The 72089-nt window shown below is 37.1% G+C and overlaps 1 protein-coding gene across 2 annotated transcripts; it reads right to left on the reverse strand.

The window, feature by feature from the left end:
* Window positions 1-5131: 5131 nt before the first annotated feature.
* On the reverse strand, window positions 5132-53389 carry FAM167A (family with sequence similarity 167 member A). 2 transcript variants are annotated; one of them, XM_074287915.1, is made up of 3 exons: window positions 53067-53389; window positions 22713-23239; window positions 5132-5686 (listed from the first exon to the last, which is right to left on the reverse strand). In XM_074287915.1, exons 2-3 carry the CDS (start codon window positions 23085-23087, stop codon window positions 5423-5425), a joined length of 639 nt encoding a protein of 212 aa, XP_074144016.1. In that variant the 5' UTR covers window positions 23088-23239; window positions 53067-53389; the 3' UTR covers window positions 5132-5422. The 2 variants fall into 2 exon arrangements, with proteins under 2 accessions (XP_074144016.1, XP_074144015.1); XM_074287914.1 differs by lacking the exon at window positions 53067-53389 and adding an exon at window positions 25084-25307.
* Between the last annotated feature and the right edge of the window lie 18700 nt (window positions 53390-72089).

Below are 72089 nucleotides of genomic sequence, written 5' to 3' on the forward strand. Positions count from 1 at the left end.
CCAAACCCATCAAAAGCTGGAGAGGTTTGTATTCATGAAACAACTTCCTTTGTAGACGCCTAGCTGTCTCCACTCCTAGCTGTATTCTGTTTCCTTTGAGCCAAGCATAGGGGGTCTTTAAAAATAAATGGATCTAATCTGTACATTGGTCTAGCCAGGTCCTCCTCCATTGGGCTGATGATGATGATAGCCTTGTTTGTTCTGGCTGATCTTGGCTTCAGCCTAACACAATCTCTCCCCACCAACCCACCCACTCTAACCTTCCTCTTGGAGCCCACCAAGAGCACAGACTTTGTGGCTTTGAGACAGGAAATTAGGAGGGTAAAAGCACTTCTGTTCTTGATAAGAAGCCAAGGGAAATTGTGGAGGACTGTGGGGAAACAGTGCTCTGACCTCATTCCTCAACATCAGAAAGGTTATACTGACAGCCTAACTAGATCAACTATTTTGATTAAAAGAGTTTAGGCAAACCAGTATTTAGTTCCCTTAGATATATAATTTTTTTGGTTAAAAAAAAAAAAAGAGCTAGTTAACTCAAAGTACTACGTTAAAGAAGAATCAGCTTAATAGTTTTGTTTCTTCTCTCCGTCCTATTAAAGGAGCCAGGAGTCCTAGAAGCAAGCTTTTTTTTCTTTCTTTTTTTTTTTTTTCAGAATATTTCAATTCTTAGATATCTTTGTATTTGAATGAATCCTGAGTGGTTAGCAAAGTCCAGTCAGCTTTAGGAGAGACAGAGACATAAGAATTGCCTGGGACTCTCCAAAGATAGTGGTGCTTGGCAAAGAGCTTTTGGAGGCCATTCCCAGGATGCCCAGCTGCTCCTGCCCTCTCTTCTGTTACTTTCCACATTCTCTGGATTATATACTTACCTTTCTGATGTACATGATTTTGTCTCCAGTAGAGTATGAGCTTTCTCTGGGAAGGAGCCTTTATAGTTTTTGCATTTATATTTGTGTATATACATATATATATATATATATTTATATTTATAATGCCTGACATATTTGTTAATTTCAATTACCTCACATATAGCAATTTCCATGGTTTTAGGGCTGGAAGGGACCTCAGAGGTCATCTGGTCTAATTCTTCTATCTAAAAGATGAGTTAAGGTTGCTAGGTTGTATAGTGTGCAGGACTCAAAGTCAGGAAGATGAGTACAAATCCTATTTTTGTGATAGGTCTATCACCCTACACAAGTATTTTACATCTTTGAGCTTCTGTTGCTGAAACTATGGTTCGTGTCAGTTCTAAATCTATAAGTGATTTTGCCCAAGTTCACACATTAGTAAGCCTCAGGGGTGATATTTGAACCCAGGTCCTCTGACTACAAAGTCAGTCTTAGATTCTTTGGTCTATTTTACTCTACTTGATCTTACCCTGAAAACCTGGATTTCTCCCTCCTGGTATGGCATTTGGTTTAGTGGACTTTATATTCTTTTTCCTCCTCTTCATAATCCCATCTTCCCAGGTCCCCAAAATGTCATGAATTTGAGGGGAGAAAACAAATAGGATGCCCAGTTAGAGGGTTGGGTCCAGAGGCTCCTAGGTCCATACCCTGAGGTCTCTAACTTCAATTTGAGGGGAGAAAACAAATAGGATGCCCAGTTAGAGAATTGGATCCAGAGGCTCCTAAGTCCATACTCTGAGGTCTCTAACTTCAGTTTGAGGGGAGAAAACAAATAGGATGCCCAGTTAGAGGGTTGGGTCCAGAGGCTCCTAGGTCCATACCCTGAGGTCTCTAACTTCAATTTGAGGGGAGAAAACAAATAGGATGCCCAGTTAGAGGGTTGGGTCCAGAGGCTCCTAAGTCCATGCCCTGAGGTTTCTAACTTCAATCTTGCAGCTTCAAAGCTTTAACCATTTATGTAATTTTCTTTGGAAGAAATGCAATGCAAAGGGGAATGGAGAAGACATTTGTTATGACATTAGGGACAAACTGAAATCACCCTTCTTGTCTTCTAAAATGCACATCATTTTATTTTTTTATTTTGCTTTTTCTAACATCAATATAGAAACAAATAATCAAAAAATAAAACTAGAAATTGTCAGCTATGTAATAGCACTTGGTATTGCTAGGAGATACATGTGAAGAGATCCAAAACTGTCAGGATATCTGAGGGTCAACAGACCACTATGATTGGCTACTGTAAATACAAAGCCATTAGACAATGTTATTTAGACGATATGTCTGCTGCATGATGCTTGGCACAGAACAGATTAAGAAAACAATGCAAGCAGGAGACATAATACACACATTGGACCAGTTAGCTACCCATTATAAATCTGGTAAGTCTGTTGGCAAAGAAGGTTAAGGCCTACCTTGAATGATTAAACTTGGGAAGAGAAAAGGAGATGGAGTTTATATGTGCAATAATTTGCCTAAAGCAGGACCAAAGGAACTCTCAATACAAAGCTATGAGTGACACAGGAACAGTGATGGGAATGCACTAGAATTTGAAAAGAATCACTCCTGGAAAATGGAGACTATGAGGAAGCTTGCAGCCATATGTCAGAAACTGCTTTCCCTCCCCCCCACTCCCGTTATCTCATAAAATCATACAAGCCTCTTCTATGTACTTTTCCTTTGATTGTAAATATTCGTATATTAGACCATAAAATCTTGAGGGAAGGAAGAATGGGACATCCATATTATATTTATCAGTGTAGCCCTCTCTCTGCCTAAAATAGTTCCACACACTCAATAACTGTGAATTAAATAAGTGAATTATTAAATCAACTAATGGGTCAAATCATGTTTTCCATCTAAAGGGCCAACTTTTCCATTATCGTATTGATCATTGCTCATATTATGTACTCGGGCCAGAATTGGGAGTGCACTTTTAGTTGGTCAGTTCCCATCTAAATTGTAGGTCTAAAATTGTTCTGATCAAACATATGTTTGAAATATGTGAGTATATTTTGAGTGGTTGGGTGTCTAGTTTCTGTGTGAGAGACATGGACCATTTGTACATGTCTCTGTATACATAGGAAAAAAGAGTGTCTTCTCTATCTCATAATAAATTAGATTTCTGTTCATCCTAACACTGCATTTCTCCATTGCATTAAAGGCCTCTTTCTCCAAGAAGCTCAGGAGTGCCTCTTTAGAGTACATTGGTGTTTCTAGGTAAACATTAAAATCATTATTAAGGTGATATTCTCCAGCTTCTACAAGATACATTTAGTGCAGGAGCCCAGTACCAACTCTTGTGCTATAAACTTTTCTTTTCAGATCAGAAGCTGGAAATCAAAGCTCTGGGTAACTATCTTAGATCATTGTCTTGTCCTTCTGCCACCTGCTCCAGATGACAGAAATAATCAAGTTCTTTGGCTACCTAGAAAAGTCCAGAAGCAGTTCACATTATTGTTTACCAACTACAAGTTATTGATTTCCCCCCCCCCAAAGCTTCATATTTCTCCTCTTTGCTCTTTTCCTTACTTATATATTCCAGTGAATTAATTGCTAATGTGCACATTTTTACATAAAGGATATTTTTATAGCCTAGGCTCTTATCTGTAATATGTGGTGTTTTTTGTTTTTATTAGAGTTGTGCTCAGGGATTGGGGAGAAATCAGAAAATAGAATAAAAACTCTTAAAAAGTATGTTGACTAAGCCCCATGGAACCTTAAAGGAGAAAAAGAGCAGTAGGATGTTGTGCTTAAAGAGTAGAAATGTTAATCCATGTGCTCTCTGCTGTTCAAAAACCATCTGGGGTTGGGCAAAACATTTTAAATTCAAAAGAAAGTAGTATGCAGAGAAATCAGCTGAGCTGGAATGCACAGGAAATGTGAAGAAACTAGGTTAAAGCAAAAACGGGGAGTTATATTGCTAAACTTTTTGACTCTGAACAAGTTATATGTGCAGAGCCTTCAAAATAAAGGATTTGGACAAGGTGATATTATTGGTCTTTTCTAGTTCTGAAGTTAATGCTCTTATAATTCAATTATTGCTGATTTGGGGACATTGCAACAAATGTTCTGTTGATTTTTTTTTTTAATTTGTTGAGTCTCAGTTCTCTCAGATATTGGCCTTTACAGTGCCAGTGAAGATGGTTCCATGAAAATAGAAAGCATTTATTCTAGGCCCAGAGCTCTATCACAATCAACCAGTTCCTCCCTTTGGATAGAACTAATCAGTTACCTGCTATTATAAGTAACTTTAATTCAATCAGATTGGGAAACTAGTTGGATATATAGACTTGGTGATAGCTGATTTTGATTGTCTTTGTGGAAGGCAGTAAAAATTGAAATAAAGTTAGGAAGGTGGTATGACCAAGCTCAGTGAAGAGACATTTTCTGGCACTCACCAAGTAACTCTACCCTAAAGGGAAAAAATTGAATTCAACCCATTGTGGTCTTCATGGTGATCCCTAGGGCACGAGGGAGAGGAATAAAGAAATGGGAACAACAATACACGGCCTCTTTGGAAGTTCTCTCGGGTATTTCCTGCTCAAGGAGAGTAAAACCTAAGTTCAACATCTGTCCCTAACATGTTACATTAGAGAAGGCCCATCAGATTATGTAGCAGAAATGGGATCTTTTTCCACTGTTACCTAAGAACTTGAATCAAAAACTGGCAAAAGTTTTGACTAGCTTTGCCAAAAGGATCTTACTCTTGTATTATAGTGCCAGCACCCAGGAACACATGATCCTAGCTGTTGGTTCTAGGAATTTCCTTTCCAAGAAGGCCTATGTCAAAGTGTATCTGCTACCAAACTGTATTAGTAGCAGAGCCCTACCACTCACTCCGAAGAATACACTCCTTGGGGAAGAACATTTTTTTTTTCTCTTTGTATACACTGTGCCTACCACAGCATTAATAAATGCTTCTTGATTTGATTAGATTAGAATACATGGAGAATACTTTAAGATCAACACTGAAGGGACATTGACACTGAGATGGGTACACCGAGCACAAGAATCACCTCCCTATACTTTGGGGTTCATTATAAACCCATGGAGATCCTTTGGCAATAAGGGTAGGGCCACAGTGCCTGGGGCAGAGGGACTTTTTCCTCCCTTTGGCAGCCCTGGTCATAGCACCAGTGATTTGTGTTCACAGGCACATGGCATGGAATGGAGGGGAGGCTCCACTAGGAGGTTGGAAGGAACCAATCTCTTACAGCACTATCACTAGTAAAAGAGCTTTATAGGAGGATCACTCAGATATTAAGCAGATAAGAAGTCTTGAAGGCTTCTATGATCCAAATAACATCTTCCTGAAAGTGCTAGTTCCTTAGTTCTGATGGATCCAAGTTACCCCAGCCAAGACCTGGAACCTCCTCAGGGAGCTCAGCTCAGGAACCTCTCCACCTCCAGCTGGAACTTGTCCCACTGCTGATGGGCATCTGAGCTGGTGTGTCTCCCTGCCAACCCTTTACTGCACCACTCCCCTTTTGGTGATCTCCACATCTCATTCTCCTTCAGCAGAGGGAGAACCTGCGGGTGTTGATGTTCATCTTGGTCACTCCAATGACCTTAAGTGGGGTGGAGAGGCTGAAGGAAGAGGCCAAGGGGGAGTCACAGAAGAGGTCAGACAGCTCATCCCGCTCCTCCAACTCATAAGTAGCATCATTGAGCATCCTCCGGTGGAGGTGGCAGGTTTGCTCTATCTTCAGCTTGTTGATGTCGCTGCGGAGGCGCATCAGCTGTCGGGCCAACTGCTGATCCTGCAATCGCATCTCTGCCTGGAGGTCAAAAATTAGCACAGGGTTGGCGATAAATGAGACACTCCCTTTTTCTAAAGAGAATATTATCCTACCTAGGAAGAGGCTAAAGTTAGAGACTTAAAATGCACAAACTCATTTGTCTCAGAGACAAAAGACAGAGATATCATACTCATAGACATGTGGCCAAAGACAGATGCAGTAGCAGACACCCAGCTGTGACAATGGAGACAGATATTGAGCATACCAAGATAGCCCTAGGAAACTGGAGGAGATGGGTCCTAAAGTCTTTTCTGCCAATCACATGTGTTATGATCCAATAGAAAATTCTTTTTTCTTAGTATTCCCTATATGAGAAAGGAGAATGATTTTTTAGTAAAAATGCCCTTCATTTGGGAAGTACTTATTTGGGAACCTCCATTACCTCATTTAATAAATTAATAATAATAATAATAATAATAATAATAATATTTATGTAGTGCTTATTATGTGTCAGGCACTATGCTAAATGCTTTACAATTATTATCACATTTGATTCTCACAACAACCCTAAAAGATAACGTGATGTTCTTATCCTTATTTTACAGTTAAGGAGAATGAGTTAGATAGGTAGAGATAAAATGACTTGCCCAGGATCACACAACTAAGAAATGCCTAAAGTCAAATTCGAATTCAGTTCTTCCTGATCTCTATCCACTGTAACAATTAGCTATTAATGACACTGTCCCAAAGTATTGTGATTTCTGTTTTCCAGATGAATAAACTGTAGAAACTTTACATGACTTGGCCAAGATCACAGTGCTATTTTTTTGTCATAATAAAGACTTAACCCGAGATCATCTACTGGTTAATGTCCATTGATTGATTATACTCTGATAAGGTTTCTAGTCCATGCTTTTTCACTAATTAATCATATAATCTCAGATAAAGCATTCATTGCTGCCCCAAGAACCAGGAAAACAGGCTCAAATTCTGTCTCTGATGCTTACTAGCTTTCTAATTGTGTTAAATTCCAAGTCAACTGCCTTATTTGGAAAATGGGGGTAAAAATGTCATCTTTTTAATAGGAATGTTGTAAGAATTATGTGAGATAATATACATAGAACAATTTTCAAACTTCGTTATTTAAAGAAAGGATTATATGAACCAGTCTTAGAATTTAAAGTTAGAAGACTGAGGTCATTTAGTCCAACTCCTTCATTTTACAAATGAGAAAACTGAGGTTCATACCTGCCAAGTGACTTTTCTAGGGTACACAAGTAGCAAGTAACAGAAGATTTACACTGAGGACTCCAGCTTCCCTTCCTACTATTCTACACTCCCTCTATCAGCTGATATTCATACATCATCTTAAAGTTTGCAAAATGTTTTGCACATGTTATCTTTTATTTTTAAACATTCATTTCTTGGATAATAAGTCAGCCTTGAATACTTATGTCCCTTCTGTATGTAGACATTCCAGGTATCAGATTTTCCTCAGGGAAACCAGATCTCTGATGTGCTTTGGTCCTTCTAGAACTGTGATACTGGGGCAAAACGGGTTCTTTCACAACTTGGGCTTGCTGCCTCCCCACAGATTTCCTGAGTTCTTCCTTCTCACTATTTACTCTGCCTCAACTTGTAAAAAGCAGCTATTTTGCTACTTTTATGAAGTCATGGCTAAGCTATGTAGTATACCTTTGTCAATGGTGAAACTTCCTGGTGCTTGAGCCAAGTGTATTTGAACAAATAAATAAAACCTATGTACAGATGGAAGGTCCTAGTATTAAGGTAGATGAGGAAAGGTTTCTTGTAGAAGGCTAGATTTTAACTGATACGTAAAGGAAGCCAAAGAAACTATAGTCAGTGAAGGAGAAGATTACAGGCATGCAGGATAACCAATGAAAATGCACAGAGTTGGGGAGGGACAATTGTATTTAATGCAATCCAATCAATAAAATTTGTTTGTTTGCTTACTTGAACCCTTTCCTTTTTAAATTTCTTTTTATTATTTTAAGGCAGAAGGAAATAATGGAAAAATTCTGTACTTGGAGTTATGAGACAACTAGGATCAGATTGCAGTTTAATAGGTAAATTTCTGAGCTTCAGTATCTTCATCTCTAAAATGGCAATACAACACCAAAATAGTTTTTCACACTTCCTTGTTTTTATCATGTATTTATTTGTATATTTCTACATGTGCAAATGTCTCCATCATTAGACTATAAACTCCTTGAGAGTAGGGATTAGATCCCTTTTGTCTTTAGCACAGTAGCTCACACATGATAACTACTAATTAACAAGGGCTTCCTGATTGATTCATAATACCTATCTCATTAGGTTATGGTAAGAATTAGATGAAATTATGAATAGATTCTTGAAACTATATAAATGCCCATGTATTTTCTCATGTGTTTGGAGCATTCAGCTCAAATCAAAGGAGCTTTCTAAGCATTACTGTGTGCAAAGCATGGTGCTAAATACGGGAAATACAGAAACAAAAATAAAACAGTCCCTGACTACAAGGATGATCTGACTGTCTTGGAGGTATGGGGTTGTTTTGCTATATAGTATCCTTCTTTGTAATGGAATTTGATGCAATGAGATTTGTTTTGAATAGGAATGAGCTAGTGTGTTCTCATGATTAGATCTTCTTGGAGGCTGGTTGGAGGAAGAACAAGTAAAGGAATATGGAGAAGGGAATATTTGGTTCTTCTCTTTGCCTGAGTCTGGGCCATATTTATTGTAAATGAAACCAAAGGTATTGTTGTCATCTTGCTTTGTTTTGAGACAATCCGAAAAATCAGGAAGATGAAAATATATTTCTCTCCCTGCAATTTTTTCCTTTGCTTTCTCCTTTCCCTAAGGGACTGGTTTTTAGTTTTTAGTTTTGTTTGTTTTGTTTTTTTTAATTATTTATAAATTCAGAGATATCAATCACTTCAGATCATAATGAAGTATAATAAACTCATAGGCTTAAAAAGCCAGTTCAATCTCATAATTTTAAAAATGAAAAAAACTGAGGGTTAGAGTAGTGAAGGGCAATTGAAGAAACCAGGAATATTTAACCTAGAGAAGAGGAGATTCAGAGAACATGAACCTTGTTTTCAAATATCTGAAGATCTCTCATGTGGGAGACAGATCAGATTTGTGGTGTTTGGTCCCAGAAATAGAACCAAGAGTAATTAGTAGGAACTGCAAAAACCGACATCAAGGAAAGCATCTTAATATTTAGAACTGTTCAAAATTAGAATGTTCTGCCTCAGAAAGTAGAATCTGTCAATGAAGTCAGACAGGAAGTCAGTCAATAAACATTTACTAAGTATCTGTTATTTGCCAGGCATTATTCTAAATGCTGGGGATACCAAAAAAAAAAAAAAAAAATCCTTTTTTTTAAGATTTCAATCTAATGGAGGAGCTAATAGAAGACAACCAGGGGCCAACAAAGATAATCAATAGAAGGAAGGCATTAGCATTATGGGATGTGTGTGTCAAAGGAAAGACTTCTTAGAGGAGATGACATTTTAACTGAGACATGAAGGAAACAAGAAGTAAAGATAAGGAGGGCATGAGGAAGAGCCAGTAAAAATGCCTGGAGTTAGAAGATGGAAAGTCTTTTGAGAGGAAACAGTAAGGAAGCCCATGTCACATAGGAAGCAAAAGGTAAGGCATAAAAACATAGGAGGGAGCACAGATAACAGCTTTAAATGCTAAATAGAGGATTTCATATTTGACCCTGAACATAATAGAGAGTCAGTAAAGTTTACTGAATCAGGGAGAGGTCAGGGAAGGCACGATCAGATAGCAATTATGAAGATTATTTTGAGAGCTGAGTTAGGGTATGGCTATAGTGGGGAGAGATTTGTGACATGCAGATCAACCAGCAAGCTTGTTGTAAGGTCATTATAGCTTCCTCCAGGGCAGAATTGGAAAAGAGAAGTGAACATGTATGAGAAATGTTATGGAAGTAAAATAGAGGGAACTTGACAACACATTGGATATGGGAAGTGAGAAAGAGTGAGAAGTTGAAGAAGATACCGAGGTTATGAGTCTGGGTGACCTGGAGCATATCAGTATCCTTAATTATATAGGGAATTTAAGAAGAAAGAAGCTTTATGGAGAAAGAATAACAAGTTCAATTTTAGACTTGTTGAGTTTAAGATGTCTACAGGACATCCAGTTGGATCTGACTAATAGATAACAGAGGTATAATTCTGAAAGTTAGAAAAGAGGTTAAGATTGACTTAAAGATATGAGAATCATTAGCATAGAGATTATAATTGAAACTATGGAAGTTGATGATATCACCAAATAAAATAATATAAAAGGAAAAAAAAAGATGAGTATATATAAAGAATCCAGGAGAGAGTGCTAGGGGACACCCACTTTTAGCAAGCAGGACCTGGACAAAGATCTAACAAAAAAGATTGAGAAGTAGTCATGTTGGAGGAGAACCAGGATACAAGAGTGTCACAGAAACCTATAGAGAAAAGAGGGATCAATGGTAACAAGGTCAAGAAGGGTAAGGACTGAAAGAAGGTCATTGGATTTGGCAAATGAAAGATATTTGGTAACTTTGGAAAGAAAAGATACCAAACTACAGTCAAAAAGAGAGTTAAAGAAAAGAAAGCGGAGGCATCTATTATAGTTGCTGGCCTTCTCAAAGAGTTTAGCCATAAAAGGGAGAAGAGATATGGGGTCAATTTATTTGATAGGTCCTAAAGAGGTAGGATTATGGCTCTTTTGGAATTATTTCTGAAGTCAGGGGTTAAATATATAACAACAACAACAGTATTTTTTCTTTGCAGTTATATCTGACTCTTCATGAATCCATTTGAAGTTTTCTTGGCAAAGATACTGGAGTAGCTTGACATTTCCTCCTCCAGTTAATTTTACAGATAAGGAAATTGAAGTAAACAGGGTTAAGTGACTTGTCCATGGTCACACAGCTACTAAAAGTTGGAGGTCAGATTTGAAATTTTGAGTCTTTCTATTTCCAGGCCCAGCTATTTATCCACTGTGCTGCATAGCTGCTCCATACTGGATTACTTAAGGAGGTATAAAATGATTGTCCTGTCATAATGTCCAGCCCATATGTCATATAATAAATTTCCACTGGATCTAGTCAGATTGTTCCATGGTCTTCTCCAACCTTGTCCAGCAGTGTGTATGTAGAAGTGAAGGCAGCGGATGATAGGAGCAATTCAAAGCTGAAATTTGGCAGGGCAAGATTAGTGGTAGGATAAGGAGGCAAGGGATTCAAAAGAAGAAGACAGGGTGGAATTGAACTGGCCCATTAAGGGGTCAAGATGAGGAAGAGAGTAACTAAAGGCCTGGGAGAGAACTGAGGGTCTGAAGGTCACAGTGTGGATATAGAACAGGATTTGGGACTGCAAGGCAGAAAGAGAGAGAGATGGAAAATCAAATTAGGGAATTTCTGAGTTCATGAATATGGAAATGGTACATTTGTGGATGATCAAGGTTATGGCCAGCTTTGTGTTTGACAGAAGTAGGGTGAAGATTAGGTTGTATGAGAGGAGAAAATTGAGTAATGTTGAGGCTAGGTTGTTTGTGAGAGTATAAACAAGTGGGGTTGGAGTTCCTTAGCATGTGGGCAGGAGGTGATGAGAAGAGAATGACTGTGACTCAAGTATTGAACTCATTGAGAAAGAAAGAGGAGGGTCTTGGAGGTCTGTAAATAATAGCTACCAGAACTTTGGGTAGTAGCAATGGACTGAATGAACCTCAAAAGGAGAGAAATTATTGAGTGATGATGGAAGAGGGAGAACCTGAAAGTGGCCATGGGAAGAAGGTATATTCCAACTAGTAGATATATTCAACTAGTCAGGGGAATGATTGAAAATAAGCCATGGCTGGAAAGGAAGGCCAGGGATGCTATGTAATCAGGAAAGATGCTAGTTTTCTCTGAGAGCCAAAATATAGAAGGAGAAAGGAAAAAAAATTAAGATTAAAGCAAATGTATTACCTATAGAGAGACATTCCAGAGAGCACAGTGAAAGGAATATCTTTGGATAAGTAGAAGGGTTTGAGTAAGAGGAATAGGAACAAAGGATGAGCTAAAATGGAATTGAGAATGGGGTTTCAATGGCAACTAAGATTCAGAATCATTAGTATGATGAGTCTAAATATTAGAAAAATATGTTAATCACCAAAGGAATATTTCAGATAGGTTTTTGTTGTATTTCTCATAGTAGTTTGGTCTTAGGCAGTTCCAGTGAGGGGACAAGTCTGGGATTTGAAAGAATGGTGCTATTCCTCTAAGGCAAAGAGGTGAAACTCAAGCCTTTCTCCTCTTCCCTGAAAGGGAGGAATTTGATATTTGATTTAAAATGGTATTTTTCTCTCTCCATTAAGGAGGCAGGAGACGAAGTCAGAAACCTGGTATGTTGAAGTTTTCTCCCTTTACTCTAAAATCAGAAGACTGCCCAAATGAATAGAATTTCTTTCTTCTATTAGGAGGCTGGAGACCTGGAACAGTAGTATCTTTTTTTTTAATTTTATAATTATAAAAATTTTTGACAGTATATATGTATGAGTAATTTTTTATAACATTATCCCTTGTATTCATTTTTCCAAATTTTCCCCTCCCTCCCTCTACTTCCTCCCCTAGATGACAGGCAATCCCATACATTTTACATGTGTTACAGTATAACCTAGATATAATATATGTGTGTAAATCCAATTTTCTTGTTGCACTTTAAGTATTAGATTCTGAAGGTATAAGTAACTTGGGTAGATAGACAGTAGTGCTAACAATTTACATTCATTTCCCAATGTTCCTTCTCTGGGTGTAGTTGTTTCTGTCCATCATTGATCATCTGGAAGTGAGTTGGATCTTCTTTATGTTGAAGATATCCACTTCCATCAGAATACATCTTCATACAGCATTGTTTTTGGAGTGTACAGTGATCTTCTGGTTCGAACAGTAGTATCTTAAGGCAAGAAGTTAAGAGACCTGTTGCAACAGAACAGTGTTTTCTGGAAATTTTTACTCAGAGCCTAAATAGCTATTTATTATGTTATAGGGAGGACTCCTTTAAGGGAATACCTTTAGCTTCAGATATCTCTTCAAACTCTAAAATTCTGTGATTTTGTGAACTGCATAGTTCAAGAGAGGCACTAATAACTGGAGAGACCAGGAAGACTTCTGGCAAGACATCACACTTTAAGTGAACCTTGAAAGAAGAGAAGAGTTCCAAAAGACAGATGAGAGAAGGGAGGCATGGGGGAAGCCATCCATGGAGAGATGCAAATGGTTCAGTTTAGCTAGAGTATAGAGGCAGTGTGCTTAGTGGAGAGGGAGGCTGGAAATGGGTAAAATAGAAAAATAGGCTGAGATCAGATTGTGGAGGGCTTTATATGCCAAAGAGAGGAATTTGTATTTTATCATGAAGGCGCTAGAAAGGCACTAAAGCTCTTTGGGCAGGAAAGTGACGTGATGAATGATGTGCTTTAGGAATACATTTGGCAACTGAGTAGAGATGAGTCAGAGAGGAGAGACTGGGAGCAGTAAGACCAGGTAGGAGGAAGCTATTGCAACAGTCCATGTGATGAGGGCTTTAACAAAAGTGATGGTCATGTAAACAGAAAGAAATCAAATGTCAAGTGTTAAAAGTGGTAGGATCCACATGATTTGATATCTAAGATAAGAGGGATGAGTGTGATAAGTCTTATATTGCAAATATGGTGGAGCTGGAAGATGGTGATACTTTGGACAGAAACAGGGAAGTTAAGAGGAAGAATGGGTTCACTAGGAAATGAGCTGTGCATTGGAAAGACCAGCCTATTGTTTAGACATTTGGAAAATGGGACTTTGAGGGAGTAGTGACACAGTAAACAAAAGCATGGCCAGATTTTGGAACTTTTAATTCTGGGCTCTTTCCACATTAAGAGATCTTAGGCTTAGAGCACAGGTCATCTAATATCACTTGCTCATTTGACAGAAAAGGAAGTTAAATGATTTACCTAAGATTTACATAAGTTTTAACAGAGCTAGGATTGTAACCTCCACTCTCTGATTCCAAATTCAGTGAGTTTTCAGGTGGACTCTTCTATCTATGCTGCTGCTTATAAGCAGCAGCTTTGTCTAGTTATGCACCCCCTACCACAACAGTACTATAAAAATAAGGAAGCTTAGGAGACTACCAAGGAGATTTTTCCCCCTGTTTTTATTCAAATGTTTGTCATTATATAGACAAAGCCTCCAGGAGAATTCTATAGCTATCAGAAATGAGTGGGAGGGGGAAAAACTTTCTGGACCTCCTTACTTTTGGACTTCATCTTACTAGAAACTTTCAACTTTCTGAGCCTGCATCTATGATTCAGGACACCTGCGTTTAAAAAAAAAATTAGATAGCCAGATGTTTAGCATACAGCATTAGTATAGGTGATTTTTTTTTAAATTCACAGTTTTGATTTTTGGCATCATGTAGACCAGGGTATCAAACTCAAATACAAATGGGTTCACTGAACCTTATATAAGGATCCTTGTAGCAGCAGATTAACTTGAAAACCAGATATTAATATTATATTATGTGGGGTTGTAAATTTATTTTGTTAAATATTTCCCAACTACATTTTGATTTTGTTCAGCCAAGACTTATTTGACATCTCTAGTGTAGAAATCATAAGGCTTTTTTTTCTCCCTCTCCTCTTTCACTTTGTCCTCTATCTCACCATTTCTTTCTTCTTCACTCCTCTACTTTTCCGCTATTCTTTTTCCTCTTTTCTCCTCTTCCTTTCTCTCTCCCCATCACCTGTTTTCTTAGCTCTACCTTTATCTCTCCCTCTATCTTTTTTCTTCTTCATCTTCCTTTCTGTCTACTCCTCTTTCCTTTTACTCTCTTCTTTCCCTCTCTCTCTCTTTCCTCCTCTCTCTGTCTTGTCCTTTCTCTTCCCCTTCTCTCTCTCTCCTTTCTCTTTTACTCCTCTTCCTCTTTCCCTCTCCCTTTCTTTTCTCTTTCTCTTCTCTCTTTATTTTCCCCTCTCCCTCTCTTTCTTTTGACCTCCCCTTCTCCTTCTATCATTCTGACAAAAGATTCACTTCAATCCAAGCTCAGAGAAAAAGGAAAGAAGAACCTCTTTCATTTTGAGTTAAATTCTAATCTTCTTAGGGAGAAAGATTGTGGGAATCTGGACGATGAACACAGCACTGGTCAGAGGCCAGACCCAAAGGATGATTGAATTCTCTTCATGAATGTTCTGGATTCCAAGCTCAGCTTGAGAGCAAGGACACAGAGTCCAGCCATCTCTGACCCTTGCCCTTCCTCTGGAGTCCTCCTGCTAGAGACCTCCTGCTATGTTCCAGCTCCCTGTTTGACATTGGCTGCATCACCCCTGAAGCCTGACAAAACTGATGAGCAGAGGAGTGGTGGTGATGCTTTTTAGCAACCTGAGAGGATGAGAGCATGCAGAATTGCACAACACCTGCTCCCACTAGCCCAGGCTATAAATCAGCTTCTGGGAGCCAGCTAGGGCTTTGAAGGGACCTTGTAAAGAAATGTATCCATAGCAATTAGGAGCAATGGATCACAGAAGCCAAAGCTCAGAAAGTCCTTAATCTATTCATAATACAAATGAACTGATTTGAAGAGGAATTGACTTTCCCAAAGTTACATGGGTATTATGTACAGAGGTATGATTCAAACCCAAGATTTTTTTACTCCAAATCCAATGATTTTTCAGTTCTCAATGTCAGAGCTGTCTGATTCCAGATTAGACCTCCTATTATTGGTAAAGTTAATACTATAATAAGGAATTAACTTTACTCTCCTGTCCCTAAAATTGTCTTGGAACATGATTCCTAATAGATGACAGTGGAAAGAGCCAAAGCTGGGTCAAATTCTGTTTCTGTCACTCTTTGTAGAAATCTCTTATCTCTCTAGGCCTCAGTTTCCATATCTGTAAAATGAGAAGGTTTTAATTAGATGCCTTTGTATGTCTATACTCTTGTAGGATTGCCTTTTTTAATATTAATGTTCTAGGGCTGGTAATGGTTTAAGGACATATCAAGGGTCTTTTTTACTTATGGTCTATAAACTTAAAACAACTGTCTTTCAATATAATTGGTTTCCTTTGTAATCCTATATAGTTTATTTTACTTGCACATATAGAAGTACTATTCTGACTATGAAAGGAATCCTGGCAAATGTGAACATGCAGAGATGTTCTCTGAAGGACACTGTGGAGTCCTGTGCAGTAGTCTTTAAGACGTAAATAGGCACTCTCATTGGAGGAAGGCTGTTTCAATGAGACCAGAAACTCTTTCTGTCCCTAAATTTTCTGAATTTAGAAGCTTTAGGCTCATAGACTCCTAGATATGGGGCCTATAAGTCCTTTTCTGACCTCATAGGGTCAGAAAAAATAGAGTGAATGTTCTGTGTGTATTTGTATATGGACATACTGCATCCCCCATTAGAACCTAAACCCCTTACCTGTGTGTGCCAAAATGTTTGTGGCAGCTCTTTTCACAGTGGCTAGAAACTGGAAGATGAATGGATGTCCATCAATTGGAGAATAGTTGGGTAAATTATGGTATATGAAGGCTATGGAATATTATTGCTCTGTAAGAAATGACCAGCAGGAGGAATACAGAGAGGCTTGGAGAGACTTACATCAACTGATGCTGAGTGAAATGAGCAGAACCAGAAGATCACTATACACTTCAACAACAATACTGTATGAAGATGTATTCTGATGGAAGTGGATATCTTCAACATAAAGAAGATCCAACTCACTTCCAGCTGGTCAATGATGGACAGAAACTACACCCAGAGAAGGAACACTGGGAATTGAATATAAAATATTCACACTACTGTCTGTCTACCCAGGTTACTTATACCTTCGGAATCCAATATTTAATGTACAAGAAAATTGGATTTACACACAAATATTGTATCTAGGTTATGCTGTAACACATGTAAAATGTATGAGATTGCCTGTCATCTAGGGGAGGGAGTAGAGGGAGGGAGGGGAAAATCTGGAAAAATGAATACAAGGGATAATGTTATAAAAAAATTACTCATGCATATATCTGTCAAAAAAAATTTATAATTATTAAATTAATTTTTAAAAAAGAGAGAGATTTAAAAAAAAGAACCTAAACCCCTTGAGGACAGGGACCATTTCACTTTTGCCTTTGTATCTCCAGTGTCTAGCGTAGTGTTTAATAAATGTTTGTTGACTAACTGATCATTATGGTTGCTGAGGCATTCTGCCTTCATTATAATGCAGGTGACTTGAATTATTACAAAAATCATTACCTGTGTGCCATGAGAACAGTTTTCTGGGTGGAAAAAACAAAACCATTTACCAAAAGGATTGTTAGATTTTGCATCTCTTCTCTATCCCCAATACATGTTCTAAGTAATTGCTAACCACTAGTAACAGTTCTGGCTCAAAGATATGTGTGTGTGTGTGTGTGTGTGTGTTTAAAACACATTTGATTCAATTAATAGCCACAATGTTTCTTAATTAAATTATTTTTAGAATTTTAAATTTTATATAAAAGTCCCTCAGAGAATATTATTAACTTTTTGTTGTTTTTAAACTCACTCTTTTTTGTTAAATATTTTGAAATTAACTTCAGTATTGTTTAACCTCCAAATGGAGCTCTCTTTTTGAGCAGTTCCTATTTGCCCATATACCTATGTTCTGATTTCTGCATATAAATGGATATACAAATATAGAGAGAGAAAAAGGAGTTATGCTTTTTGGAATAGTTCAGAATAGAGTTATTCTCACTCCATAATTTTTGGTATTAAAGAATTCATTTACAACTTGTAGGGCCAGATTGGAACCAAGATGGTAAAGTAAAGACAGGGACTTGCCTAAGTTCTTCCCCAAGCCATTCCAAATACCTTTAAATATGACTTTCAATAAATTCTAGAATCCAGAACTTACAAAAATGTAGTGAAACAATTTTCTAGCTCAAGATAACTTAGAAGGTCATCAGTTAAGTTCTGTTGCACCAGGACTAGAACCACAGTCCAGCCCAGCTGTGTTAGCATAGAATAGGCCCCAGCAAACCAGGAGCAGGTCTTGGAGCAACTGACTCAGTGGCAGCAATGGCGGTTTCCAGATGCCAATAGATGGTAAAAGGATCAGACAAGGGGTCAGAAGTAAATTTACAGGGGTCCCTTTGCTGGCCTCATCAGCTGGCCTCTGTTGCATTGCCTACACTTGAATTTGGGTCACAATTCTGATCTTATTCCCAGTAAAAGGAGCAGTAATACAAAGTTTGCAGCTGTAGAGTAGCAGAAATAAGAATGTGGCAAAGAAATCATGAAAAAAGAGTCAACAGCTTGGTAAAAGAAGCACAAAAAAATACTGAAGAAAATAACACCTTAAAAAAACAGAATAAAAGGAGGCACAAAAAGCCAATGAAGAGAATTCCTTGAAAAGGAGAATTGGCCAAATGGAAAAGGAGGTACAAAAGCTCATTCTTAAAAGTTAAAATTGGGCAAGTGGAAGCTAATGACTTTATGAAACATCAAGAATCAATCAAACAAAAGAATAAGAAAATAGAAGGAAATGTGTAAACCATTTCATTGGAAAAAAACAACTGACCTGGGAAATAGAACCAGGAGAAATAATTTAAGAATTATTAGACTAACTGAAAGTCATGATCAAAAAAAGTGCCTAGACATATTTCAAGAAATTAAGGGAAACTGCCCTGATATTCAAGAACCAGAGAGTAAAATAGAAATGGAAAGAATGTACTGAGATTCCAAGATTAAAACTCCCGACAATATTTTAACCAAATCCTAGACTTCCCAAGCAGCCAAAAAGAAATAATTCAAATATTGTGGATCCAGAGTCAGGATTACAGAACATTTAGCATATTCTACTTTAAATAATCTTAGGGTTTAGAATATGATACTCCAGAAAGCAAAAAAGCTAGGATTACAATCAGGAATCACCTACCCAGTAAAACTAAGTATAATCCTTCAGATGAAAAAAAGGGATATTAAATGAAATAGAGATCTTTTAAACAATCTTGATGAAAAGATCAGAACTGAATAGAAACTTTGTTTTTTAAATACAATACACAAAAGAAGGATTAAAAGGCAAAGAGAAATCATAAGGTATTTGATAAGGTTAAATTGTTGATATTGCTACCTTAGAAAATGATATTTATAATTCCTAAAAACTTTCTCATTATTAGGACAGCTAGAAGGAGTATCCATAGAGATCAGAGAGGTGATATTATGATTATATAAAAAAAAATCAAAGGATTAGAAAGAAGAATGCCCTGGAAGAAGGGGAAAGAAAGAGGTAGAATGGGCTAAATTATCTGACATTAAAGAGGCCTGAAAGAGATTTTACAATGAAGGGGGAAATGACAGATTGTATGTGTATGTGATAAAAGATTATTTCGGGGGTGGGGGAAAGGAAAATGATTGGTAAAGGAGGAGAGAAAGGTGGGTTGATTGATTAATAATGGGGGAAATATTACATTTTATTTTATTTAACCATAAGATGTCACAGACCATGTTTAGGTATGGACTATGCTAAATGAACACTTGATTACTTTAAATTTTCTTTAGCATCAACTTGTTTACCCAAAAGATCTATGTGTCTTTCCTTCTTATACAAATGTTATAGTTTCAAGCAGTTATATTTTCAAGTTGTTTCAATGGAGTAAAGGGAAAGGAATAAGCATTTATTAAGCATCTACTGTGTACCTAAAGTGCTAAGAATTTTACAAATATTATCTAAAGGAGATAAAGAAGGGCTGGGCCATATATAGCAAGTGTATTCAGACATGTTGGAAATAATTTGGTATGGGGGCAGTATCTCTAAACTAATATCATGAAAAGGCAGAATGCTGAGCTTAACTGAACTCAGCTGAGTCCATTCAGAGAGTAACAGCAGTAAACGCACTAAAAAGGAAGCCAAAGGAATAAGAGAGGACTAGCCATTTGTAGAGAAGGCTTAGATTTCCTCAGTGATTTTTCTCATTTAGATATTATCAATACTGGTTCATTCCTATTTCTGAGTTGGGTTCTAGAGAGGCTATGTATTTCCAGACTTGTGGTTGTTTGTTGTTCAGTCATCTCAGTTGTGGCTGATTCTTTGTGACCCCATTTGGGGTTTTCTTGGCAAAGATAATGGTGTGGTTTGCATTTCCTTCTCCAGCTCATTTTACAGATGTGAAAAGTAGGACAAAGAAGCTAAGTGAGTTGCTTAGGCTCACAAAAGCTCATAATTGTCTGAGACAGAATTTGAATTCACATCTTCCTGATTCAAGGTCCTGTGCTCTACTCACTTTGCCACCTCGCTGCCCATGTTTCCAGAGAATAAACAAAAAAAAAGGAGAAGTAAAAAAGAAATATAGATTTAATGTTATTTGTAGTTTCACAAAAGAGGCATCATAATTTAATGCTTACAAATATCCTGGCCTTTCCATGAAGATCTATCTTTGAACTGATTCAGATTATAAAAGTATAAATAGATCTTTTTTCCTATCCAAAATTATGTCATCAATTTTCTACATATCTACATATCGATTTATGTAACTGTACATGTACATATGTATGTATCTTAACTATTGATGAAATATCCACAGCTATTTATTAAAAATAACCTACAGTCAATTCTTCACTTAAGGTTTGATTTTCTCCAGTCAATTAGAAAACTTTCAAGTTATCTCCTCTTCAGCTTATCTCATATATGCTTATGGAGTACAACCTGATATAAAGCTCAATTTTCCAGCATTTGGATCTGAAGATTTAAGATGAAATCAACCCGCATATGTTAAAAATTGCTTTAGAGGTTTGCACTTGAATGGAGAATTTATCTGGACTATTTATTGGAAAATGTTAAAAGTGGAAAATATCTCAGAGATAATCATTCTAGACCAACCCTTCATTTTGCAAAAGAGAAAACTTGGGGCTCAGAGTTTGTACCCTTTCCAAATTCACATAGCTAGTTAGTGGAAGAGCTGGGCCTTTAATCCAGACCTCCTTACTCCCCATTCTTCTCTCTTTTAAAAGTCTCAGAAGGCAAGTTTTGGCTTCATAGTTTGGGGATTGTGAAGGGTATAAAATACGATTAAAAAATAAAATCTCTTATGTAAATATCAAATCGTGATGGCCAAAGATTGGATTATAATGTGTATGTATGTGTATGTATTTTGCCAGTTCTCTAGTTTGAGAAAGACCAAGAAAGACAAATGACAAGCTGGTATGAGGAATGTGGGATACTGAAGTAAGAACAAATTCAAACCAGTCTCTCATACCTTCTCTATGTCTACAGGGAGAATTAATGTTAAATTTGATAATAAATAAATAATAATAGATAAATAGATATAATAAATAGATCAATAATAAATAGATAAATTTGAGAATAATATGGATAGTAGATAGTGGATGAAAAGTGGCCCTCAGAGTTCATGAAGACCTGAGTTCAAGTTCAGTCTGTAAACGACAATGGCTATATGACCAATGGCAGGCCACTTAAACTCTCATTACTCTAAGCAACTCTTTAAAAAACAGCCCATAGAAGACTACTTTCAGATCTATATTGGCTTCAGGTGGTCCCTACACAAATGAAATCAAAGGTCCAGGCCAAAATAAATAAGAGAACTCAAGTCCCAGTGAAACTTAAAAGGGAGATCCACCTCTCTTTTTATTAAGTTTTGCATCCTAGAACAGGCAAGATTTTCAACAAGCTTGAAACAAAAAGGGTTTTATAGTGAATCAGCTAAACTAATCCCTGCTAATGCCGCAGCTACCTAAGGGTTTTCCCCTCCCAAGTAACACAATGTTTAAAACCCTCATCAGAAAAGCTAATTGGCCTGGATAAAGGCTCCACAAGTAATGTTTTTCAGAACCTTCCTAAATCAGACCATGGTAGCAGCTGTCTATTTAGCTTGCATTGAGTACTGGCAGATAAAAGTAGTCATTATTATCTGTCTTTGGAATGCTTACAGGAAAACCTCAATGAAAGTGATGGTAGAGGAGGCGGGAGGATAGAGTACTCTAATTATAACTCATTCATAAAGCATATTCAAAAGCACTTCTCATTTATGTTCGACCTCATTAATGAGATTTCCAACAATCCTGAGATAGGCAAATGGTCCAAAACTGGTTATCCCCATTGAATCAACTAAAACCAAAGGCCACACAGTAAGAGTTAGGATCATCGAATCATAGGTTAAGAATTAAAGGGTACTTCAGAAGTCCCCTTTGGGCAAGTAGGGTAGAGTGCTGGTGCTGGAGTCAGGAAGATCCGAGTTCAAATCTAGCTGTGTGACTATGGGCAAGTCTTTTTATTTAACCTTGTTTGCTTCAGTTCTTCATATGCAAAGGGAGATGGAGAAAGAAATATCAAAACAGCTCAGTATTTCTGCCAAGAAAATCCTAAATGGAGTCATGGAGAGTTGAAACAACTTAGCAGCAGCAGCAAAATCAGAAGTCCTCTAATTCTCAAACTTCTCATTTGATCAGGAACTGGGATCTAGAGGTTAGAGGACTTGCCCAAAAAAAACCACATATTTTTTATTATTAAGAACAGAATGTGGATTTGAATCCAGTATTCTTTTCACCAAACCACACTATCTCCCTTAAGCACTGGTCTTCCAAATCCAACTTCTATGCTCTTTCCACTACACGTTTTTGCTACCATCACAATTACTGGAAAGGGGTTGTCCAAAGGGATGGTAAAGGCTTGGATGAAGAAGAGGAGGGGGGGAAGGCAGGGGCAGAATCACTGTCACCAAAAAGAACAGCTTTTACAAGGGTACTAAAACATCCTGATTTCTAGAAAATAAGGGTTCATGAAGGAAGGGTCAAAGGAATTACATAATTCTTGCTACATAAGCTGCTTGGGTCAAAACAAAATGGGTGCAACTAAATCTGTCTTCTCTATTTTCATAGAGGTGAACATAACATCCTAGTTGACTTGTTCAATTTGAAAATCATTATTTCCCTCTCAATATAGGAGGAACACAGTAGACATCCATTTATTTATTTTTTTAGATTGAGAATGAATGGAGCTAACAACTTTTCTTTTCCTAAAAGGGGATGAAAGGAAAACTACTCACCAGTTCCTTCCTTAGCCAATGCAAAGCTTCATCAATACTTTCAAAGCTATCCAGTTTTCTAGTAGTCAGAGGTGGCTGATCCTGGCTGTTACTCCCATGTAACTGTTGTTGCAGCTTCCTTAGAGGAGGCAACTCCTCTTCAGTGGATTTCCTTGATTCTTTTCCCTCCTGCTCATCAGTAGACTTGGGGAAATTCCATGTCTGCTCCTCCAGTTTAGCTTGCCATTCCAGGTAGGAAGGCCTCCGTGTCTGCAGCCTCAGTTTCTCTGTGAGGACCTTCAGGCTCAGAAGATGGTCATCAGGAGGAGGGGTTGCCCCTAAGAATCCTCCTTCTCCACCTACCACTTCTTCTATGTGGATCTGGGGTGTAGCCATCCTACAACCTCCTGTTTCCCCAAAGCATCAAGTGTAATCTGCAACACAATGCAATTTCTCTCTTCCTCTTCTTCCTCCTCAGCCCCAGGCTCTTAAAATCATTGCCTAGATGATAGTATAGAGGATCCACAGGACTGGATTATTGTTGGCCCCTGAAACCAACAAAGAAAAGCAAAATGACATAACTAAAACAGCAATTGTAACTCCCCTTCAGAAATGTGGCTGGGTTGGTTTTAGGTTTAATATCATTCTTGGAGTCTTGATGGTTCCATAGTATGCAAAGGGGCAGGAACAGACAAGCGTAAGCAGGAGTCTTTGGAGGAAATCTCTGCCAGGAAGACCCAGAAAAGGTAATCGGAGCATCAGGAAGTGTTGAAAAGCAAGCCCTCTCTATCCCTGCTGACAGCATAGGGCATGTGCTGAAGAATAACCAGGAGGATCCCTAGTGCCAGGCAAGAAGCTCTCCTAAAGTTCGTGGTGCCTGGGGCACAAGAATGAATATGCAAGTTAAGTAGTAGTTCCTGTGAGAACACAGACACTCATGAGTTCAACAGAAAGTTTCTGGGATGCTGGTACAAAGGTAACAATTCAAGATTTGTGCTATTCTAAGGGGTACCCTCATAGTAATCAAATAAACCTTCATATTCCTAGAAAGAGCATGTGAATTAATTGCCTTGTGATTCTATTCATTGTAGCTACCACATGCAAACATCCTTCTCAGGCCACTACTTTCCTACATGTGTTGTCTTATTCTGTTAGAATATAAAGTCCTCGAGGGCAAGAACATTCTTGATTCTTGTATTGGTATCCCAGCACTTAAGGCAGCAATTGGCACCTAAGAAACTGAATAAAAGCTTTTAAAAAATTTATGCATTCGGCCATCTATCTATCTCTTCATCCATTAACTTGACCATGGCATTCCCTAAAACATATTCCTCTTGACCAATTTGTTTAATTCTATACATCAGTGGTTTTTAATTTGGGATTCATGGACTACAGTTCAACAGAGAGAATCTATAAATTTGAATGGGAAAAATGCATCTGTAGTTTCTCTAATCTTAAACTGAAACTTAATATTTCCTTCAGTTATGAATGTAGGCAACAAACATTATTCTGAGAAGGGGTCTCCCATAGGCTTCCTGAGACTTCTAAGGCATAAAAAGGTTAAGAACTCCTGCTGGGTACCCAAATATAAACTTTCAGCACCCCTATGCCTTGGCTCCCACTTTTCCTTATGCCTGGAATGTCCTTTCCCATTTTTCTCTACTAAATCTCTACCCATCTTTTAAATTTTCAGCTCAAATTTCATCTTTTTTAGGAAACTTTCCTCCTGAAGATCATGGGTCTCCCTCCAACCTCAGATCAAGCTTTGCTTTGCACCTTTGTAGCACACTTGTTATTTAACATTTTCTATTATAGTTCTCTGTGCTGGTGTCCCATTTGTCTCCCAGACTGAGTCCAGGAGGCAAGGAGTATTTCTTTTGGTTTGTTCCTTACCCCTCCAGGTTCTCTAATAGCAGAGGCTAAATACTTATTTGTTGGCCTATGGTACTGTCTGCTTCATAAGGTTATTCTGACACTGGACATTCATTTCCTACTTCCCATCTGTTGTAGGTGTGTGCTTTTGTTTAACCATCGACTTTCCAGAGAAAACATAAGCAGGAAACATTAAGTTTAATTTGTATTATTGACATTTTCTCTATTACTTTCTTAAGTTTAGACAACCAAAGGGGAAAAAAAACTAAATTAAGCCTTGGTTTGCAACATTTGTTAATTAATGAGAAGCAAATGTTCACAATGAACATTTAACAATCAGCCAGTTGGAGCTGGCTCCAGCACACACCTGAAGGTGTACACACCTTGTTCTAGCCTGTTCTCTGCTAAGGATAAGGAGGTGGTTTTAACCCATAGGGAAAAAAGTTGAATGTACTCAGGAGTTTACTGCTACCCAGAATAATAGTGACTCATTTATTTGGGAGGAAATATCTGTGTTTACCTTTGTAGCACCTTCCCCGCAAGGCACTTGGTTTGAGTGATCTCATTTGTCCTCTTTATGTCTTGGTGAGAGAGGCAGAAAGGATAGATTTGATTCCCATTTTGTAACAGGAATGTGAGCCTGACCCTGGTCCATAAATAAACCAAACAGAGGGTCTGGGCATTAAAAGTCTCATTCCTTACTCTATCTTCAAATAGGCAAACAAGTAAGACGAAATAGGATGAAATTAGAACAGGAAATAATAGGGTGGGTCATAAGGTAGAACTTCTTGATGTCATAGTAACAGGAACTTGACATTAGACTACCGAAATCCTTAATCTATAGGTTCTCAAGAAGACCTAACAATCCTTTTTTCTCATAGGTAAGACATTCACCTATCTCAAGGCATAACCCCAAGGCTTTCTTAAGGTTGGGGAAAGTTGGAGACTTCCACAACTCTGTTCCCTATCTCTTTCTCTCAGTTCTCCCTGTTAGAGCCGGGATTCTTTTTCTTTGTGTTCAATTTATAAGTCCAATTCAGAGTGTCTGAGAAATGTAATAAAAAGAGGATTGAACTTTTGAAATCAGAAAACCTGGTCTCAATATCCTGCCTTCTAACACCTCTAGCAGTATGTTTGAACAATTTTCTTTAATCTCTTTGGGCCTCAGTTTCCTAACCTATAAAATTGGGATAATAAAATACTACTTCAAGTAGTTAAGTGAAAACACTTTAAAAATCACAAAGTTTACATATATATGTATATACATATATCACATATGATATATATGTATATATAATATATCACACACATTTTTTTGGATTATAAACTCTTTGAGATCTGGGACCATGTTTTTGCCTTTGTGTGTGATAAACAAACAAAAAGGTGAAAACACTGCTTCAATCCACATTCAGTCTCCATAGTTATCTCTTTGGGTGTGATTGGCATTTTCCATCCCCAGTCTATTGGAATTGCCTTGAATCACCATATTGTTGAGAAGAACCAATTCCATCACAAGAAAAAAAATCTTGTTGCTACTGTGTACAATGTTCTGGTACTGCTCATTTCAGAATTGAGTGTTTAAAATATGGCTAGAGATTCAGCAGAGAAAGTTGGAAAAGGACATTTTAGGCATGAGGGAAAGTATGGGTCAAGGTACAGGGCTTCTGAGAGATTATATCTCTCAGTAGTTCTTAACTTTTTTATGTAATGGATCCCTGGACTAACCTGGACAAGCAGCACAAATAATTTAAGACAAATGCCTTTGGAGACAAGGAGACCTCAACTTTGGGACACAGAGCCCTTTGGAAAGGGAGGAATAATAATAAGGCAACTATTAGGTAGCAATGGGGAGGGAAGGCATCCTGAGAGTAGTAAGTCACCGAATGGAGGAGGGGGGAAGGAGGAAGGAGAGATGGTAGCTTGCTATTTTAACTGATTATTCCTTGCTAAACAAGTGCCAAATTCACTTGTTCCTACCAGCTGAGACACAAATACCTGTATATTTCAGCACTTCAGTACAAAACTGGCTTAGGACATTTTAAAACCAGAATTCTACCCAATCCAAAAGAAAAGGTGCCTTCTACAGCATCTCTCAATCACTCCCTGCCTTTACCCAAATCTTTCCTTGAAGTCTTTCAGGATGTAGTGCATGGAGTTACTCATTGTGCATGTTAACTACTCAACTCCCACAGGGATTCCATAACACTGAAATCACAACTGTAATTATTTCTACCAAATCCCTTTGAAGATGTGGTTTAAGATTTTTTTTTAATGTAAAATGGGCTTTGTTCCCCTTCTGTGAAAAGATAAAGATGAGTGGAAGTTGAGATGTTGTCAAGTGTACTTTATATATTCCCACAGAGAATGAGTGGGAAGCAGAGAATTAAATTGTTGAAATCTTCATAGAGCTCTTATTCTGAGTGGCTTCCCCACAGTGTTCCTTGAAAGTGAGTTGTTACTGTCCCTCCTTGGAAGAAACCAAGGGAGGGAAAGAGCTGTGCCTTCTTTGTTGGCTTCCAATTGTGACACTCAGATGTCAGGATGCTTGTCTTTCTGAATTCAAATTCTGCAAGCCATTGACAAATATAAACATAGTAGCTCAGGAATAGATTAAATCTCTCTGGAATTCTGAATATTAATCCTAATTACTAACCCATTTGATGCTAATATCTATGCTCTGGGATTCCTTTAAATCTTTCCTAGAAAATGCTCAATAGCTGTGCATACTGGGTAACAGATCGTGTAAGCTAAGCAATTATTTATTTGTTTGTTTGTTTTTATGAGTCTTTAGTTTCTTCTCATTTTTGTGACAATCACATGATAAGGTATTTAGAAAATCTTTGGGTGGCTTTGAAAATGTGATACCTTCATTTTTAATTATGCCCATTTTTATCAATAGATAATAATCTCATTGAGAGGCAGCACGTAGAAAGTTAGCCTCAGAATTAGGAAGAACTGAGTTCATGTCTTTCCTATGAGACATATTGACTATTTGATCCTCGTCAACAATAAGCATTTATATAGTGCTTTCAGATATATTTAATTTTATCCTCACAACAATCCTGGGAGGTAGGTACAATTTTTAATTATCCCTATTTCGCAGATGAGGAAAGAAGGAGATAGAGGTTAAAGTGATTTGCTCAGGACTTGACCCTTCTAAGGTCAATATTTATTGAAATTTCTCTATGGATCAGGTGAAATGAATTCTAATAGAATTTCTGAGTAGAATTCATTGGTATTAATTTTCTAGTATCCAGGTTATTAAGGGGAATAAACAAAGTGAGGGCCCTTGACTCTCCTCTCAAACTGTCTAGGTATGTGAACAAGTCTAGACTAGAATTTCTACAATGATAGAATGCAACGGGAATTCAATTGAATCACACAAACACTCATGGAGCTGAAGGCTAGAGTGGGCTCCTACCGACTAATCTGAGGTCAGATGTGTCCAAGGAAAGAAAAGGAGCCTCATGACTCAGGAACTGAGTGGGTGGCTAGAGACAAGGAGAAAGAACACAATGAGCCGAACATTAAAAAAAAAAAAAAAAAAAGAGGGTCTTTGGGCCAAGAAAGTCATGTAGAAACCAGAATTTACACAGTTTGGGGGTGGTGGAAGAATTGGGGTTGGAGTTCTGAGTCTGTCATTTCTTAAAGGAATGACTCTTGAGCAAGTTGTTCTGAATTTCAATTTCATTAGCTACAAAATGTAATACAAAATAGGTAGCCTAGGCTACCTATCTCATAGGATGGTTGTAAAAATCATATATATTTATAGAAAATGAATTGCACAGTTTGAAAGTTGAAAATTTAAAAGCCAAATCAATTTTATATATATATATATATATATATATATATATATATATATACACACAGAGAGAGAGAGAGGTCTTAGTAATGATGAAATGCTTATATGAATGTAAGCTAATATTAAAAATACTTATTGCAACTTTTATCCCAATTAATAAAATCAATCAAATTTTATAAATGTTTGAGTACTTATATTTACTGACCTTCACAGATGTTCAGTGGGTTCAGATTGTACCAGGATGCTAGGGTAGTTAGGTGGTATAGTGGAGAGACCCCTGGCCCTAGTCATGAAAACCTAATTTCAAATACAGCCTCAGCTATTAACAAGCTATATAACATGGGGCAAATCACTTAATCCTGTTTGCCTCAATTTCCTCTGTTAAATGAGCTAGAAAAAGAAATATCAAGCCACTGCAGTATCTTTGCCCAAAAAACTCCTCAAATGGAGTCATGAAGAGTCAGACATGACTGAAAAGTGACTGAACAACAATGGAAGAAACTGCTACAAGCTCCTTTGTAGTCTAATTCAGGTTATTGGATTGCTAATTCTGCAAAGTTAGGCACTAGGTCATAGCCAAATTTTTTCATCTCCTATCAGGAACTAGGCCAGAATTCTGCACCTGTTAGTTGCTTAATATATATCTGACAAATAAATAAATAAATTTAACAAGCTTTTCAGGCCAGAAGATCTTACTTACATCTAACCTCAGTCCTTCCAACTATAATATAAGACCTTTTGTTCTTGTTTTGGTCTCAAAGTATGAAGAGAGTCTAAAGCAGAGATTCTTAAATTTTATTGTTACAAAGCCTAAAAATAATGTATTTAAAAGCATAGGAATAAAATACACAGGATTACAAAGGTAATCACTTATACTTAAGTATAGTTATCAAAATATTTTTCTTAAAACTACTAAAGAAATATTTTACATGATTTCATATGCATAGTAGAAATCATATTTTTTCACCTTCTCAATGGATTGGGGAAAAAGTATAAAGAGATGTGAAAATTTAAAAAAATTTAAATTAATTAAAAATTTTTAGAAATCAAATAACTCATCAAATTCATGGACCCACTACCTTTTAAGAATCACTGGTCTGATGTGAAACTAGAAAATCTTTTATCATTTGAATTTAGTGGCATGTTAAAAAACAAGCAATACTTTGCAATTATAATGAACAAACTTGGTTCCCCCCCCCCCAACCAAGAGATAAGAATGCATCCCCTTCCCTTCTTTGCAAAAGTAGGGAATGTGCATGTAGAGGCTTAAATATACTGTAAGATTTGATTCACATGGTAGTTACCAAGGGGTTTTTTGTTTTGACATTACATTTACACATTATTACTACTAGTATATGAAAAATCTCTTGTAACAAAGTAAAAGTAAAACTAATAATATAGTGACTTTTTCTGAAGGTGCATGCAAAATTCCCAATAGTACCACTCCTCTGTCTCTATTTTTGTCTTAATGAAATATATTTTCCTTTTCCTCCCATTCCCCAGATGTATTATAAAAAAGAAAAAATAATTTTCTTATTACAAAAAATACATCTTATTTTGTGTCCTAAATCCATGGCATGTTTCTGTAAGGGCCCTTTAAATGGGCGGACACAGTGCATCGGGAGATTGAGGCCCGGAAGTAATTTCTGTGGATATTAGGACTGCCCTTGGGCGGGATCCTGGCCATATTGAGATAGTAATGGGTGACTCTCTCGCTGATTGGCTGTGTGTGTGACCTCACAGGCCCTATGTAAGCCCACTGCAGGCAGCAAGCGCCCTCTTTAACCTGGTGCTCTTCACTCTGGCTCCCTAGCCTGGGTGGCCAAGCCAAGATGGGTAGCCAAAAGAGGTAAGGGTTTTGGTAGTGAACACATGGGTCTTCTGACCAGGTGTTCACTCGGGAACCAACAAGTCAGGGCATCAGTTAGGGCATTATGTGAGTAGGTATAATAAAGGCTTTTAAGATTACACGTGGCTGTTCTTGAGTGCGCTACTGGTTATTAAGCTAGTAATTGTAACTGCCAGGAGAGCACGTTACATGTTTCCACATTGATCCTCTGGAATCATGAATGGTCACTTTATTGATTTATAGATCTTAAAATTTTCAAAGTTGTTTGTTTCCAAAGGATTGTTATTGTATACATTTTTCTCCTGGTTCAGCTCATGTAATTCTTCATTGGCTCATAAAAGTCCTCAAGATTGTACATTTTTCATAATGCTAATGTAAAATTATAAATTATTTTTGCTTTTGCTTCTTTCATCAGTTCATACAAATCTTTCCATGCCACTTTGAAATCATCTTTTTGTTTATTTCTTAGAGCACAGTAGTATTTTATCAATTTGAACACCAAAACTTGTTCATTCATATTATTGCTTAAATTACTTATTTCCTTTTTTATTCTTTGTTATAAGAGATACTCTCTAGATGGGAGAGGGAGTAAGAGTAATGTAGAAAAAGGAAGAGAAGGAAGAGGAAGAGGAGGAAGCAACAGCAGACAAATGGGGTGTTTCAAGGAGTCCAGCTACCTAAGATCATGATATTATTAGCAATGCTCATGATTTCTCCTAAAGGGATGAGGTGGGAGTGGAGGAGAGAGATTGGTCTTTTGCAGCAATCAGGTATGAATGTCTGATAACTCTAAAATCCACAAACACTTGGGACCCTGTAAACTGTGAGCTTTTTGAGAGCAAAGACCGAGTGTTTGTTTTGCCTTTCTCTTTCTTCTCTTTGAACAGTATCTGGCACACAGCATCTAAAAGAATTGTTGACTGATTTGTAAGAATGGCTTCTCTTTTTGGTGAGGCTCCAGATTAAGGCTGGCTCCTGGCTCTGGTCTCATTTCTCAGCCTCACTGTGATAAAGTGAAACACCTTGTAGCTTTTAGGTAGATACAGTGAAATCATTCAGCTAACATCTTTGTTACTTTGTGACACAATCTATTTACTTGGGAAACTGTCAAACCCACTTCCTAAACAGGGAACATGGTGTTAACAAGTATTGGCTTCTGCTTTATTGATTCTAACACTTTGAATGGATGGAGCACTTTTTTTTGAAGAGTTGAAGCTCTCCCTTCCCACTACCTTTTATATAATTTTATTTAAGTTCAGCACTCACTAAGAGACTTCAGAGTACTGAAAATCTTATCAGCAGGACTAAGTAAATTGGATTCGCAGCAACTTCCATACCTGCAAGTATCCTGAGCAAATCATTTCATTTCCCTGTAACTGGTTCCTCATTGGAATAAAGAGGTTAATGTCCGACCCACATATCTAGTTTTTTGTCACATCATATCAGTTCTACCTTCGTAAGATCTCTCAAATATGTCTTCTTCAATCACAACTACCACCTTACTTCAGCCTTTCAACATTGCCTCTCATTTGAATTATTGCAATAACCTTCTAATTGGTCTCCTTGCCTCTGGTCTCCCCTCATACCCAGTCACCAAAGGGATTTTCCTATAGCATAAATCTAAACTGTGTTACTCAATTTTAATCAGTAAACTCTAATGGATCCCATATATTACCTCTAGGATCAAATATACAATGCTCGGTGTGACATCTAAAGCCTTTCACAGCCTGGATCCTTTTTCTCTATAGTACTATATACAAAAGGATTAAAGAATGGAGAAATGGATACATATTTACAAAAAAATTATAGCAGTTTTTTTTCATGGAAACAACTGACAATTCAAGAAGTGCCCATCAATTGGAGAATGACTGAACAAATACAGATATATGAATGTAAGGGAATACTGTCATGATAATTAAGGGAGCTATTTCAGAAGAAATCTGGAAACCGATAGTGATCAAAATGAGTACAACTAAGTGAACAAGTCATACAATAACAATCACACTTTAAGGACAAACTATTACATTTTTAGAAAGATTTAAGAACTGTGATAAGACAGTGACCAATCACAATTCCAGGGGCCCCATAATACAACATACTACCAACTTAGAGAAGTGATCAACTCAGGGGGTGGAAGGAAATTTATATTTTTTTGGACATGGTCAGTGAAGGATTTTGTTTTGCATGACTATGATAATTTGATTTTATTTTGCAATAAGGAGATGGGAAAATGGAAAAAAAATGGAATTTTGATTGAAAAAAAAGTGGGAAAGTAGGTGTGTTAAAGGAAAGATAATCAACCACCTCAGGGAATGAATGAGACTCTGAGAAAAGTATAAGAATAATGGAATAATAAACCATAAAAATATAGTCTCTTTGAATTGGAAAGATTCTCAGAGGTCTTTAACTCAACTTCTTTCCTAGGGCAGGAATCATCTAGATAGTTTCCCCCTAGGTATTCATCCAGCCTGGACCCAATAAAGTTTGTGGATGTGGGATTAGGATGAAAGTTCATAGATATAAAGCTTGAATATGATCTTTTCTATTGCCTTGTATTTATAGGAAAAAAAACTGAGGCAAATAGTTTTCACTTTTCCTCTCCCCTTTAACATATAGGAAAACTGAGGCCCAAAGAGGAAAATTTTCCTCCAGATTCCACAACTAATGAAGGGAAGTAGTGAGATTATTGTTTTCAAGCTCTCAGTTCACTATTTTTTCAACACCAACTTACTCCATTTTTTTTCTCAGTGGAGAATTCTCAGACTGGAATCAGAAAGACCTGAATTCAAGACCTTAGACCTTAGACCTTAGACCTTTGGCTGTGTAACCCTGGATAATTCACTTAAGTTGTTTGCCTCAGTTTCCTTATAAGGAGCACATAAGGAAACTGAGGCTCTGGGGCCAAATAATTTCTCCAAAGTATCTAGGTATTAAGTGGAAACCTAACTCTTGCTCCTCCAAGTTTAATGCTCTTTCCAGTGTACTGCATTGTGTCACGTGGATATCTGGAAATGAAGCACTTCTGCTCCATGGCAAATAAAAGGAATTTTAGATCTCATAGATGAAGTGCTTCTCCCAGTGCCATGCAGGATCCTATGTTGTTCTAATGGAGCCATGAATAGAGTTATAGGGCACAGAAAAACATGATCAAATGACAAGGCAATGGTGAGATACTTCCAGCTAAGGCATTCCCAAATTAGCACTGTTCCCCACTTCTCCTGACTCTTTCAGTGCAGGATACTTTGAGATAGTTCCTTGAGAAGGACAAAAAATTGGCCAAAAATTTCTCTGGGAAGGAGAGAAGCAGAGAAAGACTAATTATTTGGAGGTAGCAAAGTAATTGCATAGTCATGAATATGTAATTATGACCAGATCCTCTTAATGATGTTGCAGGACAGTAAATCTATAGTAATGGGCAGAGAAAATAGTCATGTTCTAATGACTATATAGATCCAGGGAAGCTTGTGTTTCTTCATGGTTGCCATGACAATATCATCCAAGGCCAAACATCTTCCTATATGAACACAAATCTCATTGACTTTCCTGTTAATTGAAAACTTCTCATATGAGAAATTGTTCTCATTTCTAGTATCCATTATATGATGAGCTTTCCAATGACAGATTAAACCACAAGTACATTTTGCAGAGAATTACTGAGCCTTTTGGAAATCACGAGATGGGGAAGAATTGTGGACTGTTAGATGACATGTTCTGAAGGGCTCTTCTCATTCTAACCACTCTCCCTCCTCCATTTTATAAATAGATAAATTCAGGCCCAAAGAGGAAAAGTTTCCCCAGATTAAACAGCTAATAAAGTAGAACTGGTCTCTACATCTTCTGATTCCTACTCTACTATCCTCTTAATAGCAATCCATACTATTTTTGCTCAAAATGATAGTCAGGAAGACCTGAATTCAAATTTAGACATTTACTACCTATGTGATCCAGGGCAAGCCACTTCATCTCTGTATTTGCCTTAGTTTTCTCATCTATAAGATGGGAGTAATAATAGAATCTCTGTGAGGATAAAAGAGATAATTATGAAGAATCATATAAATGCTAGCAGTTATTATTATGATGGATTCATGGAATCCTAAGTTGAAAGGTAAAAAGGACTTTGGAAGTGTTCTAGTCTAACTTCTCAATTACAAATGAAGAAATTGAGAAATTAAGTTACTTGCCAAAGTTCATACAACTAGTCAGCAGCAGTCAGAATTAAATCTAGTGCTCTATTACACCATGCAGAAATACTGAGTCCTTTACTTCCAGAAAAGCATCTCTGAAGTGAATTCTTTAATTTTAGATCCACAAATAGATGATTTATTTAATTTATTTAAGGAGGAAGCAAATGGGAAGAGAAGAATATAATGTGGAAATAAGTGAAAAATGTCAGAGTTAAAGGAGTCCTGGAATAAAGGTCTAATATAAAGTGGAAGGATAGAACTACATGTTTGTCTTACCTGACAGTCTCAGAGTAGCATCATGATCCTTTCTGTCCTTCCTTTTCTCTACTCACAAAAGCAACAGAACATTTTTCCCCTCCCCCATTCCTAGAACCTGAGCTAGGATGCATGAGATCATGTCTACAAAGAATTGGGACATTCTAAATCTGTTATGCCCATTCGGGACTTCTGGAGCCATCAGCAACTCCCAGGGAAGCAGGGGTAGAAGTATGAGGTATCATTCTCCCTTCCTTGGGTAGACATACTGTCTGAACTATAGAAAGTTCTGATATTGCTGGCAATTGTAGCCATTATTGTCCATGAACTCTTGTAATAGGAGCTCTGAGAAAGCAGGAAGGGCTGGTCTGGGGAGCAGATAAAGTTGGCAGACCTCTGTGTGGTAGAATATAAGGGTCTCAAAATAAGTTTCAAAACATTTCTCCCAATGCTTAGGATCATAAAATCTTACAGTTAGAAAGGGACCACAGAGGATCTATTCTAAAACCTGTCTGATGGAGATCTAATAGCACAACTGTTTACTAGACACTTAATAAACATCTGTTTAATTAAATTGAATCCCCTTTCTAATATTCCCTCATATACATTTCTATCTTGCATTTATCCTCTTCTAAAATGAAAAGTTTATTGCTTCCACTGAGTAGTGCAGTAGATAGAGAACTGGGCTTGAAGTCAAGAAGACTCAACTTCATGAGTTCAAAGCCGACCTTAGACATTAGCTATGTGACACTGGGCAAGTCACCTAATCTTGTTTGCCTCAGTTCCTCAACTGTAAAATTAATTGGAGAAGGAACATCAAATCATTTCAGTATCTTGGCTAAGAAAACCCCAAATAAAGTCATGAAGACTTAGACATAATGCAAACAACAAACAACTGGCTACTGAGAACCATAATCATAGAGGCTTCCAGGATCACAGAGACTTTAGAAGAATTTCCCAGGAGTCTTTGTAGGGCTCCCCAAATAGAGGTTCCAGGAGCTAGAGTACATTTAGGTATCCAAGAGATGTTTTGAGGTTCTATTGACCTTTAAGAAATGAACCTCTGCTCAAGTTTGGGGTATACCAAAAGAAAAGATAAGAGCAAGATAAAAACTAAGGAGTACCCAGATTAGAGAGAGAGAGAAGATTGGCAGGTGACAAAAGTGGCCTGAAGCTCAGACCAAGTCTCACTAGCTAAAATGAAGTCCAGTCAATAGTTTCTATCATCCTCATTTGGAATATAGAGTCTAAATTTCAATCCTTTGCTTCTAAAAATATCCCTCAGACCAGTTGTCAGAGGTGGATATAAGAAATAAGAAATGAGATCTTACTTGTGAATCCTGCTATAGCCTAGACCTAGAAGATATGTTTATCTGCTTTTTTGTGTTTTCTAAATGCTAATAAATTACATGGTCTTTTTTCTTAGTCTATGAATTTATAATTTGTCATAAGAGAGCGAGAATTATCCTAGGAAGAAGAGTTTCCTTGCTTTTACTCAGTAGTCTGGGCTGTGTTGATAAAGACAGAGAATTCCTGCAATTTAGGTAATTTACTATGCCTGTTCCATTAGGTTATAAACATTAGGCTGCCTTTGAACTTGGGATGAAACTTAATAAGCAAGATAAGCCAGTAGAAGAAAGGGATAGAGGTTTGTGTAGTTATACCCAAGTGTAGCAGAAAGGCACTGCATCACACAACCATAACCCCTGGAGAGCTATAATAGCACATTTCATTTTGGTAGTTGTTAGAAATTTCCTACTTATTTTGAACAAAAAAATCTGTTGTCTTGCAATTTCTATCTATTAGTCCTAGTTCTCTCCATGTAAAATATTGTTGTCTGAAATTCCACAATTAGGTATTCATTCCTTAGAATCTTAAAAGACCTTTTATGCTTCAAAAATCCCACCAGAACTATTTAGAGCAGGTAGTATCTTAAAGCTAGTCTCAACTTAAGACCTATGGACGGGAGAAGAGGAAACAATGAATGAGGTAATGAGATGTTCCAGAATTAAATTCTGTTGATTTTGAAAGATTATATAGGCTTAGCCATGGTTTCACAGCTTCAGGAGTCACACCTGGTTTCTCCCAGGCGATTAAAAAAACTTCAGAGTTTTATTCTGGGTTCCACCTCTCCCATTGTATTCTGTGGTGCCTATAATTCAGGTAGGAAGAATGTTGAAAGCATTGTAAGGTAAGGGGAGTAGGTTGGGACAGAAGTAAAAATAAAACAAAACACAAAACAAAACAAACACACACAAATGCTTAGAGAAAGTTATAGTGCAGAGCCTTATAGGAACTTATGTCTGATTCCCTCCTTCCTTCTTCCCTTCTTTCCCTTCTTCACAGAGAGACAAGCTGACTAAAAGAAAGAAGAATTGAGAACCTAATATATTTAGTGTTTTGGTCACATTTTCTTTTTATCATTAAAACCCTGGTATTTATCTTCGATTAAGGATACAAAGTTAGGACTCCTAGCTAAGTCTGAGATTTCCACTTTACAAATCAGACTGAGAAATTATTTCTGAAAGGGGCTCAGGCTACTGATGAGAAAAAACCTAGAAGAATCTTGAAGTATTAGGCTCGAGCTGCCTGACATTGCCTGGATGAATCTATTGGGAACTAGCAGCAAAGAGCTATGGGTGTGTTATATTTTTTTTAAATTCTTGAGTGAGGTTGCCATGGTAATTGGAGCAGTAGGGGACACATGCTGCTCTGGCCTTGAGCTGCTATTCTTTCCTGCCTTATCTTCCTGTGAGCTCCTGTTTAGAGACAGTGAAGGGGGGTCCCTGAGATGAGAGAAACAACGCTTACTGGGTCCTGATGACATTGCTTACTCCCAAGATTTCTGGCCTTTGCTGATATTCCATTCAAAATACTCCTTTCAGTAAAAGCAGCTGAGGTCTCTTTTCAAAGAGTCATTATCAAGCCACCTCATTACAGCTGGGGGGAGAGGCATTTCAAGGATAATAGGATCATAGGTTTAGAGCTGGAAGAAGCCTTAGAAACCACCTAGTATACCTCCAACTGTCCTCCATTCTTTTTACAGATAAGGAAACTAAAGTGCTGAGAAGTGGAAGGGCATGCCTAAAATCTCAGAGGTAGCAGAGACAAGATTTGAACCTGGGTTCTCTGATTCCAAACCCCATGCTCTTTCCTCTGTATCATGCTGAAATGTTGAATTTCCCATATCCAAAAATGAGTCCCTTCCTGTTCCTAGTGTGACTTCTTCCAAGGAGAGTTCTGACAGTAGATGATATTTTCTGTATGTGGTCTCTTCATTTTAAGAGATACAATATTTTGTTCTCCTATGTGAACCATGTACTCTATCCAAGTTGATTTCCTGAAATCACAAAGGGCATTTCATTCTTTGGGTTATTGCTTATTCTATGTTTTTAGCATTGTGCAAAAGAGGGAGCAATTTGGAATGGAAAGAGCAGTAGTGTATAGATAAATATTTAACAACCAGCTTTTTCAGGAAGAGGAATTTCTCTTTCTAATAGCTAAAACTACTGTATGGGAGGCAGTATATCATATTGGGAAAGGTCTTTGACTCAAGAGAAATGGGCTCTAGCCTTGGCTTTGTCACTCATGGGATGTGAGACATTGAGCAAGTCTTTTCTGAGCCTCAGTTTTGAGGACAATCTTCAAAGACTTTTCCAACACTGACTTGCTAATAGTCAACTGAAATCCCTTCTCCAAGATTACCAGTGATTTCTTTATTGATGAGTACATTGACTTCTCATTTCTCACAATTCTTCATGCTCTATATTATTCGACAGTATTGACTGTTCTCTCTTTTCTAAGTTTTCTTTTTATTCTTCTCTCCTGATTCTGCTCCAACTTCTCTAAACTCTCCTCAGTTTCTTCCTCTGGATCAATAATCCATGTTCCACAAGCCAAGTCAAGCATTTATTAAGCATCTACTATGTCTCAAATGCTTGTTGATTGGTTGATAAGCACTGTGCTAAGCACTCAGGATAAAAAAGAAAGTCCTAAAAAGACAGTCCTTGCTCTCAAGAATATCACAGTCTAATGGAGAAGAAAAACAGGATATATATACAAGATATATATTAGAGCTAATCTTGCAATGGGCAAACCCCCCAGTGCTGCCCTGGATACTCTTTCTCTCACATGCTCTCTCTTGATAGTCTCATCTGCTCCCAGGGATTCAAGTATTGTCTCTATTTAGCTGTCTCCAGATCTACATAACCAGACCTCTTTGTTCTCCTGAACTCCAATCCTGAATCACCAACTATCTGTTGTCCAACATCTGAATGTCCAAAAGGCATCTCAAACTCAATGTGCCTAATCAATCAATCAACAAATGCTTCAGATGAATTAGGTACTGTGTTAGGTACCAAGAACACAAAGACATAAAAATAAATTTTCTTCTTAACTTCTCTGTTTTTATTGAGGACACCACCTTGCTTCCAGTCATCCAAATTTGGAAACTCTATTCTACCTCACCTTTCATGTTCAGTCAGTTGCCAAGTCCTGTCAATTTTATCTCTACATCACTGGCATCTGTTCCCTTCTCTCTACTGACCCTGCTATTGTCTTGATGATCTCCCACTTGGATGACTACAATAGTTGACTATGTTAATTGTCTTTTGATCTTTAATCCCTCTGCTCTCCAATCTATTCTCCACATTAGCTATAGCACCAAATTTCAATACCTAAAATAATCACAGATCTCACCATGATAATCCCCATTTTAAGAAACTACTATGTACCTGGGAAATGGGAGAAGCTTATTGAGTGTTTATTGAATTGGGAAAAGGATGCTGGATTTGGAATCAGAGCACCTTACTTCAAATTTTAACACTGTCATTTTTTGTGTGTGTGAATTTGACCTAGACACTTTTGCTTGAGCTGAGGTTTCTTAATCTGTAAAATGAGAACTTAATTAGATGGTCCCTACAAGACTACAATCCTACAATCTTAAAATGTTATGTTTGAGGCTATGTGTTAGGTATTGAGAAGAATAATACACAGTTCTCACCTTCAGGGAATTCATAACCTAGAAGAGAAGATAAAATATGTACATAAATAACTATAACAAAAGACAGTAAATACCTAATAAATTTATGGACCTTCATAATGATGTATTATAATGAAAAGATTCCTGGATCTGGAATTGAGTGCCCCACTTTGCCACTAACTTGCTGTGTGATTTTAGGTAACATTCTTTTCCTCACTTGGAGATAATCTCTAAGTATCCTCCTGATCTAAGATGCTATTATTACTTTCTGGTTCATTAGAAGATATACTTTAAGCTGTGATCTTCAGCCACATTATTCACTTCTTGATGTAAAAGAGAGCTAGCCTCAATAAACAGAATTCATGACATTATTCCATAGCTGGTAGTAGGATCATGCACTCCACAAATACATTCTGAATAGTTTCATCTGAGAAAATGGAAGTTTGATTGGAAAAAAGCATCCATTCTCCCTCCTGCTCCCCTTCTCCCCCTTAGATGAGGCTAAGAAGTGGCAAAGACTTAACAGCTTGGCATAATTACAGGAGAACTCCCCAGTTACCTCAGAAATCCCTTAAGACTTAAGAGAAATAATTAGGGAGAAATTTGGTACCTTGTCAGCTGTTGAACATCTAGTCTTTTAGAAGAAGGATATTCTTTCTTGGCAGCACATACTTGATCCTTAAAGAGATGATGGGTTTCCAAGGTAGAGTAGCAAGGCTTGCTCCCTAGAGAAACTTTTATGAGACTTAGGAGGAGTACTAAGAGGTATAATAACCTCATTAAGAAATCCCTAGATGTGTACAGTATCCTAGAGGCTGTGTTATATAGAACATTAGAATTCAGTATTATGAAATCCTGATTCAAATCCTGACTATAATACTTAAGAGATGTGTGACCATGAACAAATCACCTTGTCATAATTTCCCCATTGTAAAGTGAAGATTAAAATGTCAATACTACCCACCTCACAAGTTGTTGGGAGGCTATTTGAATGAGATAATACATATTAAATATTTTGTAATATTTATGGGATGTATAAATCTTTGTTATTATTCTTATCACCAGGGTCCATGATGTAAGAAGAATTGTATCTCTTGACAAAGGGGGGAAAAATTCTGGAGGTTTGCCCTGGGGCAGCTGGTTGGCACAGTGGATAGAAAGTTGAGTTTAAAATGAGTTTGAATACAACCTTAAACATTTACTAGAGGGGTAACTGAGCAAGCCACTTAACCTCAGTATCCTTAATTGGAAAATGGGAATAATAATATAATCTACTTCTCAAGATTGTTTTGAAGATTAAATGGGACACACATGTAATGACACATAGTAATCTTAATAAATGTGTATTCCTTCCTTTCCCCTATGGTGGCAAAAACTGTATATGACAAAGAAAGCTTTATGCATATAAAGGATTCAAACCTTGCCTAAGAGTAACAAGCCTTGCTGCCTTCTTCATTAATAAGGAACTACAGAAGCTCCTTATTTGAGCAGAACCAAACAATGTTGCTTTTTGAAGGGTAAACTTTTCTAAGAGTTTTAGGTCATATTTTTGGTGTTTTGTTTTAAATCTTTCAATAAAACATTCCTTCTTCAATTTTATGAATTGCATTCTTTCAGGAGGAGTAAGCATCAACATACAGTGATAGTAAGTGGTGATTTTCCCAACTTTTGGAGGGAAAAGTGTGGGCTTTGTGTTTTAAGACAATTCATGGCAAGAGAAGATCCAATGAAAGGGTTAGGACAACATTTGCCAGAATACAGTAAAGGTGCTACATTTATTCATTTTTATATTCCCCTTTTCCTTCTTTTCTTCCCAATATGAACATTGAAGCAATGTTATTCTAACTGTACTCCCAAATTATTCCTTCATGATAAAATCTGAGGTTTGTGGAATAGGAATTAGCAACTTTCAAGAGTTCTCTCTCTCCCCCACCCTAATCCCAATCCTACCAGAATGGACGTTCTTTTTTACTGAAGCACCAAATCCTATCATTGTGAGTGTCAGAAATAGAATATTACTCAAGAAAGAGATTACAAGGCACTGAGGGACATTGGGTTTGTCCTTTATTCTTTGGCATTTTCCATAGTACCAGGAAAGTGGTCAGCACACAACAGGTCTTCAAAGAATATTGCTGATTAACATGATCAGGAATTTAGCCCATTCCAGCATGATATTAACTTTCAGATCTGCTTAGGAAGATGGCAAAGAAATTCAGACAGAAAAGCAATAGCTATGTATCTCAGGATCATAGATTTTAGTGCTGCAAGGGACCTTAGGGATCACTCAGTCCAAAGCTTCTTAAACTGTGGGATATGACCTGTATGGGTTACAAAAAACTTGGCAACAGTAAAAAGTTTCTGAATGCTCTATGTCCTGTAGTATAAAATATTCCACCAAGATTTAATTCTTTATGTAAAAATAAACAAATACACCTATCTCATTAGTATGAAAATTTATTTTGTTCTTAATAAATGATAAAATTGTATATATATATATATATAAATTTTTAAATAAATTTCTTTATAATTTATTATAAGTAAATGTTTAATTTATATACCTATTTTATATACCTTTATATGCTTTGAGTCCTATAAAAATTTCTCAGGTAAAAAGAGGTTATGAGTGGAAAAAATTTAAGAAGGCCTGATATGTATTCTGATCCTCTCCTTTTGCAGATGAAGAAGCTGAGTAAATGATTTCACAAGCTCACACGAATAGTAGAATAAGCATTTGAACCCAGATCCTTTGGCTGCAAAATCAGTGTTGTTTTCCTTAGCTACAAGGATTAATTGCTTCCATTTTTAGAAGTTCTTCCTTCCTTTAAATTCTTCCTCCCTTTAAAAAATATTTACTATTAATTCTTACAGCATATATTATATGTGAAGAGTAATATTGTTGAGTTATTTGGATGACATGACTTCTCTTGTTCTTAAGCCCTATGGAGCTAACCCTTGTTTTGGTGCTTATTACCTGTGATACTTTGGGTCAAACCATTTCCCCTCTTTGGGTCTTCCACTTTCTCACTATAGGCATTGGACTAAATGGGCTTTAGTATCCTTCCAGTGCTTACATTCTATAACATTAAAATAGGATATATAAAGATAGGGAAAGGTTAGCGGTACAGGCTATTATTGTAGATAATGAAGGGGAAGGAAGGGTAAAGGGGGGGAGGTCAGAGACAGAGACAGGGAGGCAGAAAGAGAGAGAGAGAGAGAGAGAGAGAGAGAGAGAGAGAGAGAGAGAGAGAGAGAGAGAGAGAGAGAGAGAGAGAGAGAGAGAGAGACTCATAAAAGCACAAAAGCCTCCTGGGGAAGGAGTTTGAACTTTCTGGGGGAATTGTGGTACCCCTATTCATAAGTCTTCCTCCACCTCCTCACCTAAAAAATGGGAGGAACCACATTGATTTACTTTCCTAGAGCCCATAAGGAAAGAACTGTTTTTTCAAAAGGCTTGTTATGTCCTTTGCAAATACAAAGTGCTCTGCAAATGCTGAATAATTGATGGGATACTTTCCAGCTGCTTGGAAGCAGACTCACAAAGCTCTAGCTTTATCAAGAATATTTATAGCAATAAGGCTGTGTATAGTTCACCCTTTTCTAGTCTTTTTCCAGTTAAAAGGAGTTGGAAAGAAATGCATGGAAAAAGAACTATGCTTCCCTATAGGGAGAGTGATAGAGACAATCATTGTTCAGTCTTGGGGGGCAATAGATCTCATTAACTTATTTGACAAAGGGAAAGGGGTAAGATCAGGACAGCTATGGAGAAACTAGGAAGCTTCCTGGGAAACGGAAAAGCTATGTCCCCTCTATGGCTGCCAGACCCTGGCCAGCAGGGGGGAGGGAGGGTCATCAATAACCTGAGATTTAGTCCCTGGCATAGTGCCAATTTTCCAGAAGAGATGCTTATTGGAGAAAAAGCCAATTAGCCATGGGAAAAAGTCTGAAATCATCCCCTATTGTGAAAGTTAGAAGTCAGGATACTTTATCAAGTTTTCCTGGTGGTAGGAACACAGAAGGGTTATAAGCATTCTTATAAGTTATAAGCATCATATGTGACTGAGAGCTTCAGAAGAAAGGTGGGCTTGAGCTAAGGCTGAAAGGATGGAATCACAGCTATACTGAAATATTTCACTGGACAAAGAAATAAGAGGGGCTTATATTACAAAACATTTTCACATATCACAAAATCACTTCACTTTCCAGCAATCTTCCCAGCCAGACCAGAAACCAAGCCCTGATGAGCTTAACTCTTTCATGCCTCAAACTCTGATGAAGGATTCCTGATTACTGGGTTGCCTCAGCTGTCCACTGCATTGAGCTACAGTTCACTGGGTGTAGCTGGTTCAGTTCATTACTGCTCTATTGGAGCTGATTTGGTTCATCTCATTGTTGAAGAGGGCCACGTCCATCAGAATTAATCATCATATAGTATTGTTGTTGAAGTATATAATGATCTCCTGGTCCTGCTCATTTCACTCAGCATCAGTTCATGTAAGTCTCTTCAGGACTTTTTGAAATCATCCTGTTGGTCATTTCTTACAGAACAATAATATTCCATAATATTCATATACCATAATTTATTCAGCCATTCTCCAATTGGGCATTCACTCAGTTTCCAGTTTCTGGCCACTACAAAGAGGGTTGCCACAAACATTCTTGCACATACAGGTCCCTTTCCCTTCTTTAAGGTCTCTTTGGGATATAAGCCCAGTAGTAAAATTGCTGGATCAAAGGGTATGCACAGTTTGATAACTTTTTGAGCATAGTTCCAAATTGCTCTCCAGAATGGCTGAATGTATTCACAATTCCACCAACAATGTATCAGTGAAGGAGCTCACATTTTAATGGGGAAGAAACCATGCTAAAAAACTAAGTACAAACAAGATGTAAACAGAATTAATTAGAAGTAATCTCAAAGGGAAAACATTAAAATTAAAGGGGAGTGGGAAAGGTTCCTTGTAGAAGATGGGACTTAAGCTAAGGATAAGCGAGGAAATTAGGATGAGGAGGGAGAAAATTCCAGGTATGAAGAATAGCCCGTGAAAATGGTTAGTATTAGAAGGTAGAATGTCATGAATGACATATTGAACAAAAAAATAGCAAGGCAAGGGGCTGTGTCTCTATAACAGAATATGTGATTGGGGAGTAAGGTGTAAGAAAGTCTAGAAAGGTAGGAAGAGGCCAAATTATTATGGTCTTTAAAAGCTAAACAGAGGATTTTATATTTGATCTTGGAAGTAGCAGAAAGCAACTATAGTCTATCAAATAGGTAGTTAGGGGAGGGGATACTATGTGCCAGGCAGGCATTGTACTAAACACTTTTTACAAATGTTATCTCATTTGATCCTCACAATTCTTCTAGAGAAGTAGATGTCCTTTGACAATAATAGGGAAGTTCAGACAAGTGGGGGTCTTGGAGAGAATGGTAATGTGTTCAGTTGTGGACATGTTAAGTTTAAATGTCTATGGGACATCTACTTTATCCATTAGGCAATTGGAGATGTGAAACAAGTTCATTAGAGATTTTAGGACTAACAAATAGATCTAAGAATTATTGTCACAGAGACTACAATTGAATACAGAGTTTCTGGCAAGATTCCCAAGAGAAATCACATAGACTGTTTTTCATTTTGTTATTTGTATCCCTAGTATTTAGCACAGTTCTTGGCACATAACTAATGCTTTTTTGTTCATTCATTCATCCAGTCTGATTTCCTCATTTTACAAATCAGGAAATTTTGTTTAAGGTCATATAAGTAGTTACGTGACAGGACAAAGCCATAAATTCAGGTCTCTAGACTCCAAACCCAATTGTCTTTCAATTCTTCCACATTGTTAGCATGATCATGGAAGGTAGTGTTATTATTTTCATTTCACAGCTAAGGAAATAAGGTGTGAAAAGGCTTGCCCTAAATAATACTGCTAGTGTCAAAACCAGGAACTAAGGTCTTCTTACTACAGATTTAGGGATAAGGTAGAAAGGAACCACTAATTCTAAAATGTCATCTTTTCTTACAAATAGAATTATAACTTAACTTTGTTCTATTTCCAAAAGCAATACATGCATTCATAACTCATGCCCCAGTGATCTGCAGTCCTCCCTTTCCTCCCTTCCTGTGTAAGCTGCCCTACAGATCTATAAAGATCTGTGTCTCTGCTTTTGGTTCTTGGGTTCTCCTCAAACATGTACATTTTTTCCATATTAATTGGACTTATTGGGGTTTAATAGGAATACAAAGCATTAAAAAAAACTCTACTCAACTAGGAATTGTTTCATCTTTCTTTGCCTTTCTATTAATAAAATCCAAGTTCATAAATATTCTAAGAACTATATTATGGGTTCTAATTTATTTGTCATCCTATGGCATATTAATCTCCTTTTTTCCAAGTATTTTCTAGAAAAGGTTTTATTATAAGGACCTATTGAACTAAGCAAATTGAGGCCAATTAATGTTCTATAAAAAGTGAGAAATACAAAGAATTCAGAGAAGCATGAGAAATTTTATATTAATTACAAGAAATAAAGAAAGAAGAACCAGGAAAATAACATACACAAATAAATACAACATTGTAAATGTAAAGAATAATAACAACAACAAAAACTTGAGTTATAATAATTACCAATTTTATTCCCAGAGTTTAGAAACCTTTTTTGCAAAGGTGAGAAAACAATGAATTGATTTTTATGAATTTTTTGGGTTTTTCTCTTTAAAAAAACAACAAACCTTTGTTATTAAGGCATGCTATTAAGGGACTCTCTGGAAAGAGGAGAGGAATATGTTGGTAAATGAAGCTAATAATAATAATAAAGGCACCAATAAAAAAATTTAACAACTTAAATAATATGTAATCGCCCTTGAAGTTTTTCCTGAATTGGGCAGGGCTACTTGGTCCATGGGTCAACCTACATATAAAACAGTAGGGCACTATATACATGTGTTAAAGACATGCTTGTTTGGATGTAGCAACGAAATTTCTGAGTTGTGTTTTTTCAGTAACTGCCCAGAATAAGCCAAGTACAACGGGTATTGTTGTTCCTAATCTGAATCCTTACTGGAGAGATGAATTGAATAGGCTAGTTGATTTGAGATACTAAAGCACATGGCACCAAAGTTGAGTTAGAAAGGGAAAGGGAAAGGGAGAGCTAAAGTGAAAAGAATGGCTCAGGCCCAGAGGATGTTAGCTGACCTAACATACAAAGTGCCTTAATCCTTGACCTAGGCTCCCAAAGTCAAGGGGGAACTGGCTTATTATATCTGTGGAGTTGTTCTATCACATGGAAGAAGATGTAGGACACTGGCCTAAGTATTGAGGTAGAGCATTCAGAGGAAGTTAAAATGGGAAGGAGCTTCAAGCTCATGACATATGAGGATCAAATGAAGAAATGGGGATGTCTATCCAGGAGAAGAGAAGACTTATGCGTAGAGCATGGCCATTTGTTGACTTATTACCTGGAAGAGAAATGAAACGTGAACATTTTGTCCCAGAGGGCAGAATTAGGAAAAGTGAATAGAAATGTAAAAGAGAAAAATTTCCGAGCTGTGTAAGGAAATACCATCTAAATACTAAGTAAAAGTGAAAATGGATTGCCTCAGGAGGTAATGAATTCTCTTCATTAGAGTGGGTCTTTAAATGAGGCCTGAATCTAACCTGCCAGTCAATGGCTTAACTACCACCTCATGGAGTATTTCCTTTGTGTCATGAGTTCCCCTGGAGACTTGTCTTTTCCTTGCTAATTATACACTCTCCCAATTCTGTTTCATATTACTACTCCTGGTGCCTATTTTACCTCTTATCTGTATCTTATCTGTGATCTCTTCCTCTAAATAAGCTTATCTTCTGGCAAAATCAATCAATCAATCAATAAAATGAATGAATGAATGACTAAATAAGACTTGGATGACTATTTGCTGATGGTATAGAAACCCTTTATATTTCCATAATTTCTGCCTATCTCACAACATTCAAACCCTCAAGCATCCTCTACTACACACAACCCACTTTCCAATTCTGGAAACATAATCAAAACATTCCTGACTTCGCTACTACTAAAGTTATGTTAAGCTATTCTCTTATGACTCTACTCAGCACTAGTCCATAACTTTCCAAACTACTTTAGCTACTATTTCCCAGCTTTTGTTGTTTTCTTTATTAGTATAAATTCCTTAAGGAAAGTGACTTCTTTGACTTTTTGTATTTATACCCTGGACAGCTAAGTAACACAGTGGATAGAATGCTGACCTGAGGTCAGGAAGACTTCCTGAGTTCAAATCTATCTAAAGACTGTGTCCTTAGACAAATCATTTAACCCTGTTTGCCTCAGTTTCCTTGCCTGTAAAATGACCTTTTAGAGAAGGAAATGGCAAACCAATCCAATATCTTTGCCAAAAATATCCCACATGGGCTCATAAAGAGTTGTACCTGATTGAAATGATTCAACAACCCAAGTGTTTAGCACAGAGTTTGGCATATATTAAGTATTTAATAAACTTTCTTTCATATCTGATTCTTTTAGACTTCCCCATCATGACCTCAGGAGCCTAAGTTTTGGTACTTGTAACATCCTCCCACTCTTCATGGGAACTCTCTGAATGGAGGGTAGAGAGTTCCTCCAAAATTTCCATTTTGGAAGAGTATTTAGGCCAGCTGAATTTTTTGAGTTTTTGCCATTGTTCCCCCAAGTCCCTTTGTGAATCGTCTTCCCCCTATTAGATTGTAAGATTCTTGAGGACAGGAATTGGTCTCTTTTTTCCATTTGTTCTCCAAAAATGAGCACACTGTCTGGTACATAGCAAGTGCTTAACATTTATTGGTTGATTGATTCTCGTTGAAAATCATGTGAGTAAGGGAAAAGGTAGTCTTTGTAAAGTTGTTTTTAATTCTAAGATTCAGAGATTCTTGTACCTTAAATTTATAAAAGATTTTTCAGTTTACAAATGCTTTTACATACATTGTTTAATTTGATATGGAACTTCATATGAGATCAAAATAGCAGAATTTAATTATTCTTATACTACAAGAAGAATATCTAGATGGCAAAGTGGACAGATGCCAGGCATGAAGTCTGAAAGACTCATCTTCCAAAGTTTAAATCTGGCCTCAGACTCTTACTAGGTATATAACTCTGGGTAAATCATTTAACTCTTTTTGTCCCAGTTTATTCATCTAGTCAGGAGCTGGAGAAGGAAGTGACAAACTACTCCAATATCTTTGCCAAGAAAACTCTAAATGGGGTCACGAAGAGTCAAACATAATCAAACATAATACAATAAGTCCATACTAAAGGCAATTAAGGATCCATTTTTAAGTTATCTGGAGGAGAAGAAAATTCCAAAAGAATGGGGGATGAGGAGGAAAAATCACTGATAGTTTTTTCTATAGGCCTATTTTCTTGTCTCTCTATAAATCTTTATGAAACTGTCCTCATCCATACATACATATATTGAGATTATCCTTGAAGAAAACAAAAACACTAAGGCTGTCTATAGCAGGGCACATCTCACAATTGATTGGGGGGGAGGGAGGTAGAGGATACAATAGCTAGCTTTGTTTATTGTTTGTTGTTTATTTTTGAAAAGCATCGAGTTCAACAGAACAAAATGTAGCCTTGTAAGCTCTGCCCTTAAAAGGTGTAGCACATATATAAAATGGTCATACAGTATTACTTGGTATATGCGATCAAAGAGATATAATTGTTTACCTATTGCTTGCTTGGCAATTGGGACAAATAGGATAGCCAAAGGTGTTTGCCTCAGCCATGAATTGTTGTGCAGAGTCCTAATAGAAGAGAAATTCCCCTTTCAATGTGTGTGTGTGTGTGTGTGTGTGTGTGTGTGTGTGTGTGTGTGTGAGAGAGAGAGAGAGAGAGAGAGAGAGAGAGAGAGAGAGAGAGAGAGAGAGAGAGAGAGAGAGAGAGAGATGAACCCCTTTGGCAGTGACATTATGGTAAAACCTATGGACCCCCTTATCAGAGCAATGTTTTTAAATGAATAAAGTAAAATATATAGGCTTATAAAGGAGCCCAATAATTCTAAAATTAAGTTATCAAAATAAGTATTTTTAAAAAATTAAAGTTAACAAACACCTGCATAGAAAGGTCCTCCAAATTCTTGTTTGTAGATGGCATTTTATTCATTGTATTCAGCCCCAGATTATCATAGGGCAACTTTGAGATTCATAGCCAGTCTAAAGACATCATTAACCTAGTACTTAACTGTGGAAGAGAAAGAAGATGAAAAAAGAACCAAGGAAATGAAAAATACATAATTTTCAAGATTGTGGCATACAGCTGGATGAGTAGACCATTGAGTTATTCCATCAGTATGTGCATCTTGGACAAGAATTTCAGATGGACAAAAAGCTGGACTAATTGTTGAAAAGGAAAAAGAGAGCAGTATGAATAGCATTTAGAAAATTCATACAGCAAAGATGTGGGGCAAAGCCCCAGCCTCAATTGGACTGACCATATTTGCTGTAGGTGTAAAACAAAAAACTCTTTTGGGATTTAAGTGGTCACTTTCGTCTCTCAATAGTAGAGATCATAGATTTACTCTGGGAAATGAATTTCCTTACTGGGTTACTGCAAGAGAAGCTGAGAGTTTAAAAACTAGGAGAGTCATCCAGATTAAAAAAAAAAAAAGGGTTGGTGCCTGGAGCTAGGGTCTTGCTTGTCAGGAGATGGCAGGTTTCAGAGCTAAGCTTGGGAGAACAAAACAGAAATTAAGGCTTTTCGGGTCCTGGTATCAAGGGTTTTGAAAGGGCACTTCCAAATCTTTTTAGCCAAAGATTTCAGTTAAATCAAAAGTTGGAATTAGCTAATATTGTTACCCACCAGCAGAGCAATATGCCCTATAAAAAAGAGGCCCAAAGAACAGAGCCAGGCAAGATTGTAAAGTCTGTAAAGAATTAAAATTACTGATGATCCGTAAAGATCAAGGTAATGTAGAGGCATATGTGGGCATAAATAGTGATGGCATACATCACTTATTAACAGTGACTTACATGCAATAAAAAATAAAAATTAAACAAACAAATAAATAAAATGTTACAATAAAAGTTATCATAACAATTAAATATATGATTTTAAAAAGGGGTGGACTAATGACTAGCAAAAATGAAGAGGAGTTAAGAGGATAGCATCAGCATTGTTGTCATACACTCCAGATTACTATCTATAAATCTGAAACCATCTCCTTCATGACCTTTCATTTGTTCCTCTTCCTTTTGGAATTGACCCTGCCCACTTCAAGCACCTGGTCTTTTAACCATGACACCCTCCTCCAAACTCCAACACAGGCACACAAGGTTCCGTAAAGTAGTCATTGCTTAAGGAGGAAAAGTATGGCTTAGCAAAAGAAAACTTAATTGGTGAATAGAACCAAAGTGAGTTTTTCATTAGTATACAAAGGAAGTACATACACAAGCAGTCAGCCAGTCAGTAAAATGCTTGTTGACTCAGTGTCATGAGATTATATGACTTATCCTGGAAAAAATCCTGTGTATTGATACAGGAAGTCACTGATCAACAATTTTTTTCTATTATGATGGCATTTGTTAGGGGATGGTCAGGCTGCTAAAGATCTCCTTGTGAACAAGTCATTTATCATAATGTTTGTAAGTTAAATGGCAAATAAAACTGGGATATAGGCAGAGAAAAGAGCAAGGATAATAATGCATATGGAATTTTCAGTCCTTGGGCAATATTTGGCTATGGGAGAGGAGAACAGGAGGCTAAACTGGGCAAGATTAATATCTGTCCTTCAAGTGATCTGGATTCAGTCATATTACTTTTTTCTATTCCAAAGTATTTTAAGTTTCTGAGAAAAAAAAGATCCAGATTCAACCAAGAGATGATTCTGTGAGATCATTTTGTGAGAGCCAAGGAAAGAGAATGGAAAATGGAAAGAAGTTACTCCCTGGGTGCTGAGTGAGTAGAAAATTCAAGTCACAGGATCAGGGACAAGAAAGTCAGTATTTCCCTCTGAGAATAACTTCAGACAGCTTTGTCAAGGTTTTTTTTTTAAACAAAACAAAAACAAACAAACAAACAAAACCCATAACAACAATAAAAACCTAACAGCAGCAGAAGCCACAGACCCGTATCCCATAACTTCTACAATGTAGAATGCTTCCAAATTAGAGATGACCACATCTGCCTTTATTTCCCAGGAATTTGTTCAGCTTTCTCCATATTTTTGGCTTATGGATGAAGGGTTAGTAGGAACTGACTTCAACAGATCAAAGGAGAAACTGTCCCTGTAAGCCAACTCATCCCTGCTTCCTTCAGTCAGTAGGATCTGGAATAAGTTCTTGCTGACAAGGTGTTTTCCAAAGCAATCATTGGGAGAGAGGGGTGTCATATTTATCCAGAAGCTTATTAGGAGTTTATGGAGAAATGGCTTGGGAGACTGCTTGAGGTCTGGAATCAAGAAAGCAGTGGGGGATCTGTTTACCACCAACCCAGAGCTAAATTGCCTTGCATAATCATTGAATAACCAATAGGGTTTACCATGTGCCAGGCATTATGCTAACCAGCCCAGCGATGATCAAAGACCACAAGCCCATGTCTAAGCATCATTCAGAACAAAAACAACCAAAAAAGAAGCAACAGGAAATTTTTGGTTTAAAAAAAAAAAGGCCCAAACCAAGGAAACTCCAATGCTTATGCCTTAGGCAAAGTCTCATGGTCCCTTTAGGATGGGGAGTTTCTGACTTTGTCTTAGGCTCTCCAGCACTCATAGATATGAAAACTTCAATTATTGACCTTGTAATGTGCTATCTGCTGAACAACTGCTTCTCTTCCATCAGCTTTGACCCTCTGGCCCCTGGTCTCTGAGCTGTTGTTTGATGGAGTTACTAACAGAAACTTTCATTTCCTTGTGCCTGGGATACACATGGGTTAGATACCCTGCCATGACATCTGGGAATAGAGTTAGGGAAATATTCTGGCACCAAGCTGTCCATCCCTAATCACCAAACCATTTAGCCTTTCTATCCTCAGGGATTCCCCTCCTATATCAAATGATGTCAAAAAGAGGAGATGAGTCATCAGCCCCCAACTCCACTTTCCTCTGGGCACGTGGTTCTCTGTATTAGTTGTGTATGTTAGTCTAATCACATATAGGTCTGTGAGACACTACTGGGAGATACTTTGGGATGGGGGGTTGCTATTGTTCTTTCTCTCCCTTTCCCCCTCCCCCTTCCAACTCAGTTTCGACAAATGATGCTTGAGAAGCTAAGAAAACCAAGACATACAGAAAAAAAAAAAAAAGTCCCATACATCTCAGGCTGTCCTCTCCCATCCCTGCCAAAGAGAAATCCTTTTCCCATAAGAGTATTTGCTGTAGCTTTGTTCAGTCTCTCGATAAACCTCTATCGCAAACTCTTCCAAAAGGAACCTGTCTGAGGAGGATGTTCAGAAGGGGAAACTCACCCGGAGGAGGAGGGATCAAGGTCCTTCAAATGCCACTGGCAGCAGAAGTCTCGGGTCCTGCTCCTCTGTCTGCTGTGCACATCCACATATCAGAGTGCCCGGGGCTCGCACACATCCATCCACACACACACAGAGGAGGCCATCCCGTTTAATATTCCAGAGGCATATTTTCTCAGTCTTCTTCCTCCATACACCCAACTTGTTATTTGTGGGGTGGTTTTACTTGCTTCCTAGCCTCTTGGTTACTGTCTCAGTAGCTGCCTCTCCCTCTCACTCCCTCCCTTTTTCTCCCATGCTCCTGTGAATTCGCGGTGCTATTCCTTTTTTTTTTTTTTTTTTTTTTTTTTAGGGACTTTTTTTTTTTTTTTTGGTTGCGTCAGGTCAGTTGCCTGGCGACGGCAGAGCTATTCTACCACAAGTCTTTTCAGTTCAGATTTTCTCTCTCCCTCTCATTCATACATACCACTAAACCCAGAATCCTACCTCCCACCCTGTAATCACTCTGAAGAGCCTGAAGAAGACCAAACTAACTGGGTCCTAGAAACCTTCTCTTTCTGCGCTCTCAAAAGGGACTTGAACTGAACCATGAACTTCAAACATTTGCTGAACCCTAATTTGCTGAATCAGATCAAATAAAAACACATGAATGCATCCATACAGGTATATATGTACAAGGTATAAATACACAGCAAATAGGAGGCATAGATACATGTACATGCATATATGCATATATTCATAAACAGACCAAAGTTTTTAAAGCACATTTAGCAATTATAAATATGTCATTTCATTATAAGAATATAATTACTATTTTATATTACAAGTAATAAATATTAAAAATCATTTTACATATATGGAAAAAAGACAAAGAACTTTGCTAACTTTGTAAATAACAGATGTAGTTGGGCACAGATCATGTACTAGAACTGGATCAGATTTTTGACTGAATGGAGTATAAGACACATTTCTTGTACTCCTGAAACATACAGTCTAGTCAGGACCATGAAACTTTCCTGCTTAACTCTTCTCAGCAATACAGTGATCCAGTACTCATGTTGGAAAATGCTATCCACATCCAGAGAAAGAACTGATGGCACATGATTTTCACTTTCTTTTGTGAATGTGTGTGTGAGTGTGTGTGTGTGTGTGTGTGTGTGTTTGCTTTTGGTCTGTTTCTTCTCTCACAACATAATTAATATGGAAATGTTTTACATGATTGTACTTATATAATCTACATAAAATTGCTTACCCTCTTAGGGAGAGGGAAGATTAGGAAGAAAGAAAATTTGATACTCAAAAAAAATTTTTAAATGAATGTTAATTATTTTTATGAAAGGTCAAGAATATCAAGGTAATTAATTTTTAAAAATGCAATGGATAGTGCTCAGCAATACCAGATCTAAATTTTTATTATAAAGCAGCAATCAGCAAAAACAACTGGTTGACAAATAGTGGTGGGTCAGTGGCATAGCCTAGGTACACAATACACAATAATTAATTATTATAGTAATCTATTGTTTGTAAACCCAAAGACTCCAGCTTTTGGAATAAGAATTCACTATCTAATAAAAATTTCTGGGAACACTGGAAAGTAGTATATCACAAACTTAGCACAGACATACATCTCACACCCCATACAAAATTAAGGTCAAAATGAGTTCATTATTTAAGCATAAAGAATGATACCAGAAGCAAATTAGGAGAACCAAGAATAGTTTAGCTGTCAGATTTTTTAAAAAGGAAGGAATTTATGACCAAAGAAGAACTATGCAAAATGGATAATTTGATCAAATTAAATTAAAAAGAATTTGTACAAACAAAAGCAATGTAGCCAAAATTAGAAGGGAAGCAGAAAGCAGGGGAAAACAATTTAAATCTTGTATATATGATAAAGGCCTCACTTCTAAAATATATAGAGAACTGGATCAAATTTATAAGAATACAAGTTATTCACAATTGATAAATGGTCAAAGGATATAAACAATTTTCAGATGAAGAAATTAAAGCCATCTATAGTCATATGAAAAAGTGCTCTAAATCACCATTGATTAGAGAAATGCAAATTAAAACATCTCTAAGGTACCACCTCACCCCTCTGAGATTGACTAAGATAGCAGAAAAAAAATAGTGTTGGATGGGGATATTAAAAAAAAAACACTAAACAACTGGGACAGTAATGCATTGTTGGTAGAGCATTCTGGAGAATAATTTGGGTCTATAAAACTGTGTACACCCTTTGATCCAGCAGTGCCACTACTAGGCCTGTATCTCAAAGAGATCACGTGCAAAGATGTTTTGGTAGTAGCAAAGAATTGGAAAGTGAGCGGAAATGGCTGAATAAGTATGGTATACAAATGTAATGGAATATTATTGTTCTATAGCAAATAATGAGCAGAATGATTTCAGAAAAGCCTAGAAAAGATTTACATGAACTAACGCTGAGTGAAGCTAGCAGAACCAGGAAAACATTATACATGGCAACAAAAAGATTATGTTATAATCAACTGTGGTAGATTTGGTTCTTCTCAGCAATTCAGTGATCCAAGGCAATCCTGATAAACTTTTGATGTTATTATCCACATCCAGAGAGAGTCTCCACATAGAGACTTACTGTGGATCTATTTTCACTTTTTTTTCTTCTGTTTCTTTTTTTTCATGCTTTTCCCCTTTTGTTCTGATTTTTCTCTCTCAATATGGAAATTATATATAATGAATGTACATGTATAACCAAAAATAAAATAAAAATTGTCTTTGCATGTAATGGAAAAAATGAAATACTATTTATTTTCTTTAAAAGGTAATTTGTAATTAAGACAACTCTGAGATACCACTACACACCTGTCAGATTGGCTAAGATGACAGGAACAAATAATGATGAATGTTGGAGGGGATGTGGGAAAACTGGGACACTGATACATTGTTGGTGGAGTTGTGAAAGAATCCAACCATTCTGGAGAGCAATTTGGAACTATGCCCCAAAAGTTATCAAACTGTGCATACCCTTTGACCCAGCAGTACTACTACTGGGCTTATATCCCAAAGAAATACTAAAGAGTGGAAAGGGACCTGTATGTGCCAAAATGTTTGTGGCAGCCCTTTTTGTTGTAGCTAGAAACTGGAAGATGAATGGATGTCTATCAGTTGGAGAATGGTTGGGTAAATTGTGGTATATGAAGGTTATGGAATATTATTGCTCTGTAAGAAATGACCAGCAGGAGGAATACAGAGAGGCTTGGAGAGACTTATATCAACTGATGCTGAGTGAAATGAGCAGAACCAGAAGATCACTGTACACTTCAACAACGATACTGTATGAGGATGTATTCTGAAGGAAGTGGAAATCTTCAACATAAAGAAGATCCAACTCACTTCCAGTTGATCAATGATGGACAGAAATAACTACACCCAGAGAAGGAACACTGGGAAGTGAATGTAAATTGTTAGCACTAATATCTGTCTGCCCAGGTTACTTATACCTTCGGAATCCAATATTTAATGTACAACAAGAAATTGGATTTACACACAAATATTGTATCTAGGTTATGCTGTAACACATGTAAAATGTATGGGATTGCCTGTCATCTGGGGGAGGGAGTAGAGGGAGGAGGGGATAATTTGGAAAACTGAATACAAGGGATAATATTATAAAATATATATATAATAAAAAAGTGAATACTTCTCTTCTTAGGAGTAAGTTAGTGGGTAAAGATAAAAATGAAAAATAAAGAAGGAAAATTACCAAGAAAAATTATAAAAATGCACAGGTAAAAATAAATTCAGAAGAGGATATAGGTAATACATTTTTATTTTATTTATTTATCTAGCCTATAGCAAAAATTTGCAATTTCATATACAAATCTCTTATTCTTTATAAGTATAAGTACTCTTTGATTGACAAGTTCAATAATAAAAATAAATTAATTAAATTATTCATAATTTAGGTTAATTAAGAAAAAGCATATATTTTCTTATATTTGGTTGACTATACTATTTTCTTAAAACTTCAGAACACTTTCATTCATGTAGTTTACCAAACAATGATTAAATATATACTGTGAGCCGAGTATTGAGTTTGCAATTAGGGGAAATAGAATATTTTGATATTGCCTATTTCTTGCTTTATTAGAGTAAAATATTTTTAATCTCTCAAATTTTCCAAATTAATTTTTTTTGTGGATCTCCTGAATTCTCTGAATGGATATAAACTTCCTGAAGAGACGAAAAAAAAATAAAAAATAAAAAAAGGTAATTTGTAACAAGAGAGAGATAGATAGTAACTATTACAGGAGTTCTGAGGAATCAGAGTCCTGTAATGTTAGAACTGAGTGGGACCTAGGAAATCAGACCTGGAATGGGTCTTAGTACATGAAGTAGGGTAGTTGGGAAAAACTTAGATACAAAACATTGACTAGAAGGCAGCTAAGAATATTGAAGGGTAGTCCTAGAAAAGCTGAAAAGGTTCTTTGACCTCATATAGTGCAATCCTCTAATTTTTATAGAAGAGAAAATTAAGGCTCATGGAGAAGCAGTGATTTGCCTAATGTTCCAAATCTAATAAGTATAAATTTGAGTCTCCATCTCTTGAACTCTAGGACACTTCGGATTGTGTTTATTCAAATAGATTGAATTCAAGCAGGAAACCTAGACCTGAGTCATGTGAGTCATAGCATGACTGAACACTAGCTATTAAGGGGGGATCCAGACCCTATGTAAGCCTCTTCTCTTCTTCCTCATCATCACCAGGTACTTACAGGGTGGTAGCAGAGACATTAAGCAATACTCAACTGACTTCATATTGATCATAGTTACTCTGACTTTTCCAGGGCATACTTCTCACTGGAAGATGCTTCCCTGAACCTACTTCTTGTGCTTAGTTAGCAGAAGGGAGGGAACAGAGAAGGCACATTCAATATCAACTAGCATCCCTTTGTCCTCTTTCAATGGCTGGCTCATCTGCCAATCAGTATCATTATAGCTGGGAAAATAGGACAGTTACACTGATGGCCAATCTGTGGCCTTGGTGGCAAAAGGGAAAGGCTGTGGCTGCCCTTTCCACTGTCCCATCATTTCTCAGTCTCAGCACCTCAAATACAAAGTTCCTTCTGAGGTCCCTGGGACAACCCCCCCTCTACCCACCCACTTACTCCTGCTTCCTCACCTAGGCTGTCTTTTAAGGGTACTTCATACTCCAAATCTTTCTCTTCTCACCCTGTTCTACTTTCTATACCCAGTAAATGGTGCTTTGATAATCTGAAAAATCACCTTATGCTAGAACTGACTTGTTATATGAAGGAAAAATACTAGGCTTTTTATATCAGGAAAGCCTTGTTTTGGAATACTGCCTTTGCCATTTCTTAACTATTTGTGATCAGGACACTACATTTGTCTGAACCCCTGTCTATAGAATAAGGAGAATACCTGTTCTACCAATCTCAGAAAGTTAAAGGAAAGTGCTTTGGAAACCTTAAAGTCTATAGAAATGAGTTTTTATCATGCTCATGTATTAACAACTGCTAATGACTCAAGCTACCCCTAATGGGAGCCTTCTTAAGATATAATGCCTTAATAAAAAGAGTGACTCCAAAATCAAGGTTGACAGGGGATTTAAATAAAAGATGGTGCTGGGAAAGCCCTTTGATGCCTCAAATCACATAACAGAGATAGCCACCTATAGGAGTGTATAGTTTGGAAAAGAAAAATAAGAAGGAAAGGGATAGAGATGAGACTAATAGTAGACTTCCAGTTTAACATGATAGAATGTCCAATATACTTTTCTATACATGCAAATTAATCATTGGAAAATTTATTTCCAACATATTTCACTAATAGGTAGTTCTTAGAACATATATAATAAGGACTTAGCACAAGTCTTTATTCCTTTCCTGTACTATTGCAATAGTTTTTTAACCCCAACCTGCCTTCAATCTATCCTATACATTTAACTAGATTGATCCTCTCAAAGCATAGCTCCAAAAGCATCCAAGATTACTACTTGGAAGCAGTGACTGGTGTTTATTTGTTTTTGTTGTTGTTTGTTTGTTTGTTTTTTTGTGATTTGGGGGCAGTCTTTGTGTTTCCAGGGCTTAGCACAGTGTCTTGTATATAGTAGGTGCTTAATAAATGCTTCTTGACTTTAAGAATGTTTGTTGGTTCTTCATTGCTTATGGTCTAAACTCCCTAGTCTGCCATTCAAAGCACTGGATAAGCTGGTCCCAATTTTCCTTTCCAACTTTATCTTTCATTGTTCTCCTAATAGACTGCATTCTACCCAGACTAATCTGCTTTTTATTCTGTGAGTATCTCATACATTTTTGCTTTCACACTTTTCCCTCACACTGTTTCTCTCCCCTTTACCAACAACATCTTCTCTCTATCTAACAAAATCCCATGCAGTTTTTATAGGTCAGATTTAGTTCCACCTCTTCTTTAAAGGCTTTCCTGCCCAGCTCAGTCATAAATGGTTATTTTTCCTTCTTAACTCTGTAAAACATTTACTACCCATCCAGTCACTATTATTTGTTCTGCCTTGTATTTGGATATGGAAACCTTTCATTAGGGTAGGTTTTATCTTCCCAACTAGATAAAGTGGTTTCCAGGATGAGAATTAAGGCAATGTCTTATTGCTTAGCATCAGACTCAGTGACTCAGACACAGAATCAGAAGTGTTTGTTGGTAGTGTTGAAGGTGTTGATGAGATGGATTGCCAAAACTTTGCTGTGACTCTGATGGAGTCTAATGCACCTACTACATACCAAGCATTATGCTATATACTGGTGATAAAAATGCAAAGAATGAAATAGTCCCCACATTCATGGAATTTATATTGGTACAGTGGATAAAATCATTGAATTTAGAGTAAGGAAAATCTAAGTGTAAATCTCATCTCACACATTTATTAGCTGTTTGTTCCTGGGTAAATCAGTCTCTCTCAGCCTCAGTTTATTCAACTGTCAAAAGGAGATAATAATCACTATACTTACCCCATGGGATTACTATGAGGATCAAATGAAATAATAATAAATGAAATTTCACAAGCCTTATGTTATGTAAATGCTAGCTTAGCTATTGCTGCATTCTGTCTACTATAGAGCTAACTTAAAGGTCTTTCTTTAAGTGTAGTGAAAAAATACCTTTCTATACATGTTAAAGTACATCCCTGTACAGTAGAAGGAGGATGATTTTAGTGGTCTATACTCAGCATCCTCAGTCACAGAATTCATGAAATAACAACTGGCATTTATATAGGACTTGACAGATATTTTCTCATTTAATCCTCAAAGTACCCCAGTGAAGTAGATAATAGGAATAGAGTTTATATCTACAATTTCAATGATATAAGGACCTCCCTGGTTAAAAACTGCCTACCAATGCAGGTTGGCACCTTATCTGCAATTTTTAATGTCTTGCCAAGGATTAGGTAACCAGTATCAATGAGAGGGGGAATTGTAAGGTGTGGGTAATACAAGTGTTATCATCCTCCTTTTATGGAAAAAGAAACTAAGACACAGAAAGTTTTAGGGAACTAACAAATATCCAAAGTGAAATTTGAATTCTGGTCTTCTTGACTCCAAAGCCAACACTTTATTCACTATATAAGTGACAAAAAAGATATGGTTGTATCTAATTCCTGGGTCTGGATAGATTGTCCACATAAGGATTGCTGTGCTGAGTAATACTTGAAATTAGTATTGTCAATTCTATTGGCCATCAAGAATATGAGGAGAAAAAACCCAAAAATGATCCAGGAAATGGTCAATTGCGGTACTAGGCGGAGACAACTAAAGACTGAATTCTCTCAATCATGTGTCCATTGGACCAACTGATCAGGTAGCTTTTCCATTATAGTGTGTTTTGCTCAATTCATTCAAGCCCTAGAAATCTTGGCATTCTCCCAAACTCTATTGTCTCACACCTCATATATCATGTCAGTTGCCAAGTCATACTGCTCTCCACCCACACAGCTACCATCTTAAATCCTGAATTATTTTCCACCTAGATTACTATACCCATCTCCCAATTTGGTCTTCCTGCCTCAAGTAACCTACCACTGCAGACTATCCTAGGTTGTTACAAAGCAATTGTGTAAGTCTCCTATTCAACCAATGCTAGTGGTTTCTTGTTGCTTTTATGTTAAAATATAAACTATATTCAACTTTTAGAGTCTTATACCAACCTTGCCCTAATCTATATATCCAGTCTCATTAAATATTATTCCTCTTTTCCATATCTAACACTGTCACTGGTCCTTGTATCTCTGTGTTGTCCATCCCCAATCACTCCTTCCTTACCTTGCCTCATAAAGTTTTTTTTTTTATTTTTTTTTTAGATGCAATTCAGGCATTGTTTTCTGCATGAAGACTTTATTTATTTCCCCCACCCCCAACTGTTATTGACCTTCCTCCCATACTGCCTTGTGTTTATCTACTTTATATATATTTATATTTATGAATTTTGTATTTATGCTTCATGCATTTTTATCCATTGCCTCCCTATCAAAATGTAAGTTTATTGCAAACAGATATTGTTTCATTCTTTGCACTTGCATCCCTCAAGCTTGGGATAGTACCTTTCCCAAGGTATTTAAGTATTTAATAAAATTATTGAAACAAGGCCAATTTTAAGCAATGTTGCTATTTGTTTTGTAATCCCTATTTCTTCTTCTCTAGCTTTTTCTTTTATTTCTATGCCTCTTTCCCAACATTCCCAAACCTCTACACCCCCATGCTGCCCTTCCTTCCTATAATATCAATAGAAAAAAAGGATTCATACTAACATGTTAATCAAATTCCCAGGAATATTTGAAAAGTAAAGGGCATTATTAACACAAGGTTTGTTGCAAAGAATCTAGATCTGGAAACCAGGAAATCTGAATCTGGAGGCTGGTTCTGTCTTTAATTCCTTGTGTGACCTTTATCAAAGCATTAGAGATTTCCAGCTAGAAGGGACCCCACTCCAATACCCGATTTCAAAAATGAGGAAGCTGTTACTCAGGGTGGTAGAATGACTTGGTCATTGTCACACAGTGACACACAGAGGCAACATTGAAATGCAGGTCTCACAACTAGAGAGTCAATACTCTTACTGTACTGATAATCACCTCCCCTCTCTAGACCTTAGTTTAATCATCATTCAGTGATTTGTAAAATAACTTTCAGAATAAGGTTCTGAAATCTAGTGGGGTGATGAAATTTCAGAATCAGAAACAAACCAAAGGGATGGTTGTTTGATTTTGCAAGAGTAATCTGAAGGGAAAGAATTGGTTTTTTTTTTTTTGGGGGGGGGGGGATGAGGGGGCAGATAGAGAGAGGTAAGAGCTTTCCCTTGGATGACTTCTATAGCCTGCACATAGAATATTTAGTAGAAATAAACAATACTGATCTTGGACATTTTGTTTGTGACTCTCTTTTTCCTAGAATCCCCTCCAACATTCTCCTGAAGAGATGTAGCCCAATTATCCTTCAGGTAATTGTTAAGAGATGGTGAGAAGTTACATGCTTCTCTCCAGTACGAATAACCTGGAACAAAGTGACCTCAGAGTTCCTGGCCAGGATCCATTAAGCCATCACTTTGAGCATTTGTAGTCAGAAAGATCATTTCCATCAGAGAGTCCAATTTTTCAAAGAGAACAAGTATGTATTTGTTATTAGGCACTGATGTTAGTAAGTGCTTGACAATAGTGCCTCCTCTCCCACAGTTAAGAGCTGAGAGCCCAGAAACAGGAAGGTGCTGGTGGAAGCAGAGACAGATGAAGGGGCCTGACTCCCCATCCCACTGTGAGCCTGGAAACTACAGGGTCTGGTTTATTGAACTAAAGAATGCTGTCTCTCTAAGAGTTGATAATGGCCTTTGGAGTTTGCAGTAAGTTGGGCTTGTATAGAATGGTTCTTTTGTGCCTTAGAGAACTTAGGAGATACAAAGAAATCTCCTTTCTATTATTCGTGGAAAGAGTCAGAGGATCTGGGTACAAACATTACCTCTGATACTATATCACTTATGTGGGTAGATAAGTATACCTCTTTAGGACTCAGTTTACTCATCTGCAAAATTAGAGGGATGGACTGGATAGCTTCTGAGATTCTTTCCAGATTTATATCTGTGATTCCATTCTGTCATTACCCATTTTCCCAAGACAGAATGAAGATATTATGATGATTATTTTAACAAATGCAATTTGGCAATCATCTATTGTGCCCTCAGCTAGGTGCTTCTCAGCTTCTTTAGGGCAAGAGATATTTCCATTTATGTGTATATGTTTGTATGTGATCCCCAAAGCACATCACAATGCCTGACACAACAAAGATATAAGAAATGTTTGTTGGTTGATTGCTAGGAGAGATAAATATGAAATAAATATGATATGATCCCTGCCCTCATGAAGCTTATATAATGAGGGAGTTAAAGACAATGTCCAATAACAATGGAGTAACAACAATAACAATGGAGTAAAAGTTCTTCCATGATAAAAATAAACAATAAATGTCCATTTATTATTTGAGAGGAAGCATAAAATAGTGGATGGAGAGCTTTCTTGGGGGCAGAGAAACCAGAGTTCAATTCCTGCCTCTAATATATACCAGACAAGTCACAATCTTTCAGTGTCCCAGGTAAGTCTCTATAATTATAAACTGCAGTACCGGTACTTATCTGTCAGTCTCCTCATTGGAAGTTTCCTGTCTCAATGAAACCACAGATAATTATTTTTTGAAAAGTGCATACACAAAGGGAAAACGGAGGAAATACTTTGTGATTAAGGGATCTCAGGGAAGTCTATGCTCGAGGAGGCGATTTGAGCTACATCTTAAAAGTTTTGAAAGCCTGCCAGGGATTTGCAGAGATGCTCATTCCAGGCATCAGGAACAAAGTGAGTATTCTCAGAGACAATGAACTTAGGGAGATTTGGGGAGACCAGTTGTCAATCAATAAGCATTTATTAATGGAAGATATGTCAGAGATAATAGTATGAAGGAAGAATTAAATGAAAGTGAATTTCAAACTAAGGAGTTGGATTTAATATTGGTAGCTATTGGGTACCTATTTGATAGGCAACTGAGAACCACGCTAAAAATTCAAGCAGAAGGATGACAAAGTCAGACTTGGGGATTAGAAAGATCAGTTTGGAAGTCTTATGCAGGGTAGTTGGGAGGGAATGAGGCAAAAACTAGGTTATTGCACTAGTTGTGGTGAAAGGAAAGGAGATTAAGGGAAAGACAATTGAAGTCTACACTAGCATTACAGTAACCATGGTAACTATAATGAAAATGTCATGTACAATCAAAATTAATTGAATACTATGGACCCAATAACATGATTTCAAAATAATTGCTTAATATCATTTGTACCTTTTTTCTCTTTTGCTTTTTCTTTCTTGTGGTTTTTTCCATTTTCTTCTGATTTTTCTTTCACAACATGACTAATATAGGAAATAAATCATTTCATTATTAAGCAGTTATTTTGGGGTGTAATGAACTTTGTTCACTTTATTTCAAGTGTTGGCTTTGCCTCAAAACCTGCCAAAAAATGGTATGCTAATCGTTACATACTTCACATATAAGGGTCAAGTAGCACAAGCTGATGCATTCCCTCATTTAGATGAAAAAGGAAGGTATCCTCCCCAAAGAAACTTAGCTCCAGTGGTAGCTCTGGGTAAAAAGTTACTTTCAGGGAAAGGAACAAAGTGGGCAACAAAGTGAAAGGACTATCTAGTTAAACAAAGGAGATCTGACTGTGTTATTGTGATAATGTGAAAAAAGGGCTTAATTTAAGGAAAATCTGAAATTGAGATCCCAGCTTTGATACTGTGTGACCCCAAGCAAATCCATCTTTTTTTTGCATACTATACATATTATGGGTTTCAGGTTCCTCATCTGCAACTCATGAAATATAGATCCAAACTAATAATTCAGGCCTCTGAGATGGGGGAGGAAAGGAGGAGAGAGGAAGCCTAAGAATAGACCATAAATCTAGCTTTGAGAGGGGAGCTGTACAGGGATAGGTAAGGAAAGAACTCATCTGGAATGTAGAAAGGGGCCTCAGGATACCACTTCTCAAGTACACTGACCTCCTCAGTTATGCTTGACTTTTCTATGAGTCACCTATGGTAGGGTAAAGTAGACAAATGGAGAAGGGCAGCCTGTCGCCACAGAGAGTCTGGTTTGTGTCACTCCCTGCCCATCATAGCCATGGCCCATCAGCACTCTCCATCTTGACCCTTTTGAAAACTAAAAGAGGGAGGAAGAGGAAAAAGCAGGACAAAATTTTCCCTCAACAGATAGCAGAAAATGAAGACAGACATAGCAGGTGGTATTCAGGCTGGAAAAATAACCCAAGTTCAAGAAAAGATGTTGGTAACCATTGCAGAGGGGAGACTAGAGATGCAAATTGCGTGAATGGGTTCCTCAATTTGTGTCCCCAGTTGTCAATCGTTTCATCTCCTCTTTCCTTCATTCTGGGCTTTCTTGAGCCATCTATCACTTGTTATTCTAGTCTCTCTTTTTACTGAGGTGTCTTGAGAAGTTTTTTTAATGAAATTTTCCCTTGTAATCACTGGGATGTTGAAAACTGAGTGGCTGGAAGGACAAAATGTTTTTGTCAGAAACCGGTTCCTTTCCCTGGACATGCTAGGAATGAAGGGAGAAGAGGGAGAAATGCTTTATAATAATGATCGTCACAGTTTAGATTGTTGAATTCCAAAGATCAGTTCATTTGTAAAGATCAACTTTGGAGCAGACTAGAGCAACAACCTTCAATGGAGAGCTGAATCATTATTGTAATTTAAGTTTGCTGAGGTTTTTGTCTCCAAAGAGTTTTACAACATGATTTCTGTGAATACAAGAATGTTTTCTAAAATGCGCTTCTAGAGCAAAAAAGAACATCTCTCAACAGAACCTTTTGCTACTCAAGTAGGTAGGCAAGTAGGAGGAAACCTTGTCTGTATTTAATAAATGATTTGGGATATCAGAATGACAATGACCTTTGTGATTTGGCTGTTTTTATGTTTAATCTAAATAGAAAAGTTATCTATGGTTGTCAATTTGAAGAAAAAGTAGTGGCCTTCTAAATTTTAGCACCTGGTTCAATGTTCTACTTGCCCTATCCTAGGTCTGCCTTTGGAGGAAAATGGTTATAAATCTTGGAGAAGGTTCCAAGAAGAGTCTTGTCTTTGATTTCATTGAGAACCAAAAGATTAAGAAGAATACAACAATTAGGTCTAGAACCAATGTGAGTTTGTTAACAATCTAAGAGGATCCCAGGTCAATAGGGACTGTCAAAAGGAAGGGCAGGGGAAAGAAGAAAAGAAAGATAATAGATATGTTGCCCTTTTGGCTAATACCTAGGTATGCCAGATGATAAGAGTTCTCAGGCTAAGAGACTTGATGGGGGTAATCTATGTTGGGGGGAAAGGCAGGTTCAAAGAGAGGGCAATAGCCTTGAGAACTTTTGGAACTGGCAGCCCCAGGGTAACTGAGCTTATAGGATATACACCTTGAGATGTAGTGTAGCCCACATCCCTCTCACAACAAATATCAGCTCTTGGTACAATGCTCATTCCTCATTTGTGGTCACCAATCATGCCTAATCCTGCTTAGAACTAGAAGATTTTACCAATAAAAGCATTTCACCAGCATTTCAAATGCCCAGGAGGTAATTATGTGTCTCTCCTTGATCAGTCTGCAGAATGAAGAATGTCTGACTCGCATGCAATACCTTGCTGAAAGAGAGAATTCACCGCTTCATTTCTGCTTCCTCACATCTTATGATCTGTGCCCTTGCTTCTGATTTGAGGAGACAGAAAGAGGGAATAAGAGGTGGGAGGAGAGAGAGACAGAGAGAAGTCAGTCAGGCTTAATAGATTCTTTGTTTCTATCATTATCATCATCATTCAGAGACAAAGAGAAAGGGAAACAATGAAATGAAGGAACTGACAGGCATACTCTATCAGTTTGCATCCTTAAGAAACCATTTTTATTTTGAAAATGTTACTGGCACAAATCATATAATTCAACCATCATCTCTTTCAACCTGAAATAGATGTCAATTTTTTCTATAATATCCTGTCATTTACTAATTTATTTCTTTTTTCTCTTTCTGTGTGCATATGATACCTCCCAGGCAATCTTTCCTTCTGTATTCTAGCCCTTCTCATTCCTCAGGTTGTGATGAACACCCTGAGATATGTGAAGAGCAAGGGAAGGGAAAAAAGGTTCTGTTCTAAATAGGAGAATTACTGAATCCCTTTATTCTGGACTCCAAGATGACTAAATTTGTAATGAGAGAAAAAGGAACCAAATCCTGGCTGAGCTACTTATTACCTTTTTAACTTTGAACATGTCCCTTCCTTTCTCTGAGGCTCAGTTGTTTTTTTTTTTATTATTGTATTTCAACAGAATTGATATTATTTGAAATCCTATGTATTTTACATGTTTGTGTCATGCACTTGATGCAAAATATATATTTTATTTTATTCATCCTATTTAAGGAGTCCAGAGGTTTAACCTAAGGTATGCATGACTCAAAAAAGGTTCTGAATCCCTGGACTACTACATATCTAAGGTTTCTTTTCATCTTTAAATCCTATGAAATTGTGAATCGTGTTATTGTGTCTGAGGATTACAATGGACAATACTTAGGAAGAGCCTGGGATTCTGACAGATCTGGAACCCCTGGGCTTATTCCATATAGGCCATATAGACTAGTGTGTGTTTTTGGCAAAGGGCTTGAATGTCATCTGCTAGAAGACTGATTTCTTTTATCTTTCCATACAAGGTATTTTAAAAGTCTTTGTGTAGTTTTAAACTATTAAAGCTTTGAGACACCTTGCATATAATCTTATGAGAACGGTGTAGAGAGAATGGTACCTACTCTGTAGAACATACACCTCCCAAGAGCACCTCAAGAACAACTATCCTTTACTCAAAGTATTTTCTCCTCTGGCACTGTGGATTCCCTCACTGTTCCTCTCCTGACAATTCAGTTCCTTGGAATAAACCCCAATATTTCGGAGCCAACTTCCCAGAGCTCTTGCTGATCAAAGGTCACTAGACTGACTGGGCTGGATTATCTTTGAAGTTTTTTGATGCATAAAGTTATTTGTTTTAGAAAGAACCCTTGTTATTTAGGGAGGGGGGAAGAAAGAACTTAAAGATAATGCCCAACTTCTTTTGCTCTACTCTCTTCACCACAGACTTATGGATCCTGAAAGATATTGAACAAGAGAAAAATAAAGAAAAATAGAATTTTTCAGTATTATGTCCCTATCATAGCAAATATCCTCATGTAGCACTGGTAATAATAAAAATAATCATCATTTTTATAGTACCTACTATATGCTAAGCACTGTGCTAATATTAAAAATATTTATTTACAATACTATTTCATTTGATCCTTATAACAACCCTTTGAGGTAGATGTTATTATTATTTCTATTGAAAAGGGAGTGGGAAAATATTCGCTGAGCTAGCAGATCCCTATCAACTACTTTCCTTCTGTTCCTTCAAAGCCAAATATGCCTCTTCTCCTACTCAATTCTTTTGTATCTTAATTATCTATATATGTGTCCATTTCCCTATTAGACTTCAGTTCCTTTGTTCCACGAGATCATAGACCTTTTCTTTTTTATTTTTGTTTATACTTATCTCAAAGATTCCTGTCTGACACACAAAAGACCCAGATACACTCTGAAAAAACTTCATTTCTCAGTATTGCTGCCACAGTCTAGGGAAAATTTATATGTAATATTACCTAAAATATTTATATCTAATAATAATAATTTCTAACTGAAGTTGCCATCTTCCCCTTACAAGCACACAGGTTTACAAAGCTCAAGAACTGAATAGTTTCATTTCAAACTTAGTAGATACAGACAAGATTCATACCTGAATACACATATGGTAATAATACCACTGATAAACAACCATAAGATAAAGATATACATCATTTCTTCGGCATATCATTTCCCTGGACTGAACTTTGGTTGGCAGTGACCAGTTTTTGTTTGGCTTCCATGATTCCTCTATCTAGACACTTCCCGTGTCTTTTTCTCCCAGAGGATGCTGAGTTACTGTTTTCCTTCAACATCCCTTCTCCCCTACTTTGCTAGAGCTCTCGTTCAGTCCCAGCAGGTGGTGAGTCTGCGCAATCCTATTTGTCTTCTGAAGTTCCAACTTTCTGAGAAGTAACTCTGTTTTAATACTGTCTATAATTCAATTCTCTTCTAGAAGGTGGTGCCCATGCTCCACTTCCTTTTGGCTACTCTCTACACCATTCTCATGGGATTATATGCAAGGTGTCCCAAAGTTTTAATAGCTTCAAACTATGCAAAGTCTTCTATGGAAAGCTAGAAGGAATCACACACCTGAGTGCACACACATGAATAGCTAGTTACTCCAGTTACCCTTGGGCTAGTTTTTAGACTTTTAAAGGAGGAGACAAGTTCATCCATGTAAATCTTAAATTGTCCACAAATAAGCAGATAATCTTCATGAAATTCCATGAAGATTTTTTTTAAATTGATGAATAACTGGGTCATGTGTCTAGTGACAATATACTCTGCACTTAGTAGGCAGCTACTCAAAAGATAGATGCATAATCTATCACTAGGCTCACTCAAACAAAGACTTATCAGCTAAATAGCATCTGCCAGAGCTAGTGATTCATAGTACAACCCCAAATCATCTCTACTCTAGAAAAGAAAATATAGTGGAGGTTCAACACAAACATGATTTTGTCATACATAAATATATGTGTATGTGTATGGATATATGTTTATGCTTATATATGACCTGGAGTTTTGTAACAATATTTCTTGGCATTTTCCTTGTGGGAGGTGATTAATAAATCCTTTTAATGACTATTTTGCCTTGTGGTCCTAGTATATCAGGGAAGTTTTCCTTGATGATTTCTTATTGAATGTTGTCCAGGTTCCCTTTTTGGTCATGGCTTTCAGGTAGTACAATGATTTTTAAATTGTTTCTCCTGGATCTATTTTCCAGGTCAATTGTTTTTTCCACTCAGGTATTTTACATTTGCTTCTATTTTTTCATTCTAAAGTTTTTAGTTTGTTTGACTGATTTTTTTCCCCTGAGGCAATTGGGGTTAAGTGACTTGCCCAGGTCACACAGCTAGGATGTGTTAAGTGTCTGAGACCAGATTTGAACTCAGGTCCTCCTGACTTCAGGGCTGGTGCTCTATCCACTGTGCCACCTAGCTGCCCCTGTTTGACTAATTCTTGATGTCTTATAGAGTCATTAGCTTCCAATTGTCTAGTTCTGGATTTTAATGTATGATCTTTTTCAGTTAGTATTTATACATCCTTTTCCATCTGATTAATTCTATTTCTTCAGTAGATTTGTTTTACATTTAGACAATTGCATTTTTTAAGGAATTGATTTCTTTAGCATATTTTTTGCATTGATCAATTGTATTTTTAAAGGAATTGTTTTCCTTTTCCAAGCTATTGACTCTCTCTTTCATAGCTCTTATTTCTTTTCCAAGTTTTTCTTGTATTTCTTTTATTTGATTTTTAAAATCCTTTATGAGCTCTTTCAAGTGTATTTTTGGGACTTGAGACCAATTCCTATCTCCTTTGAGGTTTCATATATGAGCATTTTGTCTTCATCTGAGTTAGTATTTTGGTCTTCCTTATCACCATATTAGCTTGCTATGAACAAGGTTCTTTTGTATTTCTTGCTTGTTTTCTTTCTTTTTCCAATTTTGTGACTTTTAAAGTCAAGCTCTGCTTCTGGGGCACATGGGGTGCTGTTCCAAACTTCTTGTGCAGCTTTGGTCCTTGACTTTGAGTACAGGAGCCCCTTGTGTTTGGTGACTTGCTCAGGCTGTTGCCTGATTTCCTGGCCGGCAATTTGCCTTTTAAGCTGAGACTGGAAGCTACCCACTTGTCTGCTGTGCTACTGTTCTATTGAGCCAGGGTGAGGGTCTTGGCTACTAATCTTATGATTAAAACCCTCCCACTGGCTTTCCCTGACCATGTCTGAGCTGGGCTGCACACTCCTTTCACTCCATTGAGACTGACCTTTCTTGACTTAATTTGAACTGGAAAATTATTTCATTCTGTCTCTTTGTGGATTCTGTTATTCCAGACTCTGTTCAGATGTTGGTCTCATGTGGTTTTCGAGGCAAATTGAGAGCTCAAGAAATGGGAGAGCTCAAGGAGCTTCCTGACTTCACTTCACCCCCAGAAGTCACATATTTTTTATGTATTTGTATATATACACACACTCCTGTAAAATAAGCTATGAATAACAAACATATAAGGATGTGAAGGCTTTGCAATATGTGTGTCTAAAAGCATACATAAATGTAAATATAAATATCACATATATGTATATGTATACATACCTTTATATAGCAATACATATATATACCCTTCTATAGCAAGTTATTTACTATAAAGATGTGAAGACTTTGCAATGATACAGCAATGATGTGTGCATATTTAAGATACAGATACGTATATATATGCATATATAATGTAGGCTATGCATAATAAATGTATAATGACGTGAAAACTTTGCATTGTTACTGGCCAAAGAGTAGGTAATTTGCTCTTTCCATGTCAATATTTCTGGTGCTTTCTGGAGGTTTGTCAGGGGATTTGGGTAATTTGTATGACCTGAAACTATTTGTCAAGAGGCATGATGAAAAGAGAATTTTTAAAATGGAAAGGTTTAGGAATCTTTATCTCCTTATTCCAGGAAACTTAGCTGGGTATGATAATCATCTGGCTTCCTGAAGTGGGATGGCTGACAAAGAAGCAAATCAGAGGGGGACAGGGCAAAATTTCTGGAAGGCTCACAACTGAACTCCATAATAGATCCACAGAAGCTGTGGGACCATTTATCAAAAGAATTAAAGAATGTATGACCTGGTTAAGCCTGTGTGGCCCAAGATTGGGTGGGCTAGAGTAGGAGTAGGCAGTTTCATTCTAAAAGAAATGGTTACCTTTTGCTGAGAAAGCATAGAAGATGCAGTGGGAGCTGGTCAGAACCTCAGGAAATAGGGGAAGGA

This window comes from Sminthopsis crassicaudata, chromosome 2 (assembly GCF_048593235.1).
Source record: "Sminthopsis crassicaudata isolate SCR6 chromosome 2, ASM4859323v1, whole genome shotgun sequence".
Taxonomy (NCBI): domain Eukaryota; kingdom Metazoa; phylum Chordata; class Mammalia; order Dasyuromorphia; family Dasyuridae; genus Sminthopsis; species Sminthopsis crassicaudata.

What these genes read in the sequence shown, in the direction of transcription:
- FAM167A (XM_074287915.1), bottom strand. Translation starts at nt 23,087, where the DNA reads ATGGCTACACCCCAGATCCACATAGAAGAAGTGGTAGGTGGAGAAGGA. An exon ending in ATTGGCTAAGGAAGGAACTG is followed by an intron (nt 5,687 to 22,712) that starts GTGAGTAGTTTT and finishes TTTGACCTCCAG; the next exon opens with GCAGAGATGCGATTGCAGGA.